A 72,089-nucleotide genomic window follows, 5' to 3' on the forward strand; every position below is an offset into this window, starting at 1 on the left:
ACCAGTTCATCTTCATAATGGTACTTTAAACTAAGGATTAACATAGCCCCATTTCAAAGACAAGGAAACAGAAACAGAGTTTAAGCGACTTTCCCAAGTACACTTAGCAAGGAAATGGCAGAACTTGGCTTCAAATCCAGGACATCTGATCCCAGGGCTCGCTGCTTTAATGACTGTGTTCTCCTGTCTCTTCAAGTGGAATTACAGGCAGGATCTGCAACACACCTCCCCCCATGTAGCACGAGCTGGGACATGGTTCCTCCCTGCCCTCCCTCGACAAGCAGGATGCGTTACGTGTCTGATCTGGCTGAGCTAGTTGGACTGCAGCTCAGCAGGGTGTGAGGCAGAGAGTCACAGGGTGGATGGTTCATTCCTGGCAGTGGAGTGGTGGTGTCCCAGAGAGATGCTTCCTGTTAAATTCCATTGTGCATCTTCCTGATGACTGACATACTGGAACTGCCTTGGTTTCTGCCCATTTTCTAATATCCAATCCTCCAGTCCCCCTGCAGTCCTTCCAGATTCCTTTTTCATTGAAGCGAGCCAGAGTTCATTTCTGTTGTTTGAAATCAAGAATCTGACTGATTCAGGGGAAAAGTGGGTACCTGGTGAAAACCAGGTAAAGTAGACACCTCAGTGCAATGGCAGCTCTCCCCGTGCCTACTTGGAGGTTAGACTGAGCACTTTGACAAATGCCTCTGCCCCAAATAAATCCATTTTGCGATGTACTAGGAGACAATGTAGATGTTGCTGAGGGTCTCAAGGAAAGTGGGAAAGAACGCTTATAGCACAGACAGAACTCTATAAGACTCCTGGGAAAGCTCCTCTGTCTTCCCCCTAGGTTTCTCTTAAGGAGTTGGCTGTCCCATCTCCCCTGACCCCCCAACATTCTGTACAGTTCCGCTCTGGCCCTCAGGTCACATTCCCCACTCGACAGACAAGAGCCCTGAATCTAGCCTTTTAAAAAGCAGTTCAATGAACATGTGTTGTTTCCTAACATCCTTAGATATTCAAGCCGAGTAGGACCCAGTTTATGGGCCTCCCCATATGTACTCAGCTTCACGATTCTAAACTTCATTCTTCAGGCAACCTGAGCCAAAACATCTCCCAATAAAAAGATATTTCCTAGGTGGCTGGGCATATCCTGTACTGGAGAAAATAAAACCTTCCTCTCAATATTCTATCACTAACGGGCCCACACCCACATGCCAGGCCCCCTGATCTTCATCCATGCAGCAGCACCAGTCTCCCCTGAACAAAAAGCAAATCTTTCGCACGGTCTCCATCATACCTGCTCCGGGGTCCAGGACTGACCTGACCCATCGAGGCTCTGGCCCCTGCCACTATTTCTGGGCCCAGGAGAAGCAGCACACTTTGGGGGGTGGCCCCTCCCACTATTTCCAGGCCCAGGAGAAGCAGCACACTTTGGGGGGTGGAATTTGACTTCCTCAGCAGCTACTTGGATGGGATAACACAACCCAGAAACACAGTAAGTCAATGCACCATGGGGCTATCACTGACCAAATGAGAGACACGGATGTGAAGGAGCCAGCAGTCAAACTTCTGTCCATTGTTCTCCTGATGGACTACTTTGAGGCCCAAGGATCCAATATCACCTCTCTGCAGTGCCCCGCGTGACCAACCTGTTAGGTCTCACTGTGAACCTGTTGCTGGTTCAGCAATTTGCAGTTTTCCCCCTCACTCTTGCGACATGGGATTGCATCCCCCAATAAGTACTGTCAGATAAGCATGGTCTCAGGCTCTATTTTCTATGGACCGTGGACTAAAATACCTCCTAAGAAAAATAGGTCTTTCTTGGGTACCCGGGCAGATTTTGTTCTGAAGAAAATAATAAATTTACCACATTATTATACCAAGGAAGGAGTCCATATCTATGTGCCTGAAACCTTGAAGAACTCCGGCAAAATGTGATGATACAAGAGAAGATTCAAAGACTGACTTGACCCAAGTGCAAAGAAACAATGAACTTGGAAAGGAAGGCAAAGAGTCTGCAAGAATGAAGTATGATCATGACCACCATTCTCGTCATTGTCGTCGCCACCATCATCATTATCATCACGATCACCATCATCATCATGATCCTCATCACCATCACCATGTCCACTATCCCCATCATCATCATCATCATCACCATGACCACTATCCCCATCATCATCATCATCATCACCACCACCATCATCATCACCATCACCATGACCACTATCCCCATCATCATCATCATCATCACCACCATCATCATCATCATCATCACCATCATCATCACCATCACCATGAGCACTATCCCCATCATCATCATCATCATCACCATCATCATCACCATCACCATGACCACTATCCCCATCCTCATCATCATCATCACCATCATCATCATCATCACCACCATCATCATCACCATGAGCACTATCCCCATCATCATCATCATCATCATCATCATCACCATCATCATCACCATCACCATGACCACGACTATCCCCATCAACATCATGGCTAACACTTTCTCAGAGCTTACCCTGTACTAAGCACTCTTCTGAGCACCATATGTCTGGGTTCATTTAATCTTCATGACATACCCAGGAGGCCAGTATTATTATTATCCCCAGCTAACAGAAGAAGAAACTGAGGTTTGGAGCTGTTAGTGAATTACCCAAAATCACACAAGTCGGGAGTGGCAGAGTTGGGACTTGAAGCCAGGCACTTAGCATCAGAGCCCAGCCTGCTAACGCTACCACATCACATTCTCCTTCCCCTTCATCTGCGTGTCAGTGATTCAGACATGGATGAACACAATCTCTGAAAGAACCCAACCTGACTCCCCATAATTCATGAAGAGAGACTATTCTCCGTAAGAATAAGAAAGCAAGCAAACAGAAATTAATACTTGTGGCAGTGGAAAGAGGACCAATCTGAAAAAATAAGCAAATGTCTTCTTATGAAAAATTAACATGTGAAAACTAGGTAATTTTCTGTTAGTATTTTGAACAGGACTCAAGGGCACATCATATCTATGAAATGAGGGCAGATAGTCATGAAGAAAAAACATAATTCAGCATCTGATAAAGACTGAATGGAGATGAAAATTACTGGTATCGCATTAAAAAAACAATATGTCAAAGATATTTCAATAAAGCTGTTACACACACACACACACACACAACAGAAGCAGTGTCTTTCCTGGGTTACTACAGAAAACTAAGAACAGATAAACATGCTTAAGAACTTCTTTAAACATTCTGCAGAAAAGATTAAAATCGTAGAATGATGGGGAAAAGAAGAGAACTAAAAATAATAAATCCATAAAATCCAACACACATGTAATAGAAGACCTAGATGGAAAGAAGAGATCAGACTGTCTGGAAGTCATGAACACCTGAATTATGGTCTTATCTCTACACCAAGACTCACCTGCAGCAGAATGGACACTGTCCTACACAATGGGGTAGGATACCAGTCAGGCTGGTGCCTTGTAAAGAATGAGTCTCAAGGCTGCACCTCTTAAACTGACCTCTAACCTGGCAAAGGGTGTAACTGAGGTCAATCCAGCAGTGGGAGTCTGTGCACTTTCAGTCTCTATTCCACTGTAGAATCAATTTACTGATCCTCTGGGAGGTCTGATGACCTCCCAGAATACTCTGTTCCTGCTCTCGAAGAAGTTCCAATCTATTGAGGGACTTGATATACACCTAAGATACCTGAAATCCTGTATAAGGAAGATGATCCTCACAGACCTTGGAATACCCTTTTCTTGCTTCTCTCTACTTGCTTGTCTTTCTGCAAAATGACAGCTAAAAAGACTCATTTCCCCACCTCCAACTTTCCCTCAATGGCGTCAGTGCTAAATCTCTTAGATATTGTTCTGAACAAGCCAGCTTACTTTAAATATGGTTATTTGAAAATATTAGTTTATGGCTTGTTTACAATTATACTTAAACCTATAAAGAAAATGTCCTTGGGATCAATCAGACCTGGGTTTGAGTCCTGGCTCTGTGTGACCTTTATTAAGTGACTCAACCTCTCTGAAAGGTAGGTTTCCTCATCTGGATAATGGAAATAGTAATACAGTAGCACAGTACTTCAACTTTACTGTGCCCACCCTGTTAGAATGTGGCTGTGATTTAGTAGGGGGTTGGTGCCTGAGAGTCTGCATTTCTGACAACTCCCAGGTCCTGCGACTGCTACTGTGAAGGACAGGGGTTAGCAATCTATGGCCTTTAGCCCAATTTTGTTCAGCCCACAGCTAAGGCTGCTTTTCATATTTTTAAAGTGTCCTCAAACAAACGAAGAAGAATATGTGAGAGAGACATATGTGGCATGCAAAGCCAGACAGTAAAATATCTACTATCTGGTTCTTTACAGAAAAAGCGTGCTGGCTCCTTCTGCTGTAGACGCTGTTTCTGGTGCTACCCCATCCCTTGTACCCTTGGCCCACCTGAGTTAACCAGCAGCTGCGGGCAAAAGATTTTCCCAGCATGCTGACATCTTCTCACCTCAAGTACCTGGGCTCCCCCTTCTCTGCCTGAAGGCCTTTGTAGGCACCATGAGAGCTTGATCAGGGCCTGAACACCTAACTGGAGGCGGAGGAGGATTAATGCCCAGGGGTGACCATAACAAATAGAGGAGGGAGTCCGACAAATGTTTCAGAGTCCCTGTGGGTGGATTCCCAGAACACTCCCATGTGATTGAGTTCCTGTGGTCAACAGCAGGGACCTGTTCTTACAGCATCCTTCATTGCTTTTATCCCTTCTTTATCTCACTTCTGATTTGCTGGAGCCAGCTTGTACTGGTTTATGAGAGCCAAGGGCGTATCTCCTCCAAACTCTGTGTTTAGTGATGTCATCATGGCGACAAGAAATTGGCCCTGGTGGCGTATTTACACCATGGAGATCACCCAGTGCTACAAATCAGGTGGTTGTTGTTTTTGCTGGAGAGCTGGTTGTTAAACATTTACCAGCACACCACTTCCTCACATGTTCTTCCTGGCACTTCTGCCCGATTAAATGCCTGCCCCCAAGTCCTGGTCTCAGGTCAACTTTAAGTAGAACCCAAACTAAGAGAAGTACCTACCTACTTCAGCATTTTGGCAGAAGAGAAAAACACATGGGATCACATTTGAGAATCACAAGATGACTTGGTACATGATAGTCAATAAATGTCAGTTCCTTGCTCTCTCCTCCCGTTCCCTTAGCAAAGGGGAGACCCTCCAGTGTTTCCTGGGGCACCTGCACTGCAAGCTTTCTGTATCAATGTCATTGTCAGCTCTAGCTCACAGGGCCATCTGGTCACTCTCCTGGAGGTTCTGGAATGACTTCCTTGGCATGTGTCCACACACACACGACCACACACAATGGGCAAAAGGAGATGGGATGAAACTTTAATTGGCGTCGGGAAGGAAGCATATCCATTGCAACCACATGAAACTGAAAACGTGTGGGCAAGGCAAGCATGACGGCACTGGAGTGTTCTGCCAATTCCAACTAACACGATGGAAACAATGCCCCTTTGTGTGGAGTCAGGTATGTACACCAGGGCTGGGAGGCTGGCGGCTCTTTCAGGTGCTGTACTCTGTGGTTAGGACTCAGAGCAAGAAAAGAAAAGATGAGACCCAGAGAGGCACAAAGGAGAGAGAAAGAAAATGTAAGGTCAGAAAAGGGGTGGCTCAGAAGAAAGTGCTAGGTACCACCCAATATCCATTTCCCCTTCCTGCTTAGTAACAGACTCAATTTTGAGTACAGCGGAAGGATCACATTACCAAACTTCCCGTGCAGTTGGGTGTGGCCTTCATTCTGGTCAATGAACTAAAGAGTGGAAGTTTTAAGTGGGACTTTCAGGAGGGTCCCTTAAAGGATGCTGACTCATCTGAGGCTGTTTTGTTCTCCCCTGCTTTTTCCTGGAATTTGGTTGTGACAGTCGGAGCTCCAGCAGCCATCCTGAATGGTGAGTTGACCAAGAGGATGGAAGCCAGTGCTGAGGATGATGGAGCAGAAAGATAGAAAAAATCTGGGTTCCTGATGACAAGGTTGCTAGCCCCGGATTGCTACCTCAAGATCCCTCTGCATAAGAGAGAAACTGATTCCTTTCTTGTTTTTGCCACTGATGTTTTGAGGCTTTTTTTGTTATACGCAACTAACCTAAACCAAACTAATCCAGGACGTGAAAATGAAAAAAAGCGGGTGACAGAAATAGGAAAGTAGGAGAAGACAAAGACAAGACATATGGAGTATGAGTCTCAGACTGCAAAACCAGAAACATACTTTTCTTTGTTCCAGATTAACAACTTAAATGTTATCGGGAGCTCCTGTCCCACGTGGTGACAGAAATTTAATTCCTGTCACTTCAGAGCTTGCCCCTTCTTGGTACAGAATTGCCTCTAAGTCCCCCAGGCTGAGGTCTGGGTGTAGAATGAGATGCTGTCCTCTCTCCAACTCCACCCCAGCATCTGCTGACACGCCCCGTTCCACCTGGTTTCGGGTGGGGTGTCCTGCCGACCACTCTATGTCCTCCCCCGGAACTGCCCGCCCCCTGTGCTCCAGCTGTGCCCCTTCCCCAAATTACTCAGGCCCGTGGCACTCTTTGGGTCCTTGCCACATACCTGGATTCTCCCCAGAATGAGGTACAATCCTCTCTTCAAATCTCCTAAATCAATGCCATCTCCTCACTGCTCTCTGGGGGGTGGTCAGGAAGGCCCACCATCTGAGCCTCCCTCTCTTCCCCTCTGGTTCTCACACATCCAGGCTGTAGGAACTTTTTAAGGGGCAGGGGTACAAAAAACACAAGACAACCTCTCTCTTACTTTATATTATTCTAACTTTTTAAAAATGTATGGCTTTTGAAACACAAAATTCTCAGAATTACCTGCCTTGTCCTCCACATAAGCTTTCCCTGAGACAAAAAAAGCAGGCGGCCCCGCTGTCCAAAGTGGGGGAACGGTGGGCAGTCTCAGGAAATACTGCAGAGCAGTAGCATCGGTTTCTATCTCAAAATATCCTACCACCTAGAGAAAAGGGGGAAGAGAGGCCTGGAGGAGAGCCGGACAGCCTGAGAGTCACAGGTGCAGGAGGTCTGTGTGGGGAACGACAGTGGGATGCAGTTAAGAGCCCAGGGTGGTGCTGTCAGTAACGAGCCCCAGATCCGGGAGCCCTACAGCTCTGCTCTACTTTCCCTCCACACCTAAACCCACAGCTGAGACTTCATCACTCTACACAGGAGGAGGCTGATCCCAAGCCCTGCTTCCAGCAGCGGGGAAAGGAGCACATTTCCAAGGATGCCCAGCGAATGAAGGGGGTCTGGGTGCCTTGAGCAAGGAGGGGGTCGTGGCCACATGTCCGAGACCCTCTCTACCCAGGCAGAGGGACCCGTCTGGGGAATGTGGCCCGCTCAGAAGAGTAGCACTCCTTTATGGGTGGAATAACTCTCTCTCAACACTCAGGAGTCAAGGAAGAAAGCATCTGGCCAGCATCAAACTAAGTGATGTCTGCCCACTTCAGGAATCATCAACTGCTGCTGAAACAACTGGGTAAAAGTTTGCTGAGCAAGAGCTAGTCACATCATCTCAAATTCCGGTATTCACGTGCTCTCAGAGTCTCTTCCCACAGAAAGTGTATTACATATAACGAGGAAAATGGTCATTTAAGGTGGAGAAACCTGGCAGACTCCCCCTTAATCAAAGCTAGCAAACTTAATGTCACCAGCTATGAGACAGATCGACCTTGTGGGCCTTCTGATAGCATGCACTGAGAAAAACACATCACTTCTGTGACATTTGTTCCAAAAAGGTACAACCTGAATCTAATCATAAGGAACCATCAGACAAAGCCAAATTGAGGGACTTTCTACAACATAACATAACGGGCCTGTTCTCCTGAGAAATGTCAGGGTCATGAAAGTGATGGGAACACTGAGGAACTCTTCCCAGATGAAGGGGAATGAAGGCATGGCAACCCAAAGCAATGTGGGACCCTGGATTTGATCCGAGACCAGACAGGAAAGGAGGTTTATAAAGGACAATATTGAGGCAATAAGTACATGTGAAAGGGGGCCGGATGGGATGGTGGCCTGTGTCTCAATGTTAATTTTCTCATTTTGGAAATTGTATCATCTTTTAATAAGGAGATTGTTCTTAGGAAATAAACACAAATATTTAGGGATAAAGGAACATTCTTTCTCTCTCTCTCCCTCCCCTCCTCTTCCTCTCTCCCTTCTCTTCTCCCCGCTTTCCCTCCCCCTCCCTTCTCATTCCCTCCCTCTCTCTCTCTCCTCCCCATCTCACCCCCTCCCCCTTTCCCTTCTCCCCATTCTTCCCCCATCTCTCTGCCTCCCTCCCTCTCCTCCCCTGCTTCATCCCCCTCCTTGCCGCCTCTCTGAAGCAAATGTGCTAAAATACAGCAATGGGGAATCTGGGTGAAGGATATATATATATAGTTATTATTTCTAGAGGTTTCCTATAAATCTGAAGTTGTTTCAAAATAAAAAGTTACCACCCCACCTCCAAAAGATTTGAGGAGCAAGTGGACGACGAAGGGAGGAGCCCTGAGCGCTCCCTACAGGCCAATGGCCAGACCTGAAAGGGGCCTTGAAGGGCCTGAGATCTGATCCCCTCCTACACGTCTAAAGCCCTGAGATGCCCGAGATGGGCAGACCCTTAGGTTTGCTGAACCCTCAGCCCACGCCTTAGCCCTGTGCCCCCTGTCTCCCTGCCTCTGATCCCAACCCTGCCACTTGGTAGCTCAGAGAACGTGGGCTACTTACTCTTTCTAGCCTCCCCTTTTCTCATCTGGCAAATGAAAGGCTAGGAGGACCTCATGGGAAGGAAACTAGATAAAGTGTGTGCACAGGACTTAGCACAGGACTGGCTCGCTAAGTGCACCATCACTGTCAGCCGTTACTACTAGTGTTGTTGTTGTTATTATTTGACTCACTGACTCACTGGCCTGGATTTACAAAGAAGGAAATGGACTTACGTAGCTGTTAGAATGCTTCCAGCTTCCAGAAAAAGAAAACACAGGGGAAAGTTGGGTTTTTTTGTTTGCTTTTTTAAGTAAAGAAAAGATATAATCTCCTGAAACAGGAAGTCTGGTTGTGAGATAGCTCCCCAGGGGCAGGGGTTCATCAGATGGCTTGATGATGTCATCAGGATGCAGGTTTCTTCCCACTAGCTGCTCTGCCAGCCTCCACCCAGCCTTGGACTGTGTCCACTCAGCATCCCAAGATCGCTTTCACAGTTTAAGCATCGTATGCAAACAAAAGACAAGACAGGAAAAGAAAGGGGCTCTGTTTTGTCTCATTCTTTAAGCATGAGAAAGAAATTCCTAGAGTCCCATCAGATGTCCCCTCATATCTCGTTGTTCAGAATAAATTTACATGTCAAATGCTGAATCCATCTTTTCAGAGGAGTATCGAATTAGCATGTATATAAGTAAGAATTACACTTGGCCAAAAGAAATGTGAAATCTCATATAACTGTGGCTACATTAGACAGAAGTTGACTTTCACATTTGGAAGCCTGGCTACTCTGCCCAGAACTCTCTGGCACCTCCAGCTTCAGGAACCCAGGCTTGTCCTCATCTTACACTTCTCAGTGCATGTTTCCACTCCAAGTTGCTTCACAGCCCAAAATGGCTGCATCAGCTCCAGTCCTCTAGTCCTCATTCCAGCATGGAGGAACGGAACAAGAGAGCAGAAAGACAAAATCCCTTTCTACAAAGGACACTTCTAGAAACTGTACACACCACATCTGCTTAATCCCACTAGGCAAAACTCAGTCACGTGGCCTTACTTAGCTGTGAAAGAATCTGAGAAAAGTCTTTACTCTGCACCGCTATGGGCCCAGCTAAACACTGGGATTTCTACTACTACAGAAAAGGATGGGGTAGGGGAATCCTCTATGGATACTGGCCACCAACAGTTTATATGCCACACTATGACTCCAGCACAGCACCGAGGAGGACCCGGCCCCCTGAAGCTATGGCTGCCTCATACCTGTACAGAATCAGGGTGCTGCGAACAGGGCAAGGTGGCGAATGGGTGCTGGTGGGGCAACAGCAGGTTCCTGAGACTAGTAAATGCCCATCAATCCTTACCAGGTTATCCATCAAGAGAAATGAGCAAGCCCAGCTTTAAAAAGAGAGAAGGGATTCCTTTTGGCGTTTTCAATGTACCACAGCTTCCTCCCACCTTCTCCCTCTCCTTTCTCCTCTAGAATAAAGTCTATGAAACATGCCGTAGGTGCTCTCCTTGCTCATGAGTCAGTTGCATGGCTCTTGTGTTCCGTGAGTGCTTGAATCACTTGGGAGACTCGGAGCACAGAACATTCCATCTCCACCACAGCCACTTGGGGGAGGAGGTGCTATTATCCTGAAAATCATTTGTATTGTACTCAACCACCCGCCTTTGCCAAAATGATTCATTTCTGATCCTCACCATCTTTGTTCCAAGAATAGCACTGCATGTGTGTGGGAAGGGGATTCTTTACCTCTCCCAACGCTCGACAACTGTGGATCTGTTGACATGATTTCTAGAACTCAGAATGAACCGAATTACTGGGATAATAAAAGGTGAGATTCCATGATGACAAGACATCTGGAGGAGAGGGACACAACTGACTCAGTCATCCAGATGTTTTACCTGTATATTTAAGTATGTTTTATCACAGCGTTTCATGAAGGATGCTCCAAAATTAGACATCTGGCTGTTCCATCTTTACAGAAGACAGTTATGATTTTTCCTCTGTCCAACATACAATTCCTCAAATTTTGGTGACAGAATCCATATTTCCCTTCGGAAACCAGCCCTCCTGAGGCCTCAGTCCATGCAGAGACTAACACCACATTTGTCTTTAGGGAATACGTGTTACGCAGGCTGGTAATTGGAGCACTGTATTCCCTTGTCCGCTGCGACTGGTTCATAAATGGTAGGATGACCAAAGTCATCCAATGTAGCCCATTACCAGACTTTTCTCAGAACAGCAGCACAGACAGAGGCTCTGTTTTCTGCTTGACTTGGGCTTGGGAGGATGCAAGTCTAGAGTTGCTGGGTGCCCTGATATGAAGAAAGGATACATCAAAGTAGGGGGGTTTACTAGTCTTAGTGAATTGTTGGCTTCTAGTACAACAACCATTTCCCAAACATTTGCCATGTTCGCAAAACCCTGATTTTGTACAGAGGGAAGTAGAGACAAGAGATGTAGGAAGCTCTAGTCCTCATGGCATATGTTGAGACCCTGGCTCCACCATACTTGAAGAGAACCCATTGGAATTTTCTATTACGTAAATGAATGAACTCTTTTGCTTAAGCCAGTTGTACTTGGGTTGCTGTTACTTGCAACAAAAAAAAAAAGAATGCTGATTAATATAGCCATCTCAGTCACTGACCTCCTCCTAGATTTGACATCTGGACACAGTCTGTTCCTCCTGAAGTGCTTTTTTCTCCTAACCTTGAGTATTCTGTGCTGAACTTAACCATGGGCATTCTCCAAGTCTTGGGCTTTGGTCTTCTCATTTGATCTTTCTACAGTTCCCTTTGAATGACCCATCTCTTTTCAGTACTTCAAATTTTACTTCTAAGCTGTTAAGTACCAAATGGTACTGGCTGTACTTTTTAAAAGTTGTGAGTAGATATCCACTCAATAAGACAAATGGATGCCAAAAACAAAGAATGCCTCAATGTATGAAATTCAGTGTTTCAAACACATGAGACTTATGATAAGATAACTTGACATCTGGATCTGATGAAATACAAATGCATCACAGCACTGCATGGTGTTAAAAAATTTATTCTGACACTTGCTAAAAGGGCAAGGAAAACTTTATTCAGGACTGTTGCCACAGGTGTCAACACTACTGCAGTAGGGGAGAAATGAGGGCGGGGGTGTCAGTGGATGGAAAATTACTAAGAGGAGACATCAAGAGTAGGGGGATTTTTGCTAAACTGACTTAATAGGGTTCTTGCTGAAGGCAGGCCGAGGTGATCAGATATCAATGATTTATCTCTCTAAGCTGACTTACTAGCTTTCTTGCTAATACTGGACTCGGTAGCTCAAACACAGGGCCCCACAGACAAGGTCTAGTCGAAAAGAGGGCTCAGAAGAGCCTAACTCAAGTTTTCTCACGGAGAGAGCCTTTGCCACTGGTATACCAGACCACGTGTGAATGGGGAGTCTTCAGAAAGGTGAATGAATGTAGTGGGAATTACCTTTACCAAACTGTTTCCAGTTGTTCATTTCTCGTTTATCACATTGCTTGTAACTCTAGCTTCATTTTACCCTCTTATTCTTCTGCCAAGCCACTGGACCACCTATGCCCCTGGCCTCCTTCCCATCCCTTGGCCCTTTCCCACCTGAGGCCTGTGCATGTGCAGCTCTCTCGGCCTGGAACTCTGTCTCAGTTATTTCATTCCTGATCATCCTTTGGGTCTCTCCTTACATGTGAATTGGTTTCCTGGGGGTAAGCGAAGAAGGGGTTTCCCTGACATCTCTGCCTAGCGCACCTCACAATCACATCATTGGGGAGCATCAGATAAACTCTCCATCATCCTACTTATCACAGCTGCAATTTGCATTATTTGTATGAATATTTGAATAACGTGTCTCTTCTGTTACACTGTAGATTCTAGAAGGGCACAGATGGGGCCTGTTTTTGCTCACCCTTGAATCTCAGTGCCTGACAGAGTCTTTGGCCCACATCAGACACTTCATATACATTTACAGAATCAACTAGGACTGAGAGGAGAAAGGAGGTGGACGGAAGGAGGTGGAATGGCCACTGCCCATAACTGACTGCCTGGACCATCTCTGAATCCCCCCGATTCAGAGAGGAGGGCGAAGAAAGAACTGATGTCACTGAACTGCTCAGAAAGACTTCATGAGAGCTGGGCCCAGGCAGAGCTGCCTTAGGCCCCGGTGACTCCCCAGATTCAGACCCAATGACAGTCTCGGCCGGCCCCACTGGGAGACCTGGAGCTGGAATGGCGCTTCAGAATCGTCCAGCACTGGGCCAAGAAGGTCAGGCCCTTGGACTCCCATGTCTGTCACTCACTGGATGCAGGCTGTACCAGGAAGGGGCGTGACCTTGGCAAGATGGCACTGCCAGCAGCTGGGTAGCTAGTCCTTCTTTGAATGAGATCTGGGAGGTGTATATCACAGTGGCCCCGTGTAAGGTGATCTCTTGTACCTCCAGGTTCTGAAATCTGCCCCCTCACTGCCTCACCCTTTCAGGCTTAGAGGTGATGGCAACCCCACAGTTACCAGCTCAACCACCCCTCACTCCCATGCTGCACCACACCTGTTGCATCCCTCCCGCCCACAGCTTTACAAAAAGGCCCCTGATTAAACTCTCCTCCAGCTTCCACTTTGCGGGTGCCCTCTGCTTCCTGCTGCAGCCTCCTCCTCTGATGTGACCCTAGGCTCCCCTGAGCAGAGGGTGGGGAAGGTCACACAACCAATGTGGACAAGGGCCATCTTTATTCAGGCCTATGGTGTCAAGGCTACTGCAATAGGGGAGTGAGATCAGCCTCAACTCCACTCCAAATACAGTGAGACAGCTGGGGATTTACAGCCCAGGAGCAGAGTCAACAAGACATTTACACTGGGGAGTTCCACTCACGAGTGAGACCGGCAATGCACACCTCCCCAGCTTCCTTTGTGCCAGGAAAGTTCATCATCCTGGAATGATGTCACCCTCTGTCTCACCCAAGGAATGCTCACCCGCTCCTTTAAGGTCCATCCAGGTCCTGCCTTTAGGGAAAACTCTGACTGTGAATCTCACCTTCCATAACTGACCTTACCTTCCTATGGACTCCCATAGGATTTATTGCCTGAACTTCTGGAAGAGATTTATCTTATCTTTTCTCTGTATTATAACTTTATTGTTCGACCCTTGCTCTTCTTCCCATTTCTTCATGGGTGCGCATATCACAGCCTCAGTTAGAATGCAACATGAAGGCACATCTGTGTATTTACCCTTCACCGTTCCTAGCACAGTGCCTTGCACATGTGCTCGTTTTGATGAGCAAATTAGTGAATGAACGACTATAAAATTTGGAAGCTAAAACGTCTCTCTGGGTAACTCGCTGACTTTTCTACCCCTCAATCTTTTGGCTCTTTTGAACTCAGTTCTACTTGGAAGCCAGAAACAAATTAGCATTCACCATCAATATATGCCTTGCTCTATCTGTGAATCTGTCCCCTGTGTAGGAGATGATACATGGTACTTCTCTCTTGCATTCTAACTCAGAGGGCCTGTAACATGAGCTGGAAATATGAGGCAATTAACTGTATAATTCAGACAAAATCGCCTGGAAATGTACTTTGTGAGTAGGTACACAGCCCCGTTATGGAAGACTTGAAAAATACATTCGTGATAGATATGGAACCATTTATTAGCGGAAGCGTGGGATGTGCCGGGAACACTTCTAATCTGTTAAAGTCAGCATCTTACAGGGAAGCAGGCTTGATGACACAATCTCCTGTGTTGCCACCACTGGGGAGAGAATCGGGGACTGAGACGAGAGGGCTCTGGTTTGTGCAGGGATGGTTTGTATTTTCCCTGCTGGTTAGGGTTCTGGGGTGGCCAGTGACAGACACTGAGTCACAGAATCCGGCCAAAGTAAGGAAGAATAAAGAACTGATCAGAAGCTATGGTACAGCCCTCGAGATTGAAGGGAGAACCAGAAAATGGGGCTGTGGGAAAAAAACTAGAAGCAAGGAAGCCCTAGGTTTCTGTGTAACAGGAACTCACAGGAGGACATTTTCACGTGAGTATCCCAATGGGACCTACTGTCCTCCCTCCTCCAGCAGGTGCCGCCGTCAGGATGAATCAGCTCCAGCTGCTTTCTCCCTATGTTGCTTCCCCACTGCCATGGGCCTGACAATGGGCTTCTACTGTATACGGATTTGCATTTGATTTTGATGGATCTTTTCAGTACTCACTCATTCATTTAACGAGTATTTCTCGAAGACTCTACAAACCTTGTGACAGGAGTTATGGAAGACTCCAGAGTAAAGTCATTATAGGTTCTACCCTCTAAGGGAGATACAGGAGAATAAGTCTTCAAATACTTATAAGACAGGACAAAAAGCTGTGCATCCAACAGGAGCTCTTCAGGACAAGGGAGAGAAACCAGTCTCAAATAATCTTCGAGAAGGAGGAGAAGTATTGGTCCATATAAAGGGAAGTCCAGGGACAGGGCTAGCTGAGACATGGCTAGATGCAGGGGCCAGACAGTGGGGTCAGGACTCAGTCCCTCTCCATCTCTGCTCTGCTTGATCTGTGCTGGCTCTGTTCTCAGGGAAGGTCTCTGCAGCAGATCCTACGGGTACCCTGCGCACAACTCTCCCGCACTTAGCGTTCCCGTGTACACACCGATGGTGCCCAGTGGCAGCTCCTGTGATGCTCAGCCTGGGGGTTTCTCTGGCCACGGGAACTGGTTCAGGCTGCGGCAGTCAGGCAAATGTGCCAGGGAGTCAACAGCCCCAGGAGCAGCCGTCAGCCAGTGAAGGACAGAGTTAGGAGATTCAAAAATGGTGGGTTCTTTGGGTGGGACAACTCTGGGGTATACTTTTCTCCGGGTGTTTCCAACAGGGCTAAGCCCCAGGTGCTCAGAGTAGCAACCAGCTCACAAATGCTCTCTACTTTGGCTTCCTTGGCCTTCCTGTCTCATTTCCTTACTCTCCTACCCGTGCCTTCTGGGATCACCTCTGAAATAAACCTCATGCACATACACCTTTGCCTCGGAGTCTTCCTCTTGAGGACCCCAGCCTAAGATACCCTGGCTATATGGTGGCAAGACGGCTGCAAACAGTTGTAGGCTTGCACCCTGCCACTGTCTGACCCAGTGGAGAGAGAACTTTCTTCCAAACACTTCTATTTAAAAACCTACGCCTGACTCTCATGGTATAGGATTGGCCACATTTCCGTCCCTGGCTTGAAATATACCCATTGGCCAGGTCTGGCCACCTGCACACCGTGAAGCTGAGAAGCTAGAGCTAATTCCATTCAATCCTCATGGTCTGGGGGAGGAAGAGGGATGGATCCCTTATGAATAATCATGATGCTACTACCGGGTCAGTACTGAAGGGCTCGTTAGCACGTCAGATCACTAAGAGTCCATTGGCATGTGGGTCCCCAAACAGGGACAAACACAGTTCAGAGAAACATGCTATAGGTTCTAAACTTGGTGGGGAGAGTTGCAGGAGATTAAGGCTGAAGGAAACTGAAATATCATCTTCTGAGTTTCCCAAACTGGCTCCACCCCTTGATAATTTTCTTCCTTGATAAGTTTCTTCTTCTTAATAACCCTGTGTTTTGTGTATTGAAATACCACGTCATCCAAACAAAACAGCATGCATTCAGTAGTAATGAATTCATCCTCACATTTTAAAAATTAATAAACGGCATTATTGAGTTCATGTTCTTAATAATAGGAAAACATATCACTTTCAATGGTTCTTGGAAATATTAAAAAGGGTTTCTACTCCTTTCTGTCGTTTTTAGTCCCTAGGAGCTGGAAGACCCCTTCATTTGGTGGCTGAGGTCCTCCTGCCTTTATGGAATTCCAAAAGGAGAATGGATAGCAAAACAGTCCATTTCATTTATATTAAATAGTCTTCACTGCTTGGTGAATTATCCTTCAGGTCACATTTTGCAAGAAAATCCCCATGCTTCATTATCATAGCATTTATGTATTAGAAGGGATCTTTGGGAGATTATGTAATTCAACTTCTAGCTAAAAAACTTGACATGAAGTGATGAACCCAGGTTCTAACATTCACCCATGAGCCCAGACCATTGAGCACATTTATGTGCAAAGCTGAGCTCCAGAATCCCAAGGAAATAATGGAGAAGGTCTCTACCAACTCAGGGAGGCAAACAAAAATTTTTTTTTCAAAATTGCTGGTTTCTCCTGCAATATATAAAGAGCTGGAAAGTTGTCCCTTGCATCCTTACAACAAGAAAGAGTCTAAACAAAATGAAAGTAAGCAATTCTAAGATCCATTGGAGAACTGAGATCACAAGGCAAATTGCTGCCTGGAAAACTGGAGAGACAGACAGGTGGATACAGAGAATCACAGCTTCCTGAGGGCAGAAAGCCCTGGACTGGAGCCAGTACAGGTAGGAACACCTTATACTATAAATGATGAGTTGCTGGAGGCTCAGCATGGACTAGCTTGAGAGTTAGAGATTCCAGTGGGCTCCCCACACTAGTGTGAGCTTTATCTCCAAGAGTCCCGCCAGGTTCTCACAGTGAAAGTCGGAGAAAAATCCCCCATTCTTCCAGCAGGGAAAAGGGAAAAGGTACCATCTGGAAAAACCAACAGTGCTAAGTGCTATGGAGGAAATAATATAAATGCTGAAGGAGTCCTGAATGAGGAACCATATTGAGGGAGCGGCAGAGACAAAGGCTGTGGGTGGAAAAGCACTCTGCCTGTCCTAGGAACTGAGAGGAGGCCAGTGTCTGCAACGAGGTGAGGGACGGATGATGGGGTTAATGTGGCTGTAGGAAGGCAGGGTCAGATCACTCGAGGGCATGGAAAGGTGTTTGGTCCTCATGATTCCAACAAGCTGCATTCTTTTTATAGAAGCTTAGTCCAGTCCTCTCCGCTTTCAATATAGTATCTGCATCCTACTGCCCTAACACATAAATGACTCATTCTAGGACGTACGGTCTGGGGAAAATATATTCAGAAGCAGGCCAGCTTTTCAGCAGCCTCAAACCACGGCATCTCCTACCAGGGCAGAGAAGTAGTGAAACAACCTTGCACAGTGTGTAGCCTGGGCAGAGACTAACTATAAGCAGACCTCGCTTTACTGCACTTTGCAGACAGGGCATTTTTTACAAGTTGAAGGTTGGTGGCAACCCTGTGTCGTTCAAGTCTATCAGTGCCATTTTTCCAACAGTGTTTACTCACTTTGTGTCTCTGTGTCATATATTGGTAATTCTCACAGTACTTCAAACTTTTCATTATTATTATATTTGTAACGGGGATCTGTGATCATTCATGTGACTATTGCAAAAAGATTACAACTCACTGAAGGCTCAGGTGGTGGTATTTTTTTTAGCAATAAAGCATCTTAAATTAAGATATGTACATTCCTTTTTAGACATAATGCTATTGCACACAATATACTACATTATAGAATGAATGTAACTTTTATATGCATTGGGAAACCAAAAATTGGTGTGGTTTGCTTGATTGTGATATTTGCCTTATTGTGGTGTTCTGGAACCAAACCCGCAGTATCCCTGAGGTCTGCCTGTATATTCAAATTCTGGGTCTGACGCTGACCAGCGTTGTGGTCTGGGACAGGTTACTCTACTTTTCTGGGTCCCTGTTTCCTCTTCTAGGAAAAGGAGATAAAAAAATACCTCTAGATAGGGTTGTTGAGACCATTACATTAAATGAGATAGAGATTGATTTTTGCCCAAACCTGTTCAATCCCTAGTTTTCCATCTCCATAAATGGTACCACCTCCCATCTAGGGTAGTGGCTTAAGACAAAAACTCTGAGAGTCAACCCTGATTTTTTTCCTTTCCTTGGATCACAGATCCATCAATAAGCCCAGATGATTCTGTTTCTGAAATACATCCTGAATGTATGCGCTTAGGTTTCTCTCAATTGCCATCATCTTAGATGATGACACTATCCTATCTTCCCTGGTCTACTGCAATGGCGCCCTCCCTGGGCTCCCTGCCTTCTTCCTCTTGCTTCCTACAATCCATTCTTCACAAAAGAGACATTCATCATTGCTCAATGTAATTTGATTATGTGTTGCTCCTTAGAGTAAACCCATCCAATAGCTTCACAGGGCATTTAGGATAAAACCCACAGCCCATGCCTCTCTGGTCTTGCCCCAGCCTGTTTCTCCAGTCCCACCCTCCTCTCCGCCATGCCCAGAGAGATGGAGAAGCGCAGGGTACTCTATTCTCAGCCTTCTGTAACAGCCCAGCCATGGATGTACATGGTAGAGTGAACTTGCCCATCCCTGGACTAGGGGCTTGGAAATTAGCTTTGGCCAGTGGCATGTGAGTGGTTACGATGTGGGCAGAGCCCTGAAATGTTGGGTGCAGTTCGGCGCAGCCTTTTATGCTTCCATGATCCGCCAAGAGAAGAACGTGCCCCAGGTAACCGCCTGTCCAAGGAAAGAGAGGGAAGATGTGCAGCACATCTGAGTCCAACCTATAGCCTGGAGCCACGCCCGGGTTAGCAGTGGCCAGAAGCAGAGCCATCCCAGAAGAGCCCAGGACTGTGGCAACAAAAATTAGTGCCCGCTGTTCTAAACCATCGAGTTTTGTGGCGGCATTGTACCATTATTGCAGCAAGAGCTAATTAATACACTCAGGCCCTCACTTTTCTTTTTGTTACCTGCAATTCTCTTGCTGTTCCTTCTGTGTGAAGCTATTCTCTTCGTCTGGAACAGAGTTTCTCAACCTGGCACTACTGACATTCGGAGCTGGATATTTGCTATGGGGGCTGGCCTGTGCATTGTAGGATGTTGAGCAGTATCCCTAACCTGTACCCACTAGATGCCTGTAGCTACCCCTCCTGGTCCCCAGTTGTGACAGCCCAAAATCTCTCCAGACATTGCCTAATGCCCCTGGGGACAGAATCACCCCTGGTTGAAAACCACTGGTTCTAGAACATATGCCCCGACATCTTCCCAGACACAGCTCCTTCTAATCATTCAGGTCCCGCCTCTGACGTCCACACCTGACCATCCATGATCTTTTCTCTCTGCACTTGCTTTTCCGCCTCTCCCTCTTGCCACCACCAGGGAACCTGGCACATGACAGGCACCCTGGAAGCCTATTCTAACTAATGAAAGGTTGGAAAAACACCCTGTCAACTGTGTTGACCGTAAAGCATTATACAAATTAATTATCAAAATGCCAAAAGATACAAAAGTCATCGGAAGCAGATCTGCACAGAGGTTAGCAGCTGGGAAGTTTATGATGCTATAATTTCCCCTTCTGCCGCTGCTGCCCTCTGAGTTTTGGACAGAACTCTGGAGCCTGAGCTTGGTTTGATTGACTAAGAAAGAAAGAACCCTCACTGGTCTTGAATGGATTTGAACATTCCGTGGATGTGATATAATGTATTTCCCCCGAACAGCTGTGCCCCCCACAGATAACTCTGGCTCTGTTTGCACATGTAACCTTCAAAGAGCCACAAGTTAATAGATGGGGGGAGGCATGTCAAAGCAGATGAAGAGCAATGCCAACCTGTTTCTTCATAACTAATTATGCACAAAATTTATCGTCACCCTCCACACATCCTCTTCCTTAACAACAGTTGACAAGCCAGTTTTCCCACTGGTGTCCTTCCATCACCATGAGATTTTTTTCTCAAATAAAGACATCATCTAAACACAGAAGCAGCAACATCAAAGGGTATGATGGGGTTTCAGTGGTTTAACAGGCAGACAAGGGGAGGCAGGTGGGATTGACTCCCAGTGCCCAAATCAACCTTTGATCTGCAAGCTGGTAAGAGAAGAAATGGCCCTCGCTGTTCTGTGGGATGGCAGTGAATGGGATTTGGGGGCTGGGGAGAGGGGGCAGAGACGAAGATGGATGGTTGACAGGGTCTTCCTGGTGCCCAGAAATGATGATCTGTTTTGACTCAATCTAACAGGACCTGATACCCCATGGTAGATTCTCAGAGCTTTACAACTCCCCTTGGAAGTTTTTCCAAATGTCTGATTTAAATTCCTTGTGTTTTGGTGTAAGCCTATTTCATCTCAATCTTTCTTTTCCAGAAGCTGTGGAGAGTTGCTCTCCGTGATGATCCAACTCCCACTGACACTGAAAAGCCATAAACAGCTCTACCTTGCCCCCTCCCCTGCAGGGGGGGTTTGCAGTTTCTGCTGAGACCCTCCTCTTCATGGACCACCCTGTCTGCCTCTCTGCCCACCCAGTAGCCATCGTTCTGCTGAGTTATCCTTCCCAGGACCATCTGGCTTCAGCTCAGCCAATCAGATCCTGTCCCCTTAGAACCAAGCCATACAGAAGGCAGCTGAGTCACATCGCCGAAAAGTGCTAAAGAAGGAATCACAAACGGGACAGATCCAGCTGGCAGACATTTTCTTTGGCCTGCACAGCTTTTTTTTTTTAATTGGAAACTTCACCAAAGAAAAAAACCAAAAACTACCACCACCACCAAAACAAAACAAAAAAAAAACAGATTTTTTGTTTCTCTTAGAATATTGAACGATCTGGCTACATTGGGCCTCTGTTCCTAGAAGGCATGCCATCAGCTGGAGCTGAGTAGCGCCCCCTTTAGACGGGGCATCTGCTCTCCAGTTGCCCAAATCCCTGTCCTACCATGTGTTATGGCTGCCTTCATTTATCCTACCTCCTAGGGCTTGGAAGCATTATAGTTTGAGATTCCTGCTCTAGAAGGAAAAATCTCAAATACCGGTTGGAGCAGCTCTGGCATCTGCTCTGCTACAGCCATCATCCTATTGATGGAGTCCATGAGGTAGCCTGTATCTGTTATGGGCTGAATTACGTCTTGGGTGTAAAAAAAAAAACCTTCCTCTTTCTATGTGTAAATTGCAGATACACATATGGCACACAAACAGACACACATTTGTGGTTTTAAAATTTCATGGGAGGCTGATCAGGAAAAAATGTCTAAAAAGGCTTTTTGGAGGAGATGGTAAAAATGGTGAGAAACCCTAATCTATTTGTTTGGCGTACTGTTAATCCTCCTTTCTTAGAGGGCATTGCGCTGTGGGGCCCATTTGCTTTCAGGGCCTTTGCATAGTGAATGTGGGCAATTTTAGGGATTCCCAGGTAGAAAAGAGATCTTTCTACTCACTGTGTAAATCAAACATAGACAAAACCATTTACTTTTGCTGACTAAAGGATAAGGTTAGAAAAAAGGATCTGCAGAGGGTACAGTATGTCGGACACAGCTGAATGCCTGCCCAAGAGCATTCCCTCCTCTCTTTCCCTTGCTGGCAAAGTTACCTCCCCAAAAGGAGGCCGAAATCTGGAAACTTGTTTTCCCAGCCTCCTTCGCACCTAGAGCATTAAGTATATGACCCAGTCCCTAGGAATGGGGGCTTTTGGGAAAGAGGTTCCAACAATCTCAAGAGAAGAAGAACCCTGTCTCTCCTTCATCTGGATACAGTCTTGTCCCCTGTGTTGCCTGGCACTGCAGCAGCTATTTTGTGGACATGAGGCCATGAGGCTAAGGATCTAAGGACAGTGAAAAGGAAGGAGCCGGAGACAGGGTCATGGATAACACTGACTGTTGAGGAGGAAAATGACAAAAGGGCAATGAATAAAATCAACTGCATTTTCTATTAGAAACAAAGCTAAATTTGGGAACAAGTGATCAAATACTATAGAAAATGGACTAAGTAGAAGTAAGAAGTCCTCCATCTTAGTCCTGGTTCTAGTACCAGCCGGATGCATGACTTTGCACAAGTTTTCTAGCTTCCTTAAACTTTGGGGGGAACGTTTATCTTGCTTTCTTCAGATGGTTTGTAGACCTGGATATGCTGGAACTGCAATTCCCAGGATCCCCTTCCCCATGTATAAAAATTTTTTCATGAAGTTTGGCAGGCAGAAGTGAAGCAGCAGCCTTTAACCTCTGAAAGTCATTATGCTTGAAGCAGTGAAGGCCAGATGGGGAGGTAGGTACAGCAGTTCCAGCTGGTCTCCAGCTTCTTCCACCCCACTTCCAGCTCTTCTTCCTGACTGCCAGCCCAGCTCACCAACACAGACCCCAGGCGCCCCACCAGATGCTGGTACATGCCATCCCAGGCTCTCCTTTGCTGAGCCACCATGGCAGCGGGATGTGCCTGCCCTCCCGTACTCCCTTGCAAGCTCCTACTCTCTACCAACACCAGCGCTTCAGGAGGAGAGGTTGCTGGCCTGGTTGCTGACTTTACTCTGATCCTCCAACTCCCTCTTTTGGATCCTTAACTTCTCCCACAGTTGTTTAGGGTCTTCTTCTTAAAATAAATCCCTTATTCCACAATATTCACAGTGTTTCTGCTTTCCTGATTAAACTCCAAGAGATACACGAATCCAATGAAATAATGGATCTAAAGCAATTAGCACAGCACAGGCACATGGCAAGAACTTAATAAATCGTCATCATCATCGTTTTCACTGCTATTAATGCAACAGAACTTAGAGATCCTGCTTTCTAACTCCCTACTATGCAGAAGACTAAACTAAGACCCTGCCATGTTAAATGATTTCCCTGGGGTCATACAGCTCCATCACGACCCAGCCAGCACCAGAACTCAGGGCTTCTGATTCCTAATCCTACCCTTTTTCAGACTTTGGCCTGCTGTCCAAACTAACCTAGCATTCTGGTTATCACCTAATAGTTAGGATGCCATTGGTTGCAAATAATATAAAACCCAACTCAAACTGGCCTAAACAATATGGAGGGTTTCTTGGCTCATGTAACCAAAACGTAGAGAGAGAGGGCTGACCTCAGACATATTATCATGATGCCAGCAGGCTAAGCCCTGCTTTTTGCGGTTCTCTCATCTCTCCTTTCTGCTGTGTCCCTGTCATGGCTCTCCTCATGGAAGAGAAATGGCTACTGCAGTGCCTGGCCTTTGACTTCCACCAAACCACAGCTGTCCTGAGAAAGAGAGTCTTTTTAAGCCAAGGTTCTGAGATTCAGTATGATTGGACCAGTTTAGGTCACATGTCCGCCTTCACCCAATCTCTGTGGGGGACTGGGGGTGGGATGCAATGATGGGCTTAGCCTTGGTCAAGGGCTACCAACCTAGAACTGGCAGGTACAGACAGGCGGGTGTGGAGGGTTAGCTTCCCTAGAACTACATGGCCCCCTAAATGCAAACTGGGAGTGGGGCTTGGGAAATAGGAAATGAATGCTGGGGAAGCAAGATTTGCTGTGTGGTTATTACATTTCTTGCCTTAGTATCTTTTCCCAGGGATCCTTATTGGCTCTCTGGATGAAGCCAGGTGAGCACCATTTCCAAAAGGAATGTGCAGTCGTAGGTGATGTATTTTAAAATAGTGGTCATGTAAGTAAATATTTATGGTCACTTAGTTTAATGTAAAACACCCATCAACCTCACGTCCATGAGTCATGTGGTTGGCAGGGGCATTAGGGCTGCCTATCGGATTTAATTAGTCCAAGAAGACAAGTGCACTTGACCTACTCTTGGGTTATATCTCACAAAATGGAAGAATAAGGAATCTGCCAGGAAATAATAATGCTGTTCTTCTTGGTGGTACAGACCAAACAGAAAAGCACGAAATTTGTCCTTTACCTTGAAAACGGATTCCTTGTTGTTTTTTATTTTTATGACTAATTTGACATACAAATAACAAATGAGATCCACCAGTCTTAGGTTTTCAGTTTAACGAGGTTTGATACCCAAAACAAGACACAGGACATTTTCATCACACCAGAAAGTGCCCTCATGTCCCTTCCAAGTCAGTTTCCATCCCCACCACCACTATCTGATTTCTATCACCATGGATTAGATTTTTGTCTCTTCGTGGATTCACGTAAATGGAATGAGATAGTATGTGTCTGGCTTCTTCACTTACGTTTTCAGATCCATTCACACGGTTTTGTGTAGCAGTCGTGTATTTATTTTATCACTGAGTAGTGTTCCATTGTCTGACTCTATCATAATTGTGTTCATCTATTTTCCTGCAGTGTACATTTAAGTCATTTCCAATTTCTGGCTATTAGGAAAATAATGCTATAAACATTCTTCTATAATTCTTTTTGTACAGTATTTTCACAGCTCTTGAGTAAGTCTCTAAGAGCAGAATTGTTGGGTCATAGGGTAGATATACGCTTAATTTATCAGAAACTGCTAAACAGTCCTCTGAGGTGGCTGCTCCACGTTATACTCCTACCAGCAGCACATGAGTCTTGGAACTTGATCCCCATTTCTGACACACTTGGTGATGACATCTTTGGATCCCAAAGGTCCATTTCTTCCCAGGTGAGAAGGGGAGTGTTGCATGCAGGAACCAGAAAAGGGTCTGATGGTTCTCTGATCCATTCTCACCAACTTCTGTTTTGCTCTCTATCACAGGAGGTTGACCCTGCAGGCTGCTTCAGAGGCCCCTTGGCTCAAGGCTCCTGGTTGAATATGGCCAATGAGAGGTGCTGACTTGGGTGTGGCCAATGGGAGATGCTAGGTTGAGTATGGCCAATGAGAGGTGCTGACTTGGGTGTGGCCAATGGGAGGTACCAGGTTGGTGGGCGTGGCCAATGGGAGGTGCTGGCTTGGGTGTGGCCAATGGGAGGTGCTGGCTTGGGTGTGGCCAACAGGAGCTGCTGTGAGTTTGGAAGGCGGGAGGAAGGGAAAGGTAGAATCCTTCTCCTCCTCCTGTCTCTGGTGGCCTCTCTCACATGGACCGTATGTCTATCTTGGCACTGGCTTCCACGGGACAGACCTGCCATAGCTCCAGCCTCCACTGGGTGACTCCAGCCCTGGACCTAGGTACCACCACCTGCTCCCTTTGTCTCTCTAGGCTCGTCATAGTTGTCATCCAGCCCTTGCCAATCCCTGGGTTGCCTCTCAGGTCCCTGTTTCTTGCTTCTCAAGCCCTTTCCTTCATCTGTGTAATCAGTTCCTTGCGTTATACTCCCTTTGTTCACATACTGAGAGCGGGTTCTGTTTTCCTGGTTGGACCTGGTTGGATACACACAGCATCAAGGATTAACAGAGATGATTTTGAGGCCAAATCACATCCGAGGCCTGCCAGGCTGATTTATTGTCAAATCCTAAAACTGAAAAAATAGGACAACCTTCTTCAGAAACACCATCTGGTACCACAATATTCCCCTAATGTCTAGCCTAAATCCCTGCTGTGACAAAGTTTGCATCTGATAACCAGACACGACCAAGTCAGTTGGCCTCAGGAGTGAATACGAGCATTGGTGTTAGCGGGTCCGGGGGCTGTGCCTTAGTACTGGCGTGAGCTGTAGTTACGATGGTGGGAGAAGAAAAGAGTGAGGCTGGGAGGAAAAGGGATATTTCTGAGCAGCAACCATAATTGATGGATTGACCCAAATTCTAGGTTGTCAGGCCACAGACTTGGCTTTCAAGGGAAGCAGTCATTTCTGCGGCTCCTCTGCTTCTTTCATTGGGCCTTAAAATAGTACCTGCCACATAGGAGATAATAAATATTTGCATCATTGCATTTGTTCACGCATTCATTCATTTGCTGAATACCTACTAAGTACTTGGATGATTTAGGAGTCTTGACTGCAAGGGACAGAAAGCCAAATCGAAGTGGCATAAGCAAAAACAGCACTAGAGTAACCCACATGGTTGAAGAGTTCAAGGCTGAAATAGCTTCAGGCATGTCTAGATCCAGGTGCTCAAATGATGCATTAGGAGTTGCTGTCTCACCATTTCTCAGCGCTGCTTTCTACTGTGTTGGCTTCACTGCAGACCAACTCTTCCAAGGGAAGGTAGTAAGAAGGCTCCCAGTAGCTCTCCGCTGACATTCTATCAGAACAATAACCATGCGGGAAAGAAAGAGCATGTCTTTTAAAATATTTTTCATGAAAATCTGGGGCTCATCGCTCACCAAGTCTGATTGCCCTGGCTTGGGTCTCCTGCCTCCCGTTAGCCACAGTAGGAACCAGGGCACCTTGATTCAAACTCCCACAGGACTGTCTGTAATGGAGGATGGGTGGTTCCTCAAAGGAAAAAAAAGATGCTCTTGTCAGAAGGACAACTGGAGGCTGGACAGGCAGAAATCACAAATGGCCACTATGGGGACATCTGTGTGACAGGCACTGTGGGCCAGGGTAACAGCAGGAACACGCCACCATCTCCCTGTCCTCACGGTGCTTGCACTCTAGCAAGGACGCTGGGTGGGGAGCAAGCAGTTAGAATCGAGGACGTGAACGTTATCAGGATGGCAATACAGGTTGCAAAAGGAGCAGTCTCCTTCACATGTGATTTCATAGGCTGCCATTTGGATATGCAAATGTCCTCAGATTCGGCCAGCCTGGAAGCTAGTAAACTGGCTCTGTGTCCACGGTGAACACTCAAGAGTTGCAGTGATGTCTTCCAGAAAGCTTTGCTGGAGCTACAGTCTGTAACAGATTGTGCAGTTTACGCGAGATGCCAGGAGTCTCTGGGAAAATGGATGGTGAAAAACTTGGTCCCATGGTGGGAGTAGGGGTGGCGGGAAATGGCAAGGAATGCACCTTGGTCATCTTCCAACTTTCAACCAAGTTGGAAGACGTGAAAGCTGTTTTTTCTAATTAACTTTTTGATGTTCAGATAATTGGTTTCATATGAAATTGTAAGATGTAATAGAGAGAGAGATCCCCTGTATGCTTTTCCGCAATGGAACATTTTACAAAACTCTAGTGGAATTTCACAACCAGGCTCTTGACATTGATGCCATCCCAGTGTTTACTGCAATTGCCCCAGTTTTACTTGGACTCATTTGTATGTGTCTCTGTGTATTCAATTCTATGCAATTTTATCACACATGTAGGTTAGCATATCCACCACCAAAGCCGAGTAAAGAATAATTCCAACCCCACAAAGATCCATCCAGTTGCTTTTTTATAACCCCACCCATTTTCCTCCAAACTAACTCATTCTCCCTCCTCCCTAACCCCTGGCAACCACTAACCTGTTCTCCACTGCTATAATGTTGTCATTTCAGTAGTATTATGCTCCATTTGGATTGGTCTTTTCCCTCAGTGTAATTCTCTGGGGATTCGTCCAATTGTTGCCCGCATCAATAGTTTGTTTCTTCTTATAACTGAGTAGTATTCAATGGTATGGATGGACCAGTTTGTTAACTATTTACTCGGTGAAGGACATCAGGGTTGTTTCCAGGTTTTGGATACTATGAATACAGCTATTACGAACGTTTGTGTCTAGGTTTTTGTGTGAACCTAAGTTTTCACTTCTCTGGGACAGATGCCCTGAGACCTGTATGTAATTTGTACTTTAGCTCATCCATGTCTATACCTTCATTGATATGACCTCCTCGCTGTTGGCCCTCCCTAATGTTGAATTACTACCCCTGGTATTCATAAAGCATCTTCAACCATTCAGAGCAAGCTGACGTTGTTCATGTCATTATATCTTCACAACATTCTCAGTGAAGGAATATTTTTTTCCCCCCTGTGGTCACATTACACTTGGCTTCTATCATTTAGTTCAAGTTTATTACTCCTTCTGAGCAAGTCTTAATCTCCTTATCTGAATGTTGCTCTCTGCCGAGTGGCACTATACCTTCTGTGCTGCGTGTAGTGCCTCACATAGAGTTCTGGGAAGGCTATCCCCGATGCCTTCGTTCATGCATTCAATACTTGCTCATTGAGCACTTACTTTGTGCCAAGAGCCAGGAAGACAGTAGTGGTAAACCAAGGAGACACAGTCGTGCCTTCAGGGGGCTTACAGGCAGTGAGGCAAAAAAGACCAGAGAAAAAACAAGTGAGCAATTAAACAAACAAGACAGATACAGATTATAATGAAGGCTGGGATGGAAATTACATGGAGATACGTTAGTCAGTGACAGGAGGGAGGTGTGCTGTGCTGCTTTAGATGGTCTAGGAAGGCTACTCTGAGGGTATGACGTCTCATCTAAGAAAGTTCTGGCTTGAGACTTGACGTACCACCATCTCCCTTTCAGTGCTTGTAACAGACGCCTTAAACCAATCAGTATACCGCTTCAGACTCCTTCTCAACACTGTCCTCCCCGCAGCTGCTCCTAAGGAACTGGATCTAGTGTATGAGATAAAACTTTTTTGCTTCCTTGATACAGTAGTTTCTTAATGAACACTGGGGCAGAATGAACAAACCATCCTCTAGGAAGAAAGGGCAGATATTATGGAACTCACTGGATCAATACAGAAACAAATCCAAGGGAAGCTTTGAACTTGCTTAAGGTCTCACCATCAGCTAGGGCAGAATAAGGATGAGAAGGCAGCTGTCCATATAGCCACCATGGAGAACAGTATGGAGGTTCCTTACAAAACAAAAAATAGAACTACCATATGACCCAGCAATCCCACTACTGGGCATATACCCTGAGAAAACCATAATTCAAAAAGACACATGTACCCCAGTGTTCACTGCAGCACTATATACAATAGCCAGGACATGGAAGCAACCTAAGTGTCCATCGACAGATGAATGGACAACTGCATTCTCATCCTTATTCTGCAGGGGGGAAAGGGAGGGTGGGATGAAGTGGGAGATTAGGTCTGACATAAATACACTACTATGTGTAAAATAGATAGCTAGTGGGAACCTGCTGTATAGCACAGGGAGCTCAGCTCGGTGCTCTGTGATGACCTAGATGGGTGGGATGGGGCGGGAGGGGAGGGAGGTCCAAGAGGGAGGGGATATATGTATACATATAGCTGGTTTACTTCACTGTACAGCAGAAACTAACACAACATTGTAAAGCAATTATACTCCAATTTTAAAAAAAAAGAAAGAATGTAGCTGTCACAGGCACTAGGGTAACTGTGCCATTCTCAAACCTAGGTTGCAACAAAATGACATGACTTACTGGATAAAATGCAGATTCCTGGGACTTGCCCCAGAGATTCTGCTTTGGTAGGCTTTCGGTGGGACTTAGGAGGCTGTATATGCAACATACATCCCGAGTGATCCACGGACCAAACTCTCAGAGTCACTGGTCTGACTGTGGGCCACCAAATCTGCCTTGTTTCCATAACTAACAAATGGTCCCTTCCCACGGCTGCATCTACTTCACACACTTACTCCCATTTAAGGCCCAAGTCCCCGGGTGCTCAGCATCGCTGAAAACTCTAGGCAGGAAAGTGAAGTTTGGACCTAGCCCCGTGCGATGTGTCTCCTGCCTCCTTTTCCACCCTTATCCTGCACCACCTTGCCCCTTACTGTATTTCCTCCAGCCCCCTGGCCTCTTTTCCGTCTATGGAATACAACTACCCGAACAAGCACCTGCTGTTCCTGCATCTGGGACCCCCTCCTTCCCTCTCTTCACCCACTGAGCTCCTACCCACTGTCCAGATCCTGGAGACTACCACTTACTTTGAGAAGACTTTTCCTTTTCTCCTGGCAGGAGCTCCACTAGGCCATAGAATTAATTTCGTGCAATTTGGGAATGGCAGCCCTTTCTTAAGACACATTGGATGGCGTCTTCCAGAAAACTACCACGGCAGATATCCAAATCTACAATGTCTATGTTGTGGCCAGCTCCTTGTAGAGTTGTGCAGTGCACAGCCTGCCCAACCATACGTGAGTGTCCTGATGCCCATCTTGGTCAAATTCCCATCTCACTACTTCTCACTGCATTAAGAACTTCCCCTTGGTAGCAGTGATCGCAGCTGTCATCACAAAGTACAAGGTTGATTAATATCTCTTTACCTCACCAGGGTGCCAATAAAGAACCTGTCTGGTTTTGTTCACGTCTGGATCTCGAGAACCTAGGATTATGCTTGGCTCACAACAGACAATTAGTTAATGTCTGAGCAGCGTTCACTCCTACACGGCTCTTAAGTCCGCTCTTAAGTCCGTCTAAAAGAGCTCTTTCCCTGCATGTCTTTCCTGACCTACAATGTTTGCCCCTAGCATCCCGGACATGCCTGTTATAACACATACCGCACACTACTGCCATCGCCTGGTTACCTGTCTCTATTCAACCCACCCATCCGCTAACACACCAATAAACTGGAAGCTCCTTCAAAGCAAGAGCCACGCCTGTTTTGTCCTTCTTTTGTCTCCCTGTGACTTGCCTGTTACCCACCCCTGGTAGTTAGGAAGTATGTGCTGAATGCAGGGGAGGAGGAGATTCTGCCCGTCTGCTCTGAGACTGGGAGATGAGGAGGATGAAGGCTCGGCCTGGGGGCTTCTTGCCAGGAGACCCTCACTCTAAGCAGGCCGGCTCCCAGCTCACCCCACAGGGCAGAGGCCACTGTTGTAGCAGCACTGACTATAAACACAAGCCACTTCTCACTCAAATCCCATTGAATCATAAGACAACGAATTTAGGGCATTGTCTTTCAAAGAATACCTTTATTCAGTCCCTGCCAATTTTCTACAGTGAGTCCCCCTAACAAAGCCTTGAGACCCAGAAGCCCGAAGCAAACAGGTGCCCCAGAATGGATCCAATGTGCAATCCTGGGCAGCCCTTGAACCCACTTTCCCAGTCTCACAGTCAGATGCCTGCAGAACTATAGGACCCACAAATCTTTTGTCTGGAAAATTATCTTCTTGTAACACTGGAAGCTGTTACCATGGAAATAAAATAGCCTATTAGCCTAAATCTACCAAAACACGGGAGAGGCCCGGCTGCATTTCCGAGGCCCCTCATTAATAAGGAGAAAAGCAGATTAACCTTTAACAGAATTGACCAGAATGGCCATGACTTGCTGGATTATGATTTTCATGTTGAGTTTATCTGGGCTAGTACCTCAGCCTGCAGCAACCATGCAGGGTAGGGAAGGAATAAAGACAAGATTCAGCGTGAAGATTCAGACGCCTGCCTGGTCTGGGCTCTAGACCTGGGCCACCCTGGATGGCTTCTGGCCCACGGATTCCCCGAGAAGGCTCCCCCCAGACCAGTCCACCGGAGGGAGGGCAGTTTTCCTGTCCCGTGTTGAGCAGCTGCTGAGAGAAGCAGGCAACTGCAGAGGGCTCCTAGCCCACAGCCAAGAGGCCAAACAGAAGCCAGAGGCAGATGGAGCTGAGCCCAGCCGCGCCTCCTCTCCCCATGGTGCCCAGTGCTAAATCCCAGACGTGCAGGCTGCTGGGAAGGACCTGCAGCACGGACCCTGCCTCCCCCTGTGACTGGGCACAGAGCCCTCGGGTGCCCAGCAGCCCCAGGCCTCCCAGGGCCCGGCACACGGCAGAGACCTGCTCCCTGTGCGGTTCGCTGCTCTCACACCTGGCCAGCAAGAGCTGTCAGCATCTTAACCACAGGCAGGTGGGAAGCGCCAGTGTCTTGACAGGTGTCAAGAGGGACTCGCTTTACCCTCGGGAAACTGACAACAGCCGAAAAGAAACTTGGGTTGCTTGACAACGGCTCACAGACTTCTGGGGATTTTTTCCTTTTTTCATTCTGTTTTTGGTTCCAAATTAAAGGAAGAAAGGAGGGGAGAGGGTCCCTGTGAGCACCAGCCCTCATTATTAAAGGCTTTGCCGCCTGAGGGACAGCGTTACATTCTCCTCGGGTGTCTTTCCTTGCCTCTGGTTACTGACACCAGGAAATACAAGGCACCTGTTAATGTCAGCAGTGGCCTGTGGTCGGAGACACGAGGTGTGAGAAAGGAGAGGGCACCTCTTCATCCCCATTCGTGGTATGAGCTAATCAGGAATGTTCTCTCTGAGTGACTACGGTCCGTCAGCCTAGGCTAAGTGCTGTAACAAATAAGTCCTGGTTTCAGTGGCTTCAGACAACAGTGGGTTAACGTCTCACGCGTCTCTGGGTCACACAGCTTTTAGAAGCCTGGATCCTTTCCATCTGGTGGCTCCACTGTTTCCTAGGGCTTTGAGATGCCTCATTGGATCCTAGCATCTGGCTGGGAGTTGAGGGGAAAGAGGGTAGAGGCCCTGGGAGTGAGGCGGGGATGGTTCATAGGGGCCAGCCTCTTTCTCTCACTCTGTTGACCAGGACAAGACACAGGCCCTGCCTCTAGAGATAAGAGGGGTGAGAAATGTGGTCCTACAAAGTGCCAAGGCAGGAGAGGAGACCTCAGGTACCGGGGAGCAGCACAGCCGAGAATAACTGATACTCACTACCCTGTATTCACCACACAGATTTTGAATGTAAGAGTGATGAGAGGCCTAGCTATTGCGCAGTCCAACATTGCCCGAGGTGTATGTTGAGGGATTCAAGTCCTGCAATGTGCTTCTCAGAAACTGGTCTCCTTAAACAGATATGTTTGGGAAACAATGAAAAAGACATATTCCTCCTGGGCATTCACACCAGACAGTAACATATGAAGGGCTCTGATAGGTCCTGCATTAAAAAAAAAAATCATAATTTAAAACATATCCCACATATATTTGCCTAGAGACCCTCCAATTTGGGGGGGATGAAAATCTAGTAACGTTTCCTGGAGTCAATGTTCTAAGGGGTATAATTTGAGAAAACAGACCTACTCCAATCCTGTTTGTTCTTTTTTGACCAAAAAAACAGAAAAACCCAAAATCAAAAAAAACACCACTTGAAGCTCAGAATGAGGACTTGACATATCCAAGATCAAAGAGCTTGTGAGGAAGTTACAGGCCCGCACCAGATCCTATGTAGTGTACACATTTCCCTAAACCTCTCAAATAGGGTCAGTACCCCCAGGAGCATGACATTAGCAAGTATATGCTAAGCTATAGCATAAACACAGCACATTTGGCGGGGGGGGGGTGGGGAATGTTCTTCATTCATTTAGCAAATAAGTGAATAAACTGTGCCTCATTTTTCTCACCTGTAAAATGGGGACAAGGAGAATGACAAGTAGGTGGTGAAATGCTTTAGACGGGATGGGAAAGCTCTCTGAGAAGGTGATGTGTGAGCTCAGACCAGAAAAATGAGAGGGTCACACTACAGCAAAACAAAAGAAGAGCCCAGAATGGGTGTCAGCAGATAGGGTAGGGGGTCCCCGGAGAAAGAGAACCAGGCATGGCTTTCTTGACATAAGAGAAGCCATTTGTGGCCTAAGTCATTCTGTGATCTTAATGGTCTTAAGGGAAGTGAGGGAATGGAGGAACAAAGGAAAAGCGGTCAAGAAACAATAGTTGGGCAATAAAACAGTCTTCAAGGGACATACATAACAATCTGACACATATCTTTGAGTTCTGCAGGAACTAAGGCCCTCACCCAGGTGGAGGATGGAATGATGATGTTGACCTTCTCTAACCCTCATGGCTTCAATCAACTAAAGCTTGGACTCTGTCAACCTCTGCCCCAATTCTATGCTGAGTTCTCCTCTGCTAAGACCCCTTCCTGAATATGCATATACCCGTAGCTTAAACTTCTCCAGTTTTGCTCTTAGGGGAGAAACTGCTTCTGGAAAAATCCCCAGTGTTCTCCTTACTTGCTGCAAGTAATAACTCCTTCCTTCTCCCGATCTTTGGCTTGGTTGTGTCTTTTGGCTCAACACCCACCAAGAGGTGAACTCAGTTTTCGGGTACCATGGGCATGGCACATAGTAGGTGCTCAGTAAATCTTAGCTAAATGAATGAACAAATAAATAAATGTATTGTGGAGGAGGGTATAATGCAATTAAGATTCTTACAACCATTTCGATCCACGGGTTTTCCCAACACCACCAGACAATTCTCTGCTGTCCTACAATTCAACTCAACTCTGACACTACCTGGAGAGAGCGTCAGATCCCATAGATTAAGGATTCAGTCCCACACGACTGCCCCCCCTGCCCCCCACTTCAGACGTCAATCACAAGTCCAGGCTGTCATCTGGGCTTCTGACCAAGTAGCTAAAGACGAGACGTTCCAACCATCCTCTACTTCTACAGATTAGAGATTCCAATGACCTCCTCCTTGGGCTCCATTAATTTGCTAAAGGGGCTCACATAACTCAGAGAAACATTTTGGAAAGGTTCTGTAGGGCAGGGCACGCAGGAAAGGGCGCAGAGCTTCCAGGCTCGCTGAGTATGCCACCCTCCCAGCACCTCCATGTGTTCATCAACCCAGAAACTCTCCAAATCCAGTCCTTCCCGGGTTTTTATGGTGCCTTCATTACACAGACATGCTTGATTAAGTCACTGGCCATTGGTGATTGAACTCAACCTCCAGCCCCTCTCCCCTCCCTGGAAGTCGGGGGTGGAAAGCCTCAAAGTTCCAACCCTCTAATCACCTGCTTGACTCCACTGGCAATCAGCTCCTCACCCACCCATTCTTAGGCACCTCCCAAAGTCACCTAATTAACCTAAAAATAGACAGCTTTGTAGCTCTCGGCACAGGAAGCTCCAAGAGTTTTAGGAGCTCTGTGATAGGAAAAGGGACGAAAACCAAATGTATATTTCCTAATATAAAATACAATATCACAGTAATATTCTGCAATTTTCAGATAAAACACTTCAAAGAAACATCACCTTTGCACCCTCAAAACACAGCATATGTTTTCTCTTTCTACTGCTCTCTGCTGATGGGCTTAATTCAGGAGGAATGTTCAAGACGCCTGGGCACTATTGACATTTGGTCGGATGACATGTCCTTGCATCGAAGGATGTCCAGCAGCATCTCTGGCCTCTATCCACTAGATGCGAGTAGTATTCTGCACGCCCCCCTCGTCCTACTTGTGACAACCAAAAATGTCCCCTGGGGGGCAAAGTCACCTTCAGGGAAGAACCACTGCTGGGTATAATCAAGCTCTTCCATTGTAAAGATGGGAAATGCGGACCATAACATCATCAAGCCTTTTCTTTTCTCCCTCGTCACCTCTGTGGGCTCCCCAACCAATACGTGAGGGAAAGGCACACATCCACAATAGCATCATTCAGAGCAGAACCAGCTTTCCAATCAGAGCAGGCCTCCATGAACTGTTTCTGTACTTCTGTCTCCTCTTTCCCATGCCCCAGAAAAGTCCAAGTTAATCTCCAGCCATCCCGTTACGACCTCTCAAGAGAAGAAGGGAAAGTTTCCTGACTTTGCATTCCAGGAGCAGTGCAACCTGAACCCTTTGTGTTTTTGACATTCTGTTTCTGAATTCCGTGCTGGGCTGAGAGCAGGGAATAAACACTTCTTTGAAACCTCTGTGCATTCCTCTGAAAATCAGCCAAAGAGGCTCTGAAGAAGAAAGCAGGGCTCCAGGGACTTGCTGGTAGAATGTACCAGACTGGTCACTGGATGTAGAAAGAGACAGAGCGACAGGGCAAGCTACGTGCGGGTCCCGACATGTGGCTCCTCACTTACTGGGTGTCTCTGTCTAGAACAGAGGCTTGAACTGAGGCTCGGTCTCCTCACTTGTAAGAGGAGAGCAGTACTGTTACTACTCCCAGTGGCTACCGTTTTCGCACTGCCCCGAGCACTGTATCCTCATCATTCTTGTCCAAATGACGCAGAGTCATCACATAGATTTACGGGCTCTGTCAACTGTAAAGTGCTCTAAAAATCCAAGGTCCAATGAGAATTGCCACCTACTTCAGATATTTATACCTGTAAGTGAGCAAACCTCCAGGACACAGAAGAGCAGAGCAGGTAAGAAGCCAAGTTTCAGAGGCAACCAGCCCTGACATCAAATCCCAAATGGGCCACACTAGCTGTGTGACGCTGGGCCTCTTACTCAACCTTTCTGGGCTGTTAGTGTTCTCATCTGGAAAGTGGAGCCAAACAGGATTTTACACAGAATTTAATTTGATCCTCATTTAAAGCACTTAGCACAGGGCCTGCCTCTTGGTGAGTCTAGACCATGATCGCAGAGAACCTTTCTGTGTATTGCTCCATCCCAGAGGGATCTTTAGGGAGAAAAGCAGAAAGATGGGGTGCAGAGGGAACAGAGTTGGAGGGATGGGGAAGCCTCAGTCTGTGAGTGGAGGGGAAAAAGGCCCAGGTCACAGCAGTGACTCTGGCATATTCTGACTCAGGAGGAAAGGAATAATAGGACCGGGGCTTTGCATACGCTACATCAAGCGAGAGCAAGTGGGAGAATCTTGCCAGCCACTCTCCGCAAACTCCGCATCTGGCTCTGCTACCAGGACGGGCTACTTGCCCATGCTACCCCATTTGTGCCCCGCCTGGGGGAGGCTGAGGCTAATCCTTGGAGTTTTTCTTGTGTTAAGTCAGCCCCCACCCCTGCAAGCACACACAAACACACACCGGCTACGGGGATCTCAACCTTAGCCCAGCCCGGCTTCCTGGCATGTTGCCCACCCACTAGAAAAGGCCAGTAGGACAAAGGCAGATGGTGGGTGTACTTCTGAGAAGGGCCTTCAAGCCTATGACAGTACAAGAACAGGGACATTCATTCTGGCAGACACCGGCGCTCTGAATCAGGCCTCCTCTGGCTTGGCGTTTCTGGGTGGGTCTTTCCTGAACCTTCCGTCTGTAATGTTATTGGGGCTACTCTTTGCTAGGTTTCTGATTCTTCCTCTTAATTTGGATTTCCCTGGTGGTCCTCTCTGGCGTGGACCCCTTGCCCTAGAAGCAGACCCTGAGGCAAAGATTTTTTGGGGAGGAAGCACTAGGGTGAGGGGGTGGGACAGTGAGTGGGGGAGGGGAAAGGAGCCCATAGGGAACATTAGCAAGCAAGCTCCTGTTGGGGCTCATTCTTTGGGGTAACCCTGGGAGATGGTGGAGATCACGCCTCGAGTTCTCCCACCCCAGTGTGCAGGGCTGGATGTGGTCTATCTATCCATATTGGTGGAGGGTGTGTCTTAGTCTGTTTGGGCTGCTATTATCAAAGATACCATAGAATGGGTGGTTAATAAACAACAGAAAATTATTCCTCATGGTTTTGGAGGCTGGGAAGTCCAAGATCAAGGTACTAGAAGATTCGGTATCTGGTGAGAGCCCACTTCCTGGGCCACACACAGAGGTTTCTCACTGGGTCCTCCCATGGCGGAAGGGACCAGGGAGGTCTGCAGGGTCTCTTTCATAAGGGCACTAATCTCATTCATGAGGGCTGCACCCTCATGGCCTAATCATCTCCCAGAGGCTCTCACCTCCTGAAACCATCACCTTGGGAGCTAGGATTCCAACACAGAATTTTAGGGGGACACAAACATTCGGTCCATAACAGACTCCCTCCGAAGCCTTCACTCGCTGTGCTACCCAGAATCTCTGTCCTAAAAGGAGAACGCACAGAAGCAGAGTCCCAGCAGCATGCAGTAGCCGCCTTCACAGGTGGACATGAGTGCTGACAGCATCTGGTGGGACCCCAATGCTGCCTGCCCCCTTCCCCCCAAAATTCCTGACCCTCTGGGCCCTAGACAGAAGCCCAGCATTGGCTGTGTGGGGGAAGGGAGATGTCAGGGATCCCGACCTTCACCTCAGCCTCCCAGAGGGGCAGCCATGTTGAAACTGTTGAAATATGGATGAACTCTAAAAAATATATATGTGGGATCTGCTAGGGAAACTGGAAAACATCAGTCACAGTTCTGTTTATTCAGTGCCTCTCTAACCATGGTAAATTTTTCATCAGGAGAGAAAATTAAAACAAAGTAAAACCATGAGCACTCTCTCCTGGGAGAGGCCCAGGACTCATTTCTCTGTCTGTTCCCAGCCAGCCCCTTCAATGCTGATATTAAAGGTTTTTTAAAAGCCTTATTTATTTACTTGTTGGTTTGTTTGTTTGTTTCAGTATTGGAGAGTCCCCTCCTGCTCTCCTGAGACTGGCAGGATGGGTTGGGGAAGGAGACGAACACTCCTGCTCTGTGTTCTCTGTGGATGATCTCTCCCTGCTGATAGAAAGCGATGCCCCCAGACCGTCTTGGGAGGGTCTTGATTCTCTCCCACCCGGACACTGCGGATTGCTCCCTGTATTTCCTCGGGCAGATGCCTAATTCCTTTGAGCCTTGGATCTTCATCTTTAAAGTGCTGGTATTCAAAGGACCCACCTCTTGGGGTGATTGTGAGGATTCAGTGAGAAAATATAGGCCCACCTGCCGCACAGTGCATGCAGAGCTCTGTCTTCGGGGGTTAAGGGGTGGGCTGCAACCCCCTACTCTTTTCTTTCTTCCAATTTTAGTCCTATGAGTCTCACTCAGTGCTGGTAATCGATTCTCCTAATAGGTCTGTTAAATCTTTGTGCAAATAAAACCCTGGTGGCCTGTGTGTGATTCCCCTGGCACCCTGGAGTCAAAAGGGGGGACCCTACAGGAAGCCTGGCCACATTTTTCCAGGAATCAAGAGACAGGAGATAATTCTCCGTCAAGTGCAACTGCCCTTTGAGGTCTGGCTTTATTCCCACAATGATCCCGATGATCCCAACACTGGGGAGTCAGTGTTAAGAGGAGTGTGTAGGAAGGAAAGACAGATTAATTCCAACAGAGAAGGTCACTGCTTAGACCACATCTACATTGTTCTCTTTCTTCCTGGGTGTCACACTCGGAGGGACGCTGGCACATGGATATATGTTTAAAAAGTATAGATGAGTTCCTGGGCTGTACAGGAAGTGACGTGAAGGCAGAATGTGTGCAGAGAAAGGCAGGGGGATGTCAGGTGAGGAAACAACTTAAATTCCTAAGGCGTCTAATGCAAGCGGCTCGGTAAATACGGATGAAATCAGACTAATGAGAATATTAAACCACAAGGCTGTGCATACTGGATCAGACCATTTGGCTGTGCATAATCATATTTTAGCAGCAGGTAACAGCTCAAGATCTTTGGAACATTAAGCCCAAAATGGAGGGAGAAATTCCCTCCCTTTAGGAGCTACTGATATCTCAAACCACAGGGCTCACAAAAATTGGCAGTTGGGAAATTACCCCGTCTTTTCCAGCCCTCCCAGTGCCAGCCAGCATCTGGTGTCCTGCTCCTAGGACTTCAGTTGTCCTGTCTAGAGCAGCTGTCTCACGGGACCGGGAATTTAGCAGGCTCCCGTTCATTCGTAATTCTATTTGCTTTGGCCAAGACATCAGAACAGAGGTGTTAGATGTGGTCCCTGTTTGAATGTGGCTCACATGGGAGACTGATTAGGGAATCTGAGCGGTTCGTGCTCATGAATATTCAGGGCAGAGAGAAAAAACAAACAGGGTTTGTGGGGCATGTAACTGAAGACAAATAAATACTTCAGCAGAGTAACAGGAATGCAGCCCAGAGATGGTGACTGCCACTTGACCAAGCGGACTGCCATGGATGCCCTCGTGACATGGTATCTGGGGGATCAAGGGCAGGGTTGTCTATCTTGTTTGCTGCGGTAGTCCCAGCGCACAGTGTAGGGCTGGCACCTAGTGAGCAGTCAACAGAGATTTGTTGAATAAACAAAAGAAAGGACCAAAGGTGAGAAGCCCCCAACCCCTTTCCCGTAGATGTTTTGTTTGTCATAAAAAAGATTTTAATACTTTTTAAAGTTAAGTGCTATGGTAAGCAGAGATCTAAACATGGCGCTGCCCCCAAAACTCCCATTCCCTGTTATTCAATCAAACAGGAATCTGGGCACTGCCCTGAAGGGACTTTGCAGATGGAATTAAAGTCCTAAGTCAGTGGGCCTAATTAAGGAGCTTACCTTGGTGGGCCCAACCCAATCAAGTGAGTCCTTTAAAAGCCGAGAGTTTTCCCTGGCAGTAGCAGAAGGGAAGCAGGAGAGATTCAAAGCACAAGAAAGAGTCAACAGGCTGTTGTTCGCTTTGAAGATGGACTGGGTCATGTTCAAGGACCAAGAACAGCCTCCAGAGGCTGAGAAAACCCTGAGCCTATAGCCAGCAGGGAAAGGGGCACCCAGCCGTACACCCACAAGGAACCAAATTCTGCCAACAATGTGAATGAGCTTGGAAGCTGATTCTTCCCTGGAGCCTCGAGATAAGAGCCCAGCCTGTATGACACCTTAATTTTGGTTTTGCAAGACCCTAAGCAAAGAGCCCGATTAAGTCCACACCAACTTGTGACCTATACAACTGTGAACTAATAAATGGGTGCTGTTTTAAGCCCCTAAGTTTGCAGTAATTTGCTACACAGCAACAGAAAACTAATACAAGTATGAACATAAAGAATCTAGCAATTTCTTTTCTGGCCAGCCATACAGCATGGTGGTTAGGGACATGAATTTCAACTTGGAGCCACACTGCCTAGGTTAAAATCCCAGCTCTGCCACTTCCCCGGCGGAAAGAACTTGAGCAAGTTATTCAATCTCCCTGGGCCTCGGTTTCTTCATCTGTGGAATGGGGGTAATAATAGTATCTTCCTCATAACTCCATAGTGAGAACCAAATAACGTAAAATATCTAAAGTGCTAAGAGCAGTGCCTGGCACATTGTACATATTTTATCAATCCTGTTGTTACTACTATTTTAAAAAAATAAAGATTTCTAGAATCTCCCCCAAAAGCCCAGGACCTGGGAAAGCTGGGCCACAGACCCACATGGCAACCACCAGCCGAAACTGCCCCCTTTACTCTACGACTCCTGGTCTTCTCGGATGCAGTCCTCTTGGCTCCTTTACGCTTCCTGCCCAGCCCCTGTAGGCATTTGGATTTGCAATCTCTGACCTGAGATTGATTAGCTGGAGAGTAGTGCAAAACCTCAATTCTGACCTTCACTTACGAAAGCAAGCCAAGATCCTCATTCATTAGCTGAGCGGATACAGTCTTCTCCTAAGCCCTACTTAATTTTTCTTTGGAAGGATTTAGAGGGCTGGCTAGAGTTTGGCTTGAAAGGAAACGTGCAAGGACTCTTGTGGGCCTTTGAACTGAAGATCCCAACGGATGCAGGAGAAGTGGCTCAGAAGTGCTCTTGAGCATCTAATCCATTTGTGGCTGTCACTGCCTCCCCGATTTATAAAATAAAGGACAACGCGAAGCCTGAGAAAGATGCCATCCGTCCCTCTGGTGGCCCCAAAGTCCAAGCCCACTAGACACTGAATTGTGAGTGCTGGCTGCTCAAGGGCCCTCACGCCTCTCTCTTCTGTTGTCCTTCGCCCTGGATCTTTGCCAAGAAGCGGGAGGACAATGCCACTTCAAGCCCGAAGCCATCTCCCTGTCTCAGCTCCAATTAGCCCAGAGCGTTTGGGAAGCTGTGTGTGAGAGCAGCAGGGCAAGCAAAGTGCTGTCCAGCTGGCGGGCAGATGGACAGGAAGAGGGCCAGCCTTTGTTTTTAATCTAAAGAAGAGCCTACGGTAGGGAACTCGGGCAGCTCCCATCCTGTCTCTGAAGGGTAATCTCTGGGGGCCATGAGAAAATGCTTCACTGCAACAGTACCTCAGTTTCCCTCCTTAGACCCTATGACCTCCCCAGGCTGGGCAAACAGACAGTTGACAACAATTCTTCACCGTCTGATTTTCAGCCCCATTTGGAGCAAAAGCAGAGGAGTAGACCAGTTGGCTACACACATCTCTCCCTCTTTCTCACACTTGTTCCTAGAACTCAACTCTGTGTGAGATACAAGAATGTTTTGAAATATTAGAATCGTCTAATATCCTATTAGATGGATGTGCCTATTCTTCCCTGCTCATCCCTCTTAGGACTTTTCTTTGCTTTTTTTCCCATACAGCCTTGCTACTCGAAGTGACCTTCTTGTGCCTTAACTATTGGCATTACCTTCAATGTTTGTTAGAAAGGTCATCTCAGACGTGCCACAGACCTACCGAATCAGAAACTGCAGATGAACAAGATCCCCAGGCGATTGATATGGCACATTCAAGTCTGAGAGCGATCCCTAGCCTAGGGATCTTTCTCCCTAGCCCAGACAGCTGGACTGAGACACCCACTGCTTTGGGAAGAAGCAATCACTATGGAATCAGAAAATAAAGCAAGAAGTGGGATTGCAAATTCCTGACTACTGAGTTAAAAACAACCACTAGTTTAAATGCAAGGCAGAAATATTTGCATGCATACTTACAGAACACATTTTTTCCCCCAGTGCCAGATAAATTAAAAGATTCCACCCCTGGAGGAAAGAAGGAGAAGAGGGACCATGGAGACAGCAGCTAAGTGAGATCAGGAAACTCTGGGTCTCTGGGAGCAATGCCGTCCATTCCAGTGCCAGGAAGCCACATGGCAGCCCGGTCAGTTGCCCTTCTCCTGGCCTTCTGCTGGGGAACACTCATGGACGTTTTGCCAGCCAATTGTACAGGAGGAAGATAGCTCTTCTTTGACCAGAGAATTTGCCTCAGTCTTCAACTGATTACCTATGACCCTTGGGGAGCCCCAGTCCCCTGAGAATGGAGTAGGGGCCCTAGATACATAAGAGGTAATGTGACCTGGAAGAAAAGCTCCACTAGGACCAAGATGGCACTAGCAGATCCAGTTCTCAATCCCTCACCAAGTCAGGGACATCCAACCAACCCACCCGACACTTTTGATTTGCTTTCCTCCTGCAGGGCCCATCATGGAAGAGGAGGCCCTGAAGTTTCCAACTTCATCCTTCAAGGGAAGAAGTAGAAACAATGAAGTGGACTTATAGCATAATAGATTGTCAGAGCTGGGAATGAGCTCAGCATTCACAAAATACAACCATCTCTTCCTTCCATCTATTCATCTATCCAACCACCCACCCAACCATCCATCCATCCACCCAACCATCCATCCATCCATCCATCCATCCTTTCATTAATTTGACAAACATTTGTTGAGTGTCTCCCACAAATCAGGGATCATGCTAGGCACTAGGGATCCAACACTAGGCAAAACCAGACCCAGTCTTTGTCCTCGGGGAGCTGACCTTCTAGTAAAGAGAATGTCACTAAACACAGAAGAGAATCCACTGTATGTGGTTCATTCAAGGTCATGCAGATGGTGACAGAGTGTGAGTCCTCTCAGGGAGTTTAGAGTAGAGCTTCTTATGAAAACAGGGAGTGAAATCAGCTTTTGAGAAGGGATAGATAAGGCTAGACAGAAGCCACGTTGCTGCCTTCCAGCTTCTCTTGGCAGACTGGGCCCAGGTGGAATCCGTGATAGGAGCAATGCTTGCCAGCACATAAGCCTGGGTGACGCTAAGCTCGTCCACTTTCTTATTTATGTCAGTAGAACCCTGCCCATTGGTTTGTTTCCTTCAGCCACTCACCAGGTGCTGTGAGAAAAAACAGAGGATCCCTGAGCTTTGGAAAAGTGTGAAGGATTGCTTCTCCAAGAGATAAATGGGGAAAAGGATGCTTCTCTTTCAAAGTCACTTTTCGAGCGATAGCTAACGGTTTTTAAGGTTTTGCTTTACATCAAGCACCAAGCTAAACCCAGCTTGCATCATCTCCTTTAATCTTTGCAAAACTTTATCATTTTTCCCATTTTACAGATGCAGACACTGAGGCTTAGACAGGTTAAAGGACTTGCCCAAGGTCACAGAACTAGTAGTGAGAGGTAGAGGTGGGATCTGACTCCCAGGCTCTGCCTGGGACAGGAAACATGATGTCTAATTATTCCGTGACAGCCATCTCATCCAGGGCTGGCTTCGAGGGCATTCAAGTGCAGTCACTTCAAGGGCAGTCACACAGGTCCCACACTCAGAGGGGCACTGCCCTTGGTGGGCTAATGCTCTCCAGTCACCATCTTGAAAGTGCTGATAACTGTACGTGTGATACAGGGTTTAGTGCGTCCGTTCTGATGGGACCGTGGGGCGTGTGCAGTCCTGCCTGCTGCTACCTCTCCACCTCTGTGTCTCCCCAGGATGGGTCCTCTGTTGCCTGCTCCTGCATCCTGTGATACCCCAGACCCTGCTCGCCCTTCACCTCCACACCACTGCCCAGCGGCTGCAGCCACCCCAGCACCTGGCCCCCGGGCCCCATCCAGCAATCCACGCTGCTCTCGCCCCGGACAGAGGCTAAGGGGTCAGCAGGAGAACGTAAGCAGATGGAGGGGGGGGTCCAAGGAGAAAGAGAAGCAGGCATGGCTTTCTTGACAGAAGAGAAGCCATTTCTGGTCTAAGCCATTCTGTGACCTAAACCTGGCCACAGTGCTCGTCCTTGAGCAGGTGTCAGTAATTAATGATTTTAAGGGAACAAAAGAATGTAGAAACATTGGCTGTGAGAGAAATAACAATAGCAAAGGTAACACATCGGTTGCAAAGGCTGCCTGTTCTGTTTCAACGGTAAAGATGAGCCCAAAGCGCTCAACCACCAGATCAACTGGAACCCAAGGGGAGATGATGTTGTCCTTTTCTGACCCTCATGACTTCAATCAACTAAAGCTTGGACTCTGTCTACCGCCCAAGCCCCTGCATGAATATGCATGTACCCTTAGGTTAAAACTTCCCCAATTTTGCTATTTGGGGAGGCACTGCTTTGGGAGAGATCCCTGGGAGTCTCCTTACTTGCTGCAAGTAATAAATTCTTCCTTCTCCCACTCTTTGGCTTGGCTGTGTCTTTTGGCTCGACATCCACCAAGAGGTGAACTCAGTTTCTGGGTAACAGGAAGAGTCAAGATTGGGTGGCATCTAGGGGCAGGGCAAGACGCGGCAGTCCAGGGCATGTCTGATAGGCAGCTTGGCAGGGCCCAGTCTCTTACCCACCCCAGTGCACAACGGATGCGTCCCAGCATGCGGGTGCCTGTCCCCTGTAGGTTGGGGACTGACTTCTTTGACCCTGGCTGGGGCACAGATGGCAGGTCTCGTGGCTGCTGGGAGGGGGATCCTGGGATGGAGGGGAGGGGAATGGGGGCAAATGCTTACATGTGCTGAGTGACACATCCCAGGTACCTGTGATGGTCTGCATGACCAGGTGCGTATCGCCCTGCCCAAGGAAGTGGGACATTAAATAGGAAATAGAAACACTGGGGAAGAGAGTCAGAGAGAGATACAAAGACAGAGACAGACCACGGAAGAATGAAAGAAGTTTCCTATATTAGTACCTTCAATTGCACCTTTTTCTTGAATTTTGAACAAGGGGCCCTGCATTTTCATGTTGTACCCGACCTCACAGATAACATCGGGCAGACTTTCCTGGTGACTGGGCATTAAAAGGAGCCCCTGCCATTTAAACCTCAGTGCTCCAGTTTGGAACATTCTGATGGGTTCAACCTACATGCATTCCATCTGTCTTGCTTCTTACAGTTCATTCCCTATTACTGTACTTAGTTTTTAATGTTCACGTTCACGTGCTTGCCATGCTGAACCCGTCACACAGAATGTCTCATTCATCCCCATGACGGCCCTAGTAGGTCCATGCTGTTCCTATGCCCATTTTTCGTATGAGGAGACTGAGGCTTGAGAACTTAAAAAATTAGCCCAATGACTATGAAGATCTTTCTGCTGCCTCTTTGCAGACCCGGATTTGCCTACAGTTCCCACTTGATAAAACAGCCTTTCTTCTCATATCCTTCTAGCTTCGCGGAAGCTAAGATTCATGGATTTTCAAGCGTCCTTCTTAATGTCTTTCTGAGGCGCCTGGGATCTGCCCTGGACAAGCTTCCGAAAGAGGAGTTACTGGGAACACGTAAAAGCAACTGTCTGAGGAATAGATGACTCGGGCGAGACATTTCCAATACCCCCGGCCTCTGACAAGCAGTGACTTATGCCCAACTGCCCGGTTATTTACCATGGGAAGTCTGTGGCAGGTCTGCACACTGGGGACTTTCTTCTGTGGGTCTTTCATTGCCAAGAGACACCCTGAGAATGTAGAGGTTACGAGCCCCCTCACCCAGAGCCAACTTGCAGAGGGAGAGCTGAATAGAGCTCTCTTTGGAAGGCCAAGCCAGGATTACAGTAATTGCAGGCCGGCTGCCGGCTCTCTGGCGACAGTACCCGGTGGAGGCTGCCAGCTGGCCCTGCTAATTACCTGTCGCCCAGGATGAGGAGGAAAACTTGCGAAAGGACTGAAGAGGCCCAGACTGAAGGCACTGGAGCGTGGCAGGCTGGCCTCTCCGGGATCCAGGCCGCCCAGTCGGCCCCATGGCAATAGCTCTGCTGTTGTGGAGAATGACTTGGCATGTTTCTGCCTGGTTCCTTCCCAAACAGCTCCCTTTTGCGGGCCTGCCTGTCTCCCCTTCAGAGCAATGAGCCTCTCTAGTTGCGAATTTTCCCCAGGGCACCTCAGGAATTGCTGACGATGGATTCTTAGGCAGCAGCGCAGAGAGAGGGGAAGAAAGAGGCCCTTTCTAGACCAGTGACGGCCAAGAGAAATTTAATGTAAGCCACAAATGTAACTCAAAATTTGCGAGCAGCCACATTTAAAAAAAAAAAGTAAAAAGAAACAGGTGGAATTAAATTTAATGATATACTGTATTTAACATAATAGATCCCAAACGTTATCATTTAAACACGTAACTACTATTATTTAAAGTATTGAACTATTTTACATTCTTTCCTTTGTACCTAAAATCCAGTGTGATTGTTACATGCACAGCACATCCCAATCAGGATGAAGTGCCAATAGCCACATGGGGCTGGTTGCACCATACTGGAGAGCACAGCTCCAGATGCGTGATAGAAAATGTAACTCAAAGCAGACGATTGGCCGTCCTTGACCACACTTGGGTTTTGCACTCTCACTTCCAGTCCTTCTTTTCTCCTGGGCTTGACATTTGCTCTCCAAGCCTTAGCTCCTTGTTACTCCACACATGGGCTACATGATGTCAGCAGCATGACATCACCCGGAAGCTTGTTAGAAATGCAGAATCTCAGGCTGAAGCCCTGACCCACTGGATCAGAATCTGCATTTCAACAAGTTTCCCAAATAATTTGTACGCAGAGTGAAGTTTAAGAGGTACTGCCCTAGGCCCCCCTCTCTTTCCCTGCCCCTCCTGATGGCATTTGACTTTCACTTTAATCTTGGGCTCCCTTGTTGCCTGGATTCCCTTGTCCAACTACTGAACCTTGCGCCGCTGCCCAGTGTAAATGACACCTGCATTCTCTGCTACTGTCCCAGGCTGCAGAAAGCCAAGAGGGTGGAAATTTAACAACAGCAACAAACGAAACAAAACTTGGCTACCATTTATTGAGCACTTACTATGAGCCAGCCTCCACGTTCAGCACTTCTCATGCATAAACTCACTGAATCCTCATCCACTTTAGGAGCCTGATGTATTACTACACCCATCTTACAGATAAGATTCAGAGATGACTGTCCACACACAGCCCGTTTCTGGTGGAGTGAGAATTCAACCCTGGGTCTACCTGATTGGAAAGCCCATACTCTATGGCCATGTTCTAAGTCAAATTGTTTTAGCGTATGTGTGTGTGTGGTGGTAGAGAGCACTTACTTCCTCCCACAGACAGGATTAGAGTGCAGGCAGTTTATCTGAGAAGGATGGAAACACCACAGGCAAGTAGGGATCAAGAGAGGGAAGGGATAGCCGTCAGTAAAGGGTAGATTTTCAAGCCAGCTACCCCTGTGGGCTCCTAGGGCTGAGTCCCATTGAAGAAACTCGAGGAGCTAGGGTAGAGCACGTGCCTCTGAGCTACCCTGGCCCAGGGGTAGCGGAGCTGGGATTTTTATACAGCAAGTCCTATCAGGAATTAGTTGAGGGCAGCTCACAGAGGGTTCCAACAGCAAGAGAAAGCTCCCAGGCAAAGAAATAGGGGTGCTGGCGGTCAGAAGTCAAGTCAGGGAAGGGAAGGGGGTGTCTAGGTGAGGCTTGGCAGTGTCTGCCACGGTAGACTAGACCCATGGACTCCTCAGCGTTACCAAGTCAAGTGGGAATGAACTACCTCTTACCTTCGATACCTAGCTTTTAAATTCTTTTAAAAGTCATTTCTGGTGCTCATTGTAAACCAGGTAGCACTCGTATTAAAAAGTTGGCATGGACTGAGTCACAGGCAGTTTATCCCATTCGGTAACTTGGTCCAGACCCTGACACACTGGTGCCTTCAGATGGATCCCTGGAAATGCATGGCTCCTAATCCCTCTCTGTTGGTGGCTATTGGCTGGTTGGGAGGCACAGTGGTGAAGTCAGGCTCTATGAGAATGTTGGGATCCTGTCCCTCTCCTATCCTGTATTTTCTAGCTTGACAGGTCAAGCCCGGCCTGGCAGACACACGCTCCAGCTCAAACACCCCAACTTCAATCAGTTTCTTTGTATCTCTGTTTTGGGGCAGACACAACTTTTGGGGAAAATAATCTACCCCTGGGAGAAGTAGGGTGGAAAAAGTTTCTATCATTTATCTATGTATCTATCCACCTATCTAACTATTTACACATACCCACCATATATATATATACACACACACCCGTATTTATAGATATACACACATATATGTATTATATATTTTACATATGGTTTTGGAAGGGACATAATGGGGGCAAGGTCACAGACAGGAGAAACATGTGCCTTGACAGTGAGAGAGAAGCCCAGCAGGAGGAGAGGGTATGAAAGTTTAGAAAGTTTAGACCTCATTTTGCCAAAATCAACCTAGATGGGTCTGTGTTTGGGTCAGCTTTTTTTCGAGAATATTTCTATTAATATTACCCTGTGAAAATACTCCATGCCTATGACATTTCAACTTTTTCAGAGTGCTATGCATTCAGAGGAAGTGGGAAAGGGGAGGAGTGGGGGGAGAGAAGAGGGAGAGAGAAAGAGGGAAAAGGAGTGGGAGGGAAAGACAAGAGAAAGAGAAGGTAAAATTGAACTGAAGACTGAACAGCAAATTTGGTGCACTCCTTTAAAAGGGGATGAGGCAGGGTTTCAACATATGACTTTGTTGGTGGGGGGGGGCGATAATTCAACCCATAACACCTATTAAGAGGATACTGGATTATTCCTGGGCAGGCCTAATCAGATGTGATGAGACCAGGTCGGAGGCTGCAGCAGTAAATCAGGGGAGAGATGAAGATGGCCTAGAGTTTGGATGATGTCGGTCCTGATGGGGAGCAATGGATGGATTCCAGATAAGAAAATGTTTTGCTGGAACTGATATATCTGCAGTGGATTGCAAGTAGTCAACAAAGGAAAAGAGGAACCAGGGATGACTCCGAGATTTGCAGCCTGAGCATCTGGACGGTGAGGATTCACCCACCTGGGCTCTCCTTCTATGCTGTGTATGGCTACACTTGGACCCTTGGCTCTTCCAGCAGGAACCCAAGAGAGCCCCAAACCTAGAAGCCAACCCCAAAGATCCAGAGCCAGGATCCCTGCTGGATACACCTTCTTGCTCCCAACAACAGACACCAGCGCTGAATAGACAGAGTTTTATGAGTTTGTGTCCCCCCCAAAAAGTTATACTTAAGTCCTAACTCCCAGAACCTCAGAATGTGACCTTATTTAGAAACAGGTTCTTTGCAGAAGTAACCAAATGGATTATTAGGGTGGACCCTAATCCAGTATGGCAGATATCCTTGTAAAAAGGGGACATTTGGACACAGAGACAGACATACACAGAGAGAAGACGACGTGATGACGCACGGGGAGAATGCCATGTGAGGACAGGACTGCAGGCATGCATCTACAAGCCAAGGAACGCCTGAGGCTACCAAAGGTTAAGACATGCACGCAACAGTCCCTTCCCTAGCAACTTCAGAGGAGCCTGGCCCTGCTAACACCTCGATTTCAAACTTGCAGCCTCCAGAGCTGTGAGGAAACACATTTCTGTTGTTTTCAGCCATGCAATTTGTTACACAGATCTAGCAACCTCCTATAGAAATAACCAGGAGCAGCTCTCAGTCAAAGTCTGATGGGAGGTGGTAGATCAATAACCCACGTCTCTTGCTTCCCTTAGTTCGGGAAACTCAGAGGTGTGGGTTCTATACATTTTCCCAGAGTTTCCCCAGCGGCATTAAGCTCCAGTCCTCCAGAGAGTAAGTGGCTTGATAACTCACTCCTTTCGCCTGCCTCCCCTTCTCATCTCACTTCTCCACTGCCTACCAGTGTTTCCGGGATCTTCCAAATGAACAACTTGCACACAGATCTTCGTCCCAGCTCTACTTCTAGGAGGACCCAGCCTTTGGGAAAAGTCGCCCATGGGCAGTGAACGTCTGGTGTCCCAGCTGTACACTCTCTGATCAGGTAAGCTGGCAGCCACTTGAGAAGACCATCCTCCACCAAGCTTGGCTCTAGAATATTTCTGCAAAACTTTGCATGGGATACAATGGTGCATAAATGGCTCATCCATCTAAGGAAGTTAAAGAAAACAAAACACCCTCTTGCTTTACCCTCCATGTTCCCTTCTCTCTGTTCCCAAGCAGTGGACTACACAAGAGATGCAGGAGGGAAAATTTGCCAATTACTGCCTTAATAGTTAAGGAATACTTGAAAACAGGAAAGCAGCAAAGCAACAATCTTTGTGATGTTCAGGCTTTCTGAAGCCAGGTCACACTGTGCTCGTAAAAAGTTACAGAAGACAGAAGGATAGTTAAGTTATAGGCTATATACTATTTAATTACCAGTGGGGTAAGATTGGAGGGATAGAGCTGGAAGAATAACATCATCAAGATCTTAGGGAGTAAAATTTCTCTAGCACACACGCACAGACACACACGACACAACTGTGTTAGTTAAAACATGTCTACAAATTTTGACACTCTTCCCTTGAAAGCTAGAACCTAATTCCCCTCCCCCTGATTGTGGGGCTGGACTTAGTGACCTAGTCTTAACAAATAGATATGGTGGGATTGATGATGTATGACTTCCAAGACTAGGTCGTGAAAGGCATTACGGCTTCCTCGTTTCTCTCTAGGGTCACTCATTCTCTCGGGAGCCAGCTGCCCTGTTATGAGGACACATCAAACAGTCAATGGAGAGGCCCACAGGGTGAGGGACTGAGGCCTCCAACCAACAGCCATGTTCTCTCCCAGCCCCAGCCAAACCTTCAAATGAAGACAGCCCCAGTGGACATCTTGACCATAGCTATGAGACCCTGAGCCAAAACCCAGCTAAGTCACTCCCAATTCCTGACCCACAGAAATCGTGAGATAGTAAATGTTTGTTGTTTTAAGCCACTGAATTTCAGGGGTAATGTGTCACATGGCAACAGATAACAAATACAACTACATACCATTTAATGGTTAGTGGAGGTGGGGAGATAGAACAGGAAAGATTCATCATCAGGATCTTGAGGGAGTGAAACAGCTCTAGTACACGATACACAACAGAGATCAACATTTCCTGCCTATACTGTCTCCCAAATCAAGGTACCACATTGGGACAGTTGACAATTAAGAGAATTCTCATGGAACCTGAATGTTTGGGCTGAACGACACTTCAGAGTTGAAATCCTCATTAAAAAAAAAAATAGATAACGAAACCCAGGTCTAGAGAGATTAGGTGATTTTCGCGAAGTTATTATATCAATTTTGGAGGAATCCTGGTCTGACTTGGAGGCAACAGGCAAGTTGTGAGAAGCTACAGATACCAGGAATCTCTACCAGGTTCAGGTAGTAGTTTTTCCTGCAACAGCATTGAGGATTCACAAATCTATTTACGATTTCTAGGAGACAAAGCTGCCTGTGGAATTCTAACACAGGATCAACATGTAAAACTGATTTTTTTTTTTTTACTGAAATTTGTTGGAATCTTTCCTTAAACCGTGAATCCCCAAAACACAGATAGAGAGTAGATGTTGACTGATACTCAGCTATTTCTTGCGAACAATTGGCTTGCCATCTGACAATTCTAGTCTTCAGAGGAAGGTTACTGAACGCAAAGACTGGTTGAAGAAAAAGCTCTAAACTGGAGATGCCCCACAGTGGCTGCCCATCTTTTGAGCATTTTCTTTAGCTCTTAAAAAGATTCCTTTTCAGAAACAGTAAGAATTTTACTTCATGGAGTCCTAATAATTTCAGTTTGGTAGAGTCCTATGCCTTAAATGACCCCCAGCAATTTTTCTGAGTAAGCGAACAGGTTTAGAACCAACCAGATACCCAGAAATTCTTCAGGAAAAAGCCTTTTTTAAGAGCCTACTCTTTTCTCTACCTATCAACATCTTTTTACAAATAGTCCTAGAGTTTTATAAACTTTATAGTCTTCTTCTTCCACCCAACCAGATACTGCTCTCCCCTTGATGATCACTCCACCCACAGCTGCACTGACTTTTTTTGGGTTCCGAAAACAAGAGAGGTTCTTCCCTACCCCAGGGCCTTTGCACCTGCTGTTTTTTTCATCTGGAATGTTTTGATCTCCCAGTTCTTATCATGCAGTTCAGTGTTCAGTGTCTCAAAGTTCACGTCTCAAGTCAAGTGTCCCCACCTCACAGAAGACTTCCCTGCTGGCTGTGGACACCCCCTCCCCTTGCTATCTGTAATGGTCAGTTTTGTGTGTCAACTTGGGTAGGCTGTATTCCCCAGTTATTCAATAAAACACTAATCTAGGTGTTGATGGGAAGATATTTGGTAGATGTGATTAGAGTCTATGATCAGTTTACTTTAAATAAGAAAGGTTATCTTCCATAATCTGGGTGGGCCTGATCCAATCAGTTGAAGGCCTACAAAGGAGAGGCGAGGTTTCCCTGAAGAAGAAGAAATTCTGCCTGTGGACAGCAGCTTCAGCTTGTGCCCAAGAGGTCCAGTCCGCCCTTCCTGATGGCCTGCCCTATGGATTTTGAACTTGCCTATCCAGCCCCTATGATTGTTTAAGCCAATTCCTTGCAATAAATCTCTAAATATAGGTAAACTACTGGTTCTCTTCCTCTGACGGAACCCTGAATGATACACCATCCCAGTCACTCCATTTATTTCCCTAGCACTAGTGGTGCCTGACTTAAGAAACAGAAGTAGAGAATGCAATTTTGGGAAATACATCCACTAAAAAAAAGTGTTTTTTTATCCAAAATTTAAATTTCACTGGACCGCCTATATTTGACCTGGCAATCCTACTTGTCACAATTTGAATTTAGCTTGTTCATGGATTTGCTCACTTACTTATGGTCTGTCTCCCTCATCTAGTCTGGAAGCTCCATGAAGGCAGCGACCTGGTAGGTAGTTTGTGGCTGCATCTCCAGTCCCTGAAACAGAGCCTGGCATAGAGTGGGTATCTAATAAATATTTATAGAGCGAATGAAGAAACAAATGAACTTATATCATCTGCATATTCATGCTTTCTGCTTTGAGAGCCCTCAAATCATCCTTCACACACACAAATCAGATTTCTGTTCACGAGCAGTTGAACGGATGGTCCAAGTGATGAGAGCATGGGGTCTTCTCGTCCGTCCGTGGTTCCATTTTCCACATCACTTAGTGTGTTAGTGAGTGACTGTTAGTGTGATTAGTTGACTATTTTAAGAGTTCTTAGCTCTGATTATTTAGGGAAAATGAGCAGAAAATGGGAAAACAAAAGTGCTGATAGCAGTGATAAGAGGCTTCTCTCATAAACTTAGTATAATCACAAGGATGACGGAAACCACAAGGAATGCCAAATACGGCAAATCTTCAGGCCTGAACAGAAGCCTAGAGAACTCGGGCTGCTTGGCTGTGCAATTATGAAAGGGAAAAAAAAAGAGCAATCATCAGAACATGTGTGGAATCCCAGAGCTCCGTCAGGGAGGACTGGCTGAAAGTTGAATGAGGAACTATTTTTTAAAGCATCTCGAGGCAGAAACCGCTTTTAGCATGTGAATCTGCTGTTTGGTTTGGGGCACTGGCCTTTTGTTCTGCCCGAAATTTAAGCCTCAGCTCAAGTGCCACCTCTTCTCTGTAGACTTTCCACAGGTCTCTCAGCCCCACCCCCAAGAAGCATTCTCTCTGTCTCTGTCTCTTCCCTGCGTTCCCAGGAGTGTGGGGTTTGCACCCATTTGAAGCACACGTTCTTATTTCCACTCCGAGTTTAGTCATCTGCTTATAATTCCGTCTCCTCCTCTAGGCAGCAAATTGCTTGGAAGCAGGAAACATTTTACACCTTCTACCACACACACACAAATACTCCAAACAGAGCCGTGTGTATAGGGTGTCAGTTGCATTGTGGAAATTAATCTGGACTTGAAGTTGAAGGGCCTGGGTTCGAATCCCAGCTCTGCCCTTTGCAACCCATGTGCCCTTTGACAAGCCACTGTATTCCTTTCTGAGGCACAGTTTCCTCATCTGTCAAATGGGGACACGGATACACACTGAGGGGTCTTCATGATATAGGTCTCAGCACAAACAGTGACCAGAAATGTTGCTTAAGTGAGTGTCCGTGTTAGCCTGAAATGTTCTCAAGAGTTGGAAGAGAATACAAAGCTCAAGTTTATACTTAGGCAAGAATATCTCTGGATTCTGGTGGGACGGGCCTATCAATCAGCGCTGCTCCCATCCCCTGCCAAGTGGGATTGAAATGATCTGTTCTGGAAAGAATTCTGGTTCCCCTTCCCCAGCTACAGTGCCTGAAATCTCCACCATTACAGTCCCTTCTTTGGGCCAAAGCATCCTGACTCTTGACTCCAGGCTAAAATCGATGGGCCTCCAGACAGGATAGGTAGGTAAAGTGGGGGAGAAGAAAAAGGAATGAATTTGGGAACTGGAGATAAAGACTTCTGTCCCAGCTCTGGTAGATACCACCTATGTGGTCTCCTACAGCTTCTGTAATTCAGCCTCTCTTGGCTTGTTTTCTCATTCATGAACCATGCATGATAACCACACCCCCCTTCACAGGATTGCTAGGGCATGGCTTCTCAACCTCAGCACTACTGATCTTCCGGTTCTGTAATTCTTTATTGTGAGGGGCTGTCCTGGGCACTGCAGAATGTTTAGTAGCATCCCTGGTCTCCGCCTACTAAATGCCAGGAGCTCCCTCTACCAGCTGTGACAACCAAAAATATATCTAGATATTCCCTGGGGGAGAAAATCATTCATAGCTGAGAATCACTGCAGTAAGGATCAAATTCAATAATTTCTATGTGAGCCCATAAATTTGAGAGCTCAGTATAAGTGTTAGTTATAATTATTTTTCCCTGATTCCAGGGAAAATGAAATTACCCTCTTTTGTGATTCATTAGCACTTAAAAAATAATAACAGCTAAGAATAACTGAATACTTGTTATGCTGTGGGATCTGCTATTGTCTCACTCTGAACATGAGAAAATTAAAGCTCTGAGTACATACATGGCATGTCCAAGATTATAGGAGTGTAGAGTAGAGGCAAGATTTGAACCCATGATAAATCCATGCTTTCAACCTGTATTAGTTATCTGCAGCTGTGTAACAAATTATCACAACTTTGCCACTTAAAATAGCATACAACTGTCAACTGACAGTTTCTGTGGGTAAGGAGTCTGGAAATGGCTTAGTGGGGTTCTCTGTAAGATTGCAATCGAGGTTTTGGCCACAACAAGGGTCTCAGCTGAATGCTCAACTGGGAAAAGATCCACTTTCAAACTCACATGGCTGATGGCAGGACCCAGTTCTTGGAAGGCTGTCAAACAGAGAGCCTCAGTTCCCTGCTTGCTATCAGCTGGAGGCCACCCTCAGTTCCCTGCCACATGGGCCTCACTGTAGCATTGTTCACAATGTGGAACTTGCTTTGGCAAAGCCAGCAAAGGAGACAGTCAACAGTTAGCAAGGTGGATGTTATGATCTTATGTCAGGTAATCATGGGAAGACGTACCATCACCTTTGTTCTATTCTATTGGTTAGAAGCAAGCTGCTAGGCCAACCCACATCCAGGGAGAAGGGATTACAGAGGTACATAAATACTAGGAGGCAGGGATCACCAAGGCCATTTTAGACTCAGCCTGCCACTCTGCGCTTAACCAGTGCATCACAAATTTGTAAGACTGTTTCGGCTGCTAGCCCAAGTGCTGTTTTGTGTTTGTTTGTTCGTTTGTTTTCTTTTGTTCTGCTTTGAAGGTTATCTTAGTCTGCTCAGGCTGCTGTAACAGAATGTCATAGACTTGGTGGCTTAAACAACAGACATAGATTTCTCACAGTTCTGAAGGCTGGGAATTCTAAGATCAAGGTGCCAGGTGATTCAGTTCTGGTGACAGAACTGGATTGCAGATGGCTGCCTTCTCACTATGTCCTCACGTAGCAGAGAGAGAGACAGACGTACAGAGAGAAAGGACTCTCTAGTGTCTTTTTTTTTATAAGGACAATAATCCCATCCTGGGCATTCCACCCTCATGACGTCACCTAAACGAAATTATCTCCCAAAGGCCATCTCCAAATACCATCACATTAGGGGGTAGGGCTTCAACATATGAATTCTGACAGGACAAATTCACTCCACGGTATAGATGAAGCTGTGTATTTAGTGAAAGAAGAGGACTGATGTTTTTTTAGAGCGAGGGATGATGATTCTTCCGGAGTGGACATCTGTTTTATATACCTCTCCTAAAGTTTAAACCAAGGCTTGGCACTTGGTAAGTCTCCGAAACCGTAGGCAGAGTGAATGAAAAACATATTCATAGGGGGCTTCCCTGGTGGCGCAGTGGTTAAGAATCCCCAGGTTCGAGCCCTGGTCTGGGAAGATGCCACATGCCACGGAGCAACTAAGCCCATGCGCCACAACTACTGAGCCTGCGCTCTAGAGCCTGCGAGCCACAACTACCGAGCCCGTGTGCCACAACTACTGAAGCCCGCGCGCCTAGAGCCCGTGCTGCACAACAAGAGAAGCCACGGCAATGAGAAGCCCGCGCACCACAACGAAGAGTAGCTCCCACTCACCGCAACTAGAGAAAGCCCACACGCAGCAACGAAGACCCAACGCAGCCAAAAATAAATAAATAAAATAAATTCATTTAAAAAAATTCCATAAAAAAAAAAACACATATTCATAGGAGCAGAGAAAAAGTACCAAGAAATCGGGACTCAGGTAAAGTTTAATGAGGACTGGTGAGGCACTCTAAAATGAGGAAAACAGGAGTCTGCCTGAGCAGGGCAATATGTCACAGAAACAGGCACCATGGAGTTCAAAAGACTAGACTATTGGGTCAAACTCTCCAAGCAGCATTTTTCACTTGGAAGGGGGATAATAATAATACTCATCTCAAAGGGTTGTCATGAGGGATGAAGAAGGTTAATCCATGAAGCCCCCTTACAAAGTGTATGGCGAGACAGGGTTGACAAAATCTGTATTCGTTTTCTTTGTTGCTGTAATAAACTACCACAAACTTAGTGGGCTTAAAACAATACAAGTTTATTATTTTATAGCTCTGGAGGTGAAAACACTAGGCTAAGGGCAGGCCTGCGTTCCTTCTGGAGGCCCTAGGGGGAAATCTGCTGCCTTGCTGTGTCCACCTGTGTTAAAGACCACCTGTATTCCTTGGTATGCAGTCCCTTCCTCCATTTTTAAACTCATCAGTACAGCCATCCTCCCTCCGTCAGATTCCATCCTTAAATCATCTCTCTCTGATTCTGATGCCCCTGCCTCCCTCTTACAAGGACCCTTGTAATTACACTGGACTCACCAGGATCAAGTCCCCATCTCAAGATCCTTAACTTAATCACACCTGCAAAGTCCCTTTTACCATGTAAGGTAACATACTCACAGGTTCTGTGAGTGGATATCTTTATTATTCAACATACAGCAATCCACTCTCTGTCCCCAAAGATTCATGTCTATCTCACAGGTGCTGACCCCATTCCAACGTCCCCCGAACTCTCCACCCATCACTACATCAACTCAAGTCCAAACCCTCATCAGCTCGGAAGTCTCAGATCTCATCACCCACACTATCTAAACGAGGTATGCGTGAGGCTCCTGATAGGATCCATCCAGGGCTACAACTTCTCTCTGTATACAGACTTGTGAAACTAGCAAACAGATAGTTTTGTCCCTCATGGGACAGACCCCATCAGGATAATAGTTATAGACATTCTCACTCTAAAAAGGGAGAAAAATGAAAGGAAAAAAGGTCGCTGGTCCCAAACAGTTTCTAAATCCAACCAGGCAAACTCCATTAGCTACCAAGGCCTGGCCCCCAGCTCTGTTCTGGGCTCATGGCTCTGCTCTCAAAGTCATCCTTCCTTAGGGCTTCCCTGGTGGCGCAGTGGTTGAGAATCCGCCTGCCAATGCAGGGGACACGGGTTCGAGCCCTGGTCTGGGAGGATCCCACATGCCGCGGAGCAACTGGGCCCATGAGCCACAACTACTGAGCCTGCGCGTCTGGAGCCTGTGCTCCGCAACAAGAGAGGCCGTGATAGTGAGAGGCCCATGCACCGCGATGAAGAGTGGCCCCCACTTGCCGCAACTAGAGAAAGCCCTCGCAGAGAAACGAAGACTCAACACAGCCAAAAATAAATAAATAACTTAATTAATTTAAAAAAAAAAGAACTAAGTATCATTGAGTGAAATATTATGAATACTTTAAATAAAAAAAAAAAGGTCATCCTTCCTTTTTCATGAGGGGTAGCACTTGCGGGCAGCTGTGTAGTTTTATCAGCCTGTCTCCTGTCTGGAGAATTTGGGGAGTCTGACAGTCTTCTTTCATTTTGTTCTCTCTGTCACTTTCAGTCCAAGCTGGCAGTGTTTCAGGTGAGATAACATTCTCAAAAGTCTTGCAGATCTCCTGTGTATGTCACAGGGATTTATTCCATTTGGCCCTCAGGCTAAATCCAGCCCATTACCTTTTTTTTTTGTTGTTGTTGTTATATAAAGTTTCATTGGAGCGCAGGTACCCCTGTTTGTTTATGTACCACTGATGGCTGCTTTCATGATACAGCAACAGACCGGAGGAGTTGCAACAGAGACAGTATGGCCTGCAAAGCTGAAACTATTTACTGTGGCCCTTTACAGAACAAAGTTTGCTGACCACTGGCACAGAGTAGAAAATAAAAAAAAGAAAAAAAAAAAAAAAAAGAAGACAGGCTTGGGTGGGTTACAAAAGGAGTACCGCATGGGGGTAGTAAATGTTTCAGAGGCTTTTGTGGGAGGGGTGAGGAGGAAAGCAAGAAGAGGTGGGGAATGAAGGAAGGAGAGGTGATAGACTTTGAAAGTAAACTCGATCTTCTTGGCATGTTGCCTGGGAAGCCTGGGGCCAGGGCAATTAAGCAGTGAAATTACAATGAAGGAGAATAGTCCACCAACAGAAAGTAAGGCCAGAAATCCAAAGTGGGTCCAAATGAGACAGAAAACTCACGCTGAGAGTCATGCAACAAGTCCCTTAATTTGTAGGAACCATGTTGCTTCCTGGTCATCCTTCCTCTGAAAAGAATTCTGCTGTGCACACAAGTCACACAGCATTTGCTAAGTTCTATGCGCCAGTGTCAGGCTCCCAACAAGCCTTTTCCCCTTTGCTTTTTCCTCAATGGAAATTAGAACACGCTGAGGGGGAGGTTCGTGTGTGGGTTTGGAACTTGCACAACAACACAGCTTGATAAGCCTCATTTACATTGTGATCGCTCCTTCCCTCCCTGCGCCTAAATCATGTCAGGTGATGGTGCCTGTCCCAGGTCCGTGGTTACGGGCTCTAAGTGCTCTTTGGCCTAAACAAAGCCGGACAAATAAGAAGCAAAGACCCACTCAGGGTCCTAGACATGAATAGAAACTGATGTCCCTTTCAAAAACAGCTCCCTTTGTAAATAGAAAGAAATAAAGCATTCAGAAGAGGCTTTGAAACCACAGACTGGAGGCTGGCTATTGGAGCGGAACCGGTTTGGGATTTGGGGTTTGGGGTTTGGGGTTTGGGTGGGGATGGCGTGTCAGATGTTGTAGTGATTCCCTAAACACACACAGACTGTTTCAATATCAGATGTGAATACGCTGCCCCTCGCCCCACTCCCACTGCTCCCCAGCTGTGTCTCTTCCCCAAACAGCCGAGCCAAGAACCCGGGGCAAACCATGCTGACAGACGTTCTGGAGTTAGCAGGCGATGGATTCTATTTCAGGAAGTCAGACCAAATAGAAATCATCCCACTTAAAAAGCCCCGCTGGGTCTTAGATAGCCTCAACCACCAGAGTACAGACAGCAGAAGCAAGAAAAACTACAATCCTGCAGCCTGTGGACCAAAACCCACAGTTACAGAAAGATAGACAAGATGAAAAGGCAGAGGGCTATATATCAGATGAAAGAACAAGAAAAAACCCCAGAAAAACAACTAAATGAAGTGGAGATAGGCAACCTTACAGAAAAAGAATTCAGAATAATGATAGTGAAGATGATCCAGGACCTCGGAATAAGAATGGAGGCAAAGATTGAGAAGATGCAAGAAATTATTAACAAAGACCTAGAAGAATTAAAGAACAAACAAACAGAGATGACCAATACAATAACTGAAATGAAAACTACACTAGAAGGAATCAATAGCAGAATGACTGAGGCAGAAGAACGGATAAGTGACCTGGAAGACAGAATGGTGGAATTCACTGCTGCGGAACAGACTAAAGAAAAAAGAATGAAAAGAAATGAAGACAGCCTAAGAGACCTCTGGGACAACATTAAACGCAACAACATTCGCATTATAGGGGTCCCAGAAGGAGAAGAGAGAGAGAAAGGGCCAGAGAAAATATTTGAAGAGATTATAGTCAAAAACTTCCCTAACATGGGAAAGGAAATAGCCACCCAAGTCCAGGAAGTGCAGAGAGTCCCATACAGGATAAATCCAAGGAGAAACACGCCAAGACACATAGTAATCAAAATGGCAAAAATTAAAGACAAAGAAAAATTATTGAAAGCAGCAAGGGAAAAACGACAAATAACATACAAGGGAACTCCCATAAGGTTAACAGCTGATTTCTCAGCAGAAACTCTACAAGCCAGAAGGGAGTGGCATGATATACTTAAAGTGATGAAAGGGAAGAACCTACAACCAAGATTACTCTACCCGGCAAGGATCTCATTTAGATTTGATGGAGAAATCAAAAGCTTTACAGACAAGCAAAAGCTAAGAGAATTCAGCACCACCAAACCAGCTCTACAACAAATGCTAAAGGAACTTCTCTAAGTGGGAAACACAAGAGAAGAGAAGGACCTACAAAAACAAACCCAAAACAATTAAGAAAATGGTCAGAGGAACATACATATCGATAATTACCTTAAACGTGAATGGATTAAATGCTCCAACCAAAAGACACAGGCTTGCTGAATGGATACAAAAACAAGACCCATATATATGCTGTCTACAAGAGACCCACTTTAGACCTAGGGACATATACAGACTGAAAGTGAGAGGATGGAAAAAGATATTCCATGCAAATGGAAATCAAAAGAAAGCTGGAGTAGCTATACTCATATCAGATAAAATAGACTTTAAAGTAAAGAATGTTACAAGAGACAAAGAAGGACACTACATAATGATCAAGGGATCAATCCAAGAAGAAGATATAACAATTATAAATATATATGCACCCAACATAGGAGCACCTCAATACATAAGGCAACTGCTAACAGCCATAAAAGAGGAAATTGACAGTAACACAATAATAGTGGGGGACTTTAACACCTCACTTACACCAATGGACAGATCATCCAAAATGAAAATAAATAAGGAAACAGAAGCTTTAAATGACACAATAGACCAGATAGATTTAATTGATATTTATAGGACATTCCATCCAAAAACAGCAGATTACACGTTCTTCTCAAGTGCGCACGGAACATTCTCCAGGATAGATCACATCTTGGGTCACAAATCAAGCCTCAGTAAATTTAAGAAAATTGAAATCATACCAAGCATCTTTTCTGACCACAATGCTATGAGATTAGAAATGAACTACAGGGAAAAAAACGTAAAAAAGACAAACACATGGAGGCTAAACAATACGTTACTAAATAACCAAGAGATCACTGAAGAAATCAAAGAAGAAATCAAAAAATACCTAGAGAGAAATGACAATGAAAACACGACGACCCAAAACCTATGGGATGCAGCAAAAGCAGTTCTAAGAGGGAAGTTTATAGCTATACAAGCCTACCTCAAGAAACAAGAAAAATCTCAAATAAACAATCTAACCTTACACCTAAAGAAACTAGAGAAAGAAGAACAAACAAAACCCAAAGTTAGCAGAAGGAAAGAAATCATAAAGATCAGAGCAGAAATAAATGAAATAGAAACAAAGAAAACAATAGCAAAGATCAATAAAACTAAAAGCTGGTTCTTTGAGAAGATAAACAAAATTGATAAGCCATTAGCCAGACTCATCAAGAAAAAGAGGGAGAGGACTCAAATCAATAAAATTTGAAATGAAAAAGGAGAAGTTACAACAGACACTGCAGAAATACAAAGCATCCTAAGAGACTACTACAAGCAACTCTATGACAATAAAATGGACAACCTGGAAGAAATGGACAAATTCTTAGAAAGGTATAACCTTCCAAGACTGAACCAGGAAGAAACAGAAAATATGAACAGACCAATCACAAGCAATGAAATTGAAACTGTGATTAAAAATCTTCCAACAAACAAAAGTCCAGGACCAGATGGCTTCACAGGTGAATTCTATCAAACATTTAGAGAAGAGCTAACACCTACCCTTCTCAAACTCTTCCAAAAATTTGCAGAGGAAGGCACACTCCCAAACTCATTCTATGAGGCCACCATCACCCTGATACCAAAACCAGACAAAGACACTACAAAGAAAGAAAATTACAGACCGATATCACTGATGAATATAGATGCAAAAATCCTCAACAAAATACTAGCAAACAGAATCCAACAACACGTTAAAAGGATGATACGCCACGATCAAGTGGGATTTATCCCAGGGATGCAAGGATTCTTCAATATACGCAAATCAATCAATGTGATACACCATATTAACAAATTGAAGGATAAAAACCATATGATCATCTCAATAGATGCAGAAAAAGCTTTTGACAAAATTCAACACCCATTTATGATAAAAACTCTCCAGAAAGTGGGCATAGAGGAGGGAACCTACCTCAACATAATAAAGGCCATATATGACAAACCCACAGCAAACATCATTCTGAATGGTGAAAAACTGAAAGCATTTCCTCTAAGATCAGGAACGAGACAAGGATGTCCACTCTCACCACTATTATTCAACATAGTTCTGGAAGTCTTAGCCACGGCAATCAGAGAAGAAAAAGAAATAAAAGGAATACAAATTGGAAAAGAAGAAGTAAAACTGTCACTGTTTGCGGATGACATGATATTATACATAGAGAATCCTAAAACTGCCACCAGAAAACTGCTAGAGCTAATTAATGAATATGGTAAAGTTGCAGGATACAAAATTAATGCACAGAAATCTCTTGCATTCCTATACACTAATGATGAAAAATCTGAAAGAGAAATTATGGAAACACTCCCATTTACCATTGCAACAAAAAGAATAAAATACCTAGGAATAAACCTACCTAGGGAGACAAAAGACCTGTATGCAGAAAACTATAAGACACTGATGAAAGAAATTAAAGATGATACCAACAGATGGAGAGATATACCATGTTCTTGGATTGGAAGAATCAACATTGTGAAAATGACTATACTACCCAAAGCAATCTACAGATTCAATGCAATCCCTATCAAATTACCAATGGCATTTTTTACGGAACTAGAACAAATCATCTTAAAATTTGTATGGAGACACGGAAGGCCCCGAATAGCCAAAGCGGTCTTGAGGGAGGGAGGCGGAGCTGGAGGAATCAGACTCCCTGACTTCAGACTATACTACAAAGCTACAGTAATCAAGACAATATGGTACTGGCACAAAAACAGAAACATAGATCAATGGAACAAGATAGAAAGCCCAGAGATAAACCCACGCACCTATGGTCAACTAATCTATGACAAAGGAGGCAAAGATATACAATGGAGAAAAGACAGTCTCTTCAATAAGTGGTGCTGGGAAAACTGGACAGCTACATGTAAAAGAATGAAATTAGAATACTCCCTAACACCATACACAAAAATAAACTCAAAGTGGATTCGAGACCTAAATGTAAGACTGGACACTATAAAACTCTTAGAGGAAAACATAGGAAGAACACTCTTTGACATAAATCACACCAAGATCTTCTTTGATCCACCTCCTAGAGTAATGGAAATAAAAACAAAAATAAACAAATGGGACCTAATGAAACTTCAAAGCTTTTGCACAGCAAAGGAAACCATAAACAAGACGAAAAGACAACCCTCAGAATGGGAGAAAATATTTGCAAATGAATCAACGGACAAAGGATTAATCTCCAAAATATATAAACAGCTCATTCAGCTCAATATTAAAGAAACAAACACCCCAATCCAAAAATGGGCAGAAGACCTAAATAGACATTTCTCCAAAGAAGACATACAGATGGCCAAGAAGCATATGAAAAGATGCTCAACATCACTAATTATTATAGAAATGTGAATCAAAACTACAATGAGGTATCACCTCACACCAGTTAGAATGGGCATCATCAGAAAATCTACAAACAACAAATGCTGGAGAGGGTGTGGAGAAAAGGGAACCCTCTTGTACTGTTGGTGGGAATGTAAATTGATACAGCCACTATGGAGAACAATATGGAGGTTCCTTAAAAAACTGAAAATAGAATTACCATATGACCCAGCAATCCCACTACTGGGCATATACCCAGAGAAAACCGTAATTCCAAAAGACACATGCACCCGAATGTTCATTGCAGCACTATTTACAATAGCCAGGTCATGGAAGCAACCTAAATGCCCATCAACAGACGAATGGATAAAGAAGTTGTGGTACATATATACAATGGAATATTACTCAGCCATAAAAAGGAACGAAATTGAGTCATTTGTTGAGACGTGGATGGATCTAGAGAGTGTCATACAGAGTGAAGTAAGTCAGAAAGAGAAAAACAAATATCGTATATTAACGCATGTATGTGGAACCTAGAAAAATGGTACAGATGAGCCAGTTTGCAGGGCAGAGGTTGAGACACAGATGTAGAGAACGGACATATGGACACAAAGGGGGGAAAACTGCGGTGGGGTGGGGATGGTGTTGTGCTGAATTGGGCTATTGGGATTGACATGTATACACTGATGTGTATAAAATTGATGCCTAATAAGAACCTGCAGTATAAACAAACAAACAAACAAAACAACTAATACTAAACTTTCATTGGGTTATTTGTATGGAAATATGTTAATATAAATGTTTCAGACATTACATGAAATTTCTAAAAATCTTATATGTTCTGGTATAATGTTATAAGTCATAATCCTAGTTATTACCTTAAAATGTATATCTCAGAAATAACTAATTTTCTTGTCAACTGCATTATTATGAACTTTCATCAAATTTTTAACTGTGGTCATTTTTAAGTCTTTTGTCATTTACAGACAGTTCTGTGTGTACTCTGATGCTATTGCAAATATGTTCCTATAAAAGGGTTTCATCTTTAAGAAATTCATGGAAAAGACTCTGACAAGTACAGGTTTCTGGTAACTGACTGTACTGCTGAACTGAATGAATAAGCAGAACTGAATTTTCAGAACTCTAATGAAAAACTGATGAACTCATAAAAGTGCTAACAAAAGATCAAGATGAAAAAAAAATTAATTACATGGGACTGAGTGAACTGATGAGGATGAGTATAATTTTTGTGACTTTCTGTCTGAATTAAAAAAAAAAAATCCAACAAGGACTCAGAGGCAAAGAATATACAAATCAATTTTCACTGCAAAGTAAAGGAGCTGTTACAGTGGAGGATTACTGGACTGAATGTCAATATTATGACATAGTATGAGTGTGTTTCATGTTTGGTAATTGCAATCATTGTTGCTTTTGTTGTGGTCATCCATGTACAATGCTTGGTGTCAGTCTATTTATCTCTTGTAAAAATAAAATATAGTGTGTGTGTGTGTGTGTGTGTGTGTGTGTGTGTGTGTGTGTGTGTGTGAAAAATAAATAAATAAATAAATAAATAAAAAAAAAAAAAAAAAAAAGCCCCGCTGGGCAAGAAGAACAGCAAGTGCCCACCTCACACAAAACAGACCAACCGCCAAGTTCAGCCCTCCTACGTGCTGTTGATGGCAGAGTCACCGCCTTGAAGCCTCGAGTTGTTTCAGTGGCATAAAATTGTCTGGTAAATGGGGCTGAAAGGATTTTTCCCCCACACATCACAAGGCATTTTGATGTGCTGATTATTTACAGCAGCCCAGAGAAGTAAAGGAGTCCAAAAGTGACTGTGATTTCAAATACTATGGAACTCAGTTATCTGTGGCTCATTAATCCTGAGCCTCGCGTGATCACCAGATATTTTTTGAGGACCACCCCAGCCTCACCCCCTACTCAAGCCCTCTGAACCTGCTTTGGTACAAACTTTGGGGCTCGTGGTGGTGGGTGTCTCGTCCTACTCAGGGAGGTGGGTTCTAAATTTTCACAAAGATGAAAAGGATGTACAATCAAAATGGCTCTTGGAAAATCCCTTCTGATGCCCACGAACCCAGGGAGATGTGCAGAGGAAGTCACTCTCATGTGCCCGCTGGGTGGGGTGGGCGGAGGGAGCAGCTGCACCCTTGAAGTGGTGCTTCCCTTTTCTCGCTGTTTGGGCAGAGGGCGTGGAGGTGAGTTCACTTTAGTCAAATGTGTAGGTTATGTAACTTCACCCTGATCAGCTCCCCGGGGAGGGTTAGCGCCTCCTACAAATGCCAGGTCCTAGTGGGCTTTGTGGAGGAAAATTTCCCGACCACCGGGAACCATCATGGTTTTCACTACCTGATAACGTCATCCACTAAAAACATGACCAGCGTCTTCTATCACTTTTCCTTCCTTTTCCTCTCCTAAACAGACTGACTCAGGCTTCTGAAGAATGGTTAAGCCTTTTCTCTCTCCCTCTCTCTCTCTCTCTCTCTTTAGCTTTTCCAAACTGAATGTGAATGCTCGATGTTTCCTCTAAGGACGATACCCTGAAATTTCAGACATCTCCAGAGAGCTCCTCCCAGCACTGATGAAGGCATTTGAGTATGTGATTAGCAATCTCCCCAGGCACCAGTCGATTTCTAGAAGTTAGAAGGTTACAGGTGGATAAATGGACTTCACTGTTCAGATTCTTTTAGTTAAAATTGCCAGAAACCCGCTCCAAGCTTAAGTAAAGAGGGGAAATTTTTTTTGACTCATGCAAATGAAAATCTGCAGGCAGTATTGGCCTTTGGATTCTAGTGATAGAAATGATAAGGATCTCTCTCTCTCTCTCTGCATCCCTGCCTCTCCAAAACTCAGCCTCTCCCTTCTCTTTGGGTTGGGCTCATTTCCTCCTGTGACAAGAGGGCTTCATCCATGTCTGGGGGTTGGATGAGCTGCACGCTTCACTTATATTATCACATCTTAGGATCTTCAGAGGAAAAAAAGTTCTCTCTCCTGAGAGCCAGAGATGAATCCCAGAGAAGGACTCGGATAGGCTGTGCTGAGTCACGTGACTCCTCAGCCCAATGACGGGGCCTGCAGGGACGGGACACTGTGATTGGCCAGACCTCGATCCCATGCCCACCCCTGAGGCCACAAAGGAGAACTAAGGAGGCTGTCAGCCTGACAATTACCATATGAAATTGTACGGTGACAAGGAATTTCCCAAAGGAAGATGATGGGAGAGTGCATGTACAAATATAAAGGAGGAAGGACCGCTAAGTGGAAGAAACAACAACCGTTCACATCGGAGTCCTAAGAAAAATGACATGGAAGACAAACTGTCTCACTCCTACCATCCTAGACTCAACCCAACAACTTAATGAACCTGCAGGTTCAGGTGATTTTACCAGCATTGTTTATGATATAGCTTTGCAACTCGTCTGGGTCATTTTAGCCACTGGCCCCAAACAGTCATCCCTGAACAGAAATCCACAACCTGGAGGAGGTAGGAAAGCTGATTCACTAATTCCAATATCCAGTCACTTTGTAAGTCAAGGTTTTGCAAGTTGTCTAATTACAGTGGTTTACCCTGAAAAGAAACACAGAAACCCAACACCATAAATTGCTTTCCATTCGTGGAGCAATTTCTTCTGGCAGTTCCACATACCATCTACGTTATCCACCGTCTACCACAGTGTGGCCTGAACATTCTCAGAGTGAGCAGTCTGCTGCCCATCCCAGCACTGAGTCATCAGCCAAAGGTCACGCTAGTCCTTCTTCTCTCTTCTCCTCCCTCCCCGGAAGTGTAACCCCCGGGCCAGCAACATCTGCATCACCTGGGAATATATTTGAAATGCAAATTCTTGGACTCCATCCCAGACCTATTGAAGCCAAAAGAGAACGGGGGCGGTGGGGGGGGGGGCAGCAGCAACCTGTGTTTTAACACGCTCTCCAGGTGATTCTGAGGCTCAAGGTTGCTGAACCCTGATGTATGTAATACTATATTGTCATACTGATCTCAGAATGCTCCACATGTGTGCTGCTTCTTTTTGCTTTCTGCTCACAAGCTCTCCATTGTCTACATAATAAATTATACACTCAGCTTAGTCATTCAAGGACCTGAGGGATCTCATCTCCCAAACTTACTGCCTATGTATTTATTGTTATAAATCTCATTTATTACTTACTTACTTATCGTGGACCCAGGACTACGCAAGTTTCCCAACATACTTTGCGTATTAGTCTACTCAGGCTGCCGTAACAAATACCATAGACTAGGTGGCTTACCCAAATGAAACTTATTTCTCATGGTTCTGGAGGTTGGAAATCCCAGATCAAGGTGGGGACTACTTCAGTTTTGGGTGAGACTTCTCTTCCTGGCTTACAGACCACCACCTTCTCCCTGTGTCCTCACATGGTGGAGAGAGAAATCTCTGTCTCTTCGTCTTCTTACAAAACCACCAATCCCATCTTGGGGGCCCAACCTTGATGACCTCATGTAACCTGAATTATCTCCCAAAGGTGCCACCTCCAAATACCATCACAGTGGGGGTCGGGGGGTAGGGTTTCGATACATGAACTTGGCGGGGACACAGTTCAATCCATAGCACGTTGGATACTGGGATAAGGATTACTGAGCCCACTTACTGTTGAGGAAACTGAGGCTTATGGAAGCGAGGAAATCAGTCCAGGAGCACAGTTAGTAGGAAGTGGTGCCCAAGTCCAGTCCTGCTGTGATGCTGTGTCCCCCACAGCCCTGCCTCCTGGGGACTGTCCTCTCCTTTATCCACAGCCGCCAGTTTTCCAGACGCATCTCATTCCCTCCCTCCTTGACACCTGGCTCACACCACTCCCCACCTGGATCGCCTCCTCAGTTCCGCTTGTTTGTTTAAATGCACTGAGTCCCAGAAAACTAATCCATCTTCCTCTCCTTCCCTAACCACAATGGGTTTCTTTTTCTTGGGCAGTGATTGTCTCCATTCCTTTCCTCTTCCATTATTCTCAGACTCCTTTGTTCCGCTCGTTTCTCTTCCCTTACACTGGTCGGTGCACAAACCCCCAATGTTCCTCACTTGCTTTGCTTCCCAAAGCTCAAGGATGATTCCCACAGATCATTATTAATCACAAAGATTATTAGTGTTTCTGAACGTTTTGGAAATGTCTGCTGCATCCTAACTATTACAGGCTTCCCCAGAAATCCAGCATCCTGTCTGGAAAGCAATGATGACCCAAAGTAAGTAAACTGAAACTCAAGGGCAGAAGTTTATTTAGCCAATAGTTTTAAAATCTTTTCTTTTTTCTTCCCCTGGAGGTTTAGGGATAGCAGAATTGAAACAAGCACTGATAGGAAAGGGTAAATTAAAAGGAGTAATGACCGACACCCTGACACTACCAGTAGTTCTAATGTGTGATAACAGAGTAATATACGAAGCAGGGGTTCTCAAACTTCAGCACGCATCACAACCACCTGGAGGGCTTGTTAACAACACAGGTTGCTGTGGCCCCTAGTCCTCCTTTCCGATCCAGGAAGATCAGGATGGGGCCTAAGAATTTGCATTCCTAGTAAGTTTCCAGGTGATGTTGAAGCCGCTGGTCCAGGGACTACACTTTGAGAACCACTGATCTAACAGTCTTCCTTACTGTTGGAGATTTAGAGGTGAATGAGCACACATCATTCAGATGCTTTGGGTACAAGTAACAGAAAACCCGCCTAAAGGTAGTTTAGGCAATAAGGCATTACAAGAAGTCTAGAGGTAGGAGTTTCCGTGGGTAGATCATCAATTGATTGACTTGATCAAGAATCAGGCTCTTGCCATCTTTCTGCCTCACCATCCTCACCATGTTGACTTTGTAGCTTCTTCATTGTTCTAAAATGGCGGCCACAGGGCCTGGTGTCAAGTGTGAACCCAATAACATCTGCCTGAAGAAGAGGAGGGGCGGATTTCTTCTATGTGCCTCTTTTTATTAGGGAGGAACATTTCTCCCAGAGGCCCCCTGCTGATACCCTGTTAAATCCCACTGGCCGTAACAGTCACATGCTTAGAGTTGCTGGCAAGGGTAGTGGAATTACCATGATTATTCAAGACCAAGCAAAGTTCCCCTCCTAACGTGGGGAGTGCACTCTTGAATTTAGCCAGGGCTGTGCCGGCTATGAGGAAGGTGGAGAAAGGTCCTTAGGGGAGGTAACCAACAGTGTCAGCCATAATCACGCACTCCTTCTCTCTGGGTGCCATCAGTGGAAAAAACTGACACAAGCAGGCAGGTGGGAGCCAAAGCATCGGTCAGGGCTCCCTGGAACTCTGCACTGGAGGATGTCTGTAGTGGATCTCTGTACTTTTTCTCCCCAGTGTCTGATTCCCTTCTTCCCCTAACAGCACCCCATTTTCCCTCTGGGAAGCCACTTCACCTCCATTTGGGGCAGTCTTGGTGAGTCAGTTAAGCAAGGTGTGTTGACCTCACCTGGCCTTCTCCATCACCCAAGCTTGACCAACCCGAATCTCCCTCCTAGGGATTTTCACCTTGAGTAAAGTGATACAAGAGCAGAAAACATTTGGGGTGGGGAGGTGTCCTCCCCTCTCTGGAAATAGGGAATAGGTATCCCCTCTCCCCTTACACTCCTCCTCCTACTCTCATCTTTTAGTGACATATGCCAGTGTTCTGTTGGATACTCTACATGCACAATCTCAACTAATCCTGGTGACAATCCCATGGGGTGAGTAGCATTACTCCCATTCTACAGACGGAAAAACTGAAAGTCTGAGAGGTTCAGAGCTAGTAATTGGTAGAGTTTACACCTCTCAGATTACGAAGCCCTGTCTTTCTTGCTAGCCCACCTTTTCAAGAGAAACAGGACTCCCCCTGGACAGCACAACGAAACGACTGAAGGTCTTTTACCTTCTTCTTCTCTCTCCATATACCTAGCAGTCTCAGTGTCCACACTGCTGTCTAATCTAGGCATGTGGGCAGTATTTCACAATCCTCCCAAATGGGCATCAGTTATTTCTGCCTTTTGGTGGTCTTTTCCCCTTCTTCTGATATCAGCTCAGCTTTTCTGTGGTTCAGGAGTTAACTCAGGGCCACCTCCCCCCTCTTCCTCAAGGGATGCTGTGATATTGTGAGTTATAAAAAGAAATATACATTTGGTCCTCATCCCATTTCTGGCACAGAGCTCTAGCTAAAACCATTGGAATTTCCTAAGCGAGGAGAGGTATAAAGGTGTCTTTTGTTATGTTAATGATGTGACTTTTGGAGAGCACCTAAGGATGGTGGCTGGTTGCCAGAAGAAGCAACCGTGTGATCAGAAGGCTGGAATTTTCAATACCCTCCCCTAATCCCACCTCCAGGGAAGGGAGAGGGGTTAGAGATGGAGTTCAATTGCCAGTAGCCCATGATTTAATCAATCATGTCTATGTAATGAAGTCTCCATAAAAACCCAAAAGGATAGGGTTTAAAGAACTTATGGGTCTGTTGGACACGTGGAGATTTGCAGAGAGTGGC

The sequence above is a fragment of the Balaenoptera musculus genome, chromosome 11, assembly GCF_009873245.2.
Source record: "Balaenoptera musculus isolate JJ_BM4_2016_0621 chromosome 11, mBalMus1.pri.v3, whole genome shotgun sequence".
Taxonomy (NCBI): domain Eukaryota; kingdom Metazoa; phylum Chordata; class Mammalia; order Artiodactyla; family Balaenopteridae; genus Balaenoptera; species Balaenoptera musculus.